Consider the following 72089-nt stretch of genomic DNA (forward strand, 5'->3'; position numbering starts at 1 on the left):
TGGGGCAACGGGCCCACGCGTGTCACGGGGCAAAGCGCCCATGGTGAAGTCTTGTGTTATACATTATTAGATTTGTCTCAATGAGCTTTTCAAAACCATGGCTAGCTTTTTGAATTACAAATTACACTTCATATTGTTTGATTTGTCTTTATTTGCCGCTTCAAGGCAGCAGGGTTCTATAGTTTCTAGTCATGTAAGTTATGCATATTTATGACACATATCCTTAGCGAGTTATTGACTCATGCCTTGTCAAAAGTTGATTTCAGCCAACAATAATGAGCCAAAAGTTGATGAATTTTTATGGTTATGGCTGAAATCACGATTAAGTATTAGTTCCTTGCTCATAAATTATCTGGATTATGGACGAAACTGGAACGAACTTTTTTTCTGATCAAGTAAATATATTTTTTCTAGTGAAGGATACATTTTTTCATGTCAAGCAAGAATTTTTTATGGCAAGGATTTATTTTTCAAATCAAAGATATATATTTTTATGTCAAGGAAATATTTTTTTCACGTCAGTGATAGATTTTTTAAGCCACCAATATATTATTTTTCAAGTTAGGGATTAGATTTTTAGTTGTAAATGAATGAATGAAAGTAATATTTCCATTACATTTTTCTTATTTTGAACTGTAAAGTGCTGTTTTATCATTTTTAAACAAAAATATGCAATTAGCGTGAAGGGACCAGGGGTGGGCGCCATGCCCCAAGCCCATGGGCCCATTGCCCCAGGGGTGGGGCAATGAGCCCATTTTGACACTCTCTACAAACAGTGTTTCATTTAAAGTTGAATAACTCTATAGGCGTGTAATTCACATCATACATTCCTCATTAGTTGTACCTTTAAACAAAACAAAGAACCACCGCGTATCAATTAAAACTTCATCAAAATTTTGGTTTAAAAAAGGGGGGGCTCGCCGCCCCATGTATACCCTACCATGAAGTTACGAAAAAGTTGAATATATAATAGATAAATTCGTTGCAATATTATTTTATGCAAGCTGGTAGTCAAATATTATTGTTGGATCTATTTTCGTCTATACAGAGAAGTGCTAACAAGCTCCTCAAAGTTGAGTTTCATGTATTTGAATATAAAAACGTAGATATTAGAATTTTTACTTCAGAATCATATGAGAAGAATCTTGTGATTTCGAATGAAATTATTTTATGCACTGGTAAACGGTCTGAAATATTTTTAAAGAAAGCGATGGTGTACTTTAAACTTTAGATAATGAATCCAAATATTATTAAGAAGATTATTCAAAGCAAATAAATTCACAATAATTTTTAGCTTATTCACTGTAATTCAAAGTTTCTCGTAACTGTTAATTTAAACAAAAGTTGTCATAGCCAAATTTGTACACCAATTAGACTGTATTAATTACAAATACATTGTCTTTGTACCTGCTTCTGGGTTTATGATCTTTATGGTTTTTTTCTGGATCGTAAAAAGCTATTTCAAGCTTCTAAATTTTTGGCGCCTTAGCGCTAAAATTTTCAGTAAATCACAGCTGCTTGAAATAAAGCTTTGCTAAGCGCTGCTTAGCAGACGAACAGCAGCGATATTCATCTCATTCTGCGCAGCTGCCGCAAAGCTGTGGTAGTTTTGACGTTACCCTGAAAATTGGCAAAAAAAAAAAGAATTTAGGGAAGAAATGGTCCTTTTAATAAATTTAAGTTATAGGTATAGGTTATTACAAATTATTTCATTAATATTTAGGTGATGATTTTCAAACCGATGCGATCAGGATGACTTAGAAATGCAATTTACTGGCGGCAATTTCGCTACTGAGAGTGCAAATTTAAGGCAAGCGAAGTCGAATCTTATGTTTTTTCCTGTTGTTTTTAAATACGCACAAAACGGCAAAAATTTATAATTTAAATTTCCTGCTAACTGGCATGAAAGTTGTCATTTACCGCTATTATGTACGACGCGAATCGATGTAATTTACGTTTTTTATGTTTGGTGATTACAGATACAGCTTTTTACAAGCTCGATCAGTGAGTTTCACTTTCAAAGCCAATCGAATTTTAATGATTTATAATATCCTGCACTACATTAGTATTAATAGTTTGAATATCCCATAAATATAAGCGTGCATTGCTGCCAGCATTCACAGAAGCAACCTTCCACTTTTACCACCTGCATCCGAAGCAACAAGGCTCTAAATTTTTTGCTGTAGACTTGACGCCCGCGGCTCCGATTTTCTCGGTAGCAACAAAACCTACTACAAACTTCGCAAAATTTCCGCATTTCCAGCCAATGAATTTCTGTCAATGAAGCCGCTGGGAGGAATGGCTGAGAATTATTCCTGATGACAGCACCGCATCTGCGAAACTATCTGGGACTCGCTTTGGATTGGCACGGACTTGTTTTAGTTCCGGCAAGTATTTATTTTGCCATATAGTAAGTAATCCGAGAATTTATTCTATCCATCATTAATAACCGGCTTACAGAAATAAATGGACTACTTACGTTTAATCTAATCCAAATATTTCTTCACATTTTTCATTCTAGTTTAGATCCCAACTTGGGTGCATTACGTGGATATGTCAAAATTTTCCATGTCCAAGTAACTCAATCATCAATCACTTTCGAAAAACCTTTGCTATTTATTGATGGGATTTGTCAAAATTTGATCATCAAGGTGATGAACTCATTATAATTTTCAGCAACCCTTTCTTAATTCTTATCAAATTTTATAATGGATAACGGACTTTTATTCAAATATTTACAGCCTCAAAAATAATGGTAAGAACATTAGTCTTCAACAGTAGTCAGATACTTCTCATTATAAATATCATCATGATATGTAGCTACTGGCGTGCATTGTGGCCGCCGCAGCCCATATCTTATAAAAAGCCATTATTATTTGAATCTCCTAATTACATTATTATTCGACTTAATAGGCTAGGCGAGCCTGGATGGCATATTCTATTTTATTGCGATAAGAGAACACGAGGGTCAAGCTAGCCTGGTATTTTTTGAGGCACGCAGAGGCATCAAGCCCTCAGTGCCAAGTGAGTTGTGGAGGGGAGTGGTCGTGTGTTTCTCCTCATTCTGATGTTCTTCCTCTTCATAGGTTCTTCTCGCTTCTACAACGTCAATTTTCAAGTAAGTTGTTCGCCAGATTTCAATTTCCCCCAGTCTAGCAAGTAGTTACTCCTCGCATCGGTTCATTCACAGCTTTATCGGAGTGACCCAAGACACGGAAAGTTTCTTGTAATTTTCCATGTCAGCTTCATCGTAAATCACCTGCTCGTTCTGTAGTTATTTAATTTGCTTGATTATTTTTTAATTTATTATTTATTTGTTATATTTTCATTTCGTAACTATTGTCACATTTATTTTGTATGATAAACTCAACTGTAATTTCGTATCGATTGGGTTCTCAGTTCCTTAAAAGTTATGTCTGTGTATTACTTCAAAAACTACGTTACCTTGAACATTTTCGATTAGTGTGAATAAACTTGAATAACAAACTATGTACGAAACACAATCAAAATTAATTCTTTAACCAATTTATTCGTATACTTTAGGAAACCATTCAGTTATCTGTTAAGAAAATATTTGAACCTTATCCCGATTCAAGTATATTTTTTTAATTGATTGAGAATATCTTAATTCTCAAATTCGCATAGATTTATTATAGATCGAAAATATTAAGTGCTCGCATATTAGTGATTTCATAATTTGAGTTTGTGAGAAGAACTATATTTAACATTTTCTATATAAGCAAAATGACCAAACGTTTTGTCGTTTAACAAATTATTCCCATATTAGGTGCGCCCATCTTTACGTAATCATATGCCTTAAGATTACTTTTACCCCTTGTATCTATATTTAGTTGAGCCTTTTTGAACAATGCGATTTTGAGAGCCTGGCTCGAGCCAGTTACATTATTTTACATTACATGTGCATGTTGAATATTCAACAATAGTCATCTACTATCATTTTTATAGGTTAATCTGCTTGATATTTAGCATCAAGTTCGGAAATAGAGCTCGAGCGGAGCAGCGTTGCAGCCGGCAGCGCTGCGAAAAGCCGGATGAGGCGAAAATTTGACCTGAATCATTGGATGAAATGAGATGTCGAATCTACTAGAAAGAATCGCTAACATTTTGTTACTTAAACAAATAGGGTGAAAATTAGTTCTTTGTATTTGTATCCTTGAAAGATAAAAAGGATCTGGTTCTAAAAACATTTTTACCAATGACTTTATCTGTTTCGGAAAAAAAGGCAAAGTAAAACTTACGGCCAGTAGCAAAATCTTTGCAAATGCGACTGTGAACGTCATGGGTCTAACTGCGTTTGCTGTCCGTAGCATAGCCGCGGCCACAGCAGCAGAAGCGTTGGCTCGGAGACAAGCAAACTTTATTGTTCATAAGTTTCGTCGGACATCGCGATGCACCAGAAAAATGATGGGAATTTTGGCTGCTGGAGGCGAGCCAGAGGATGAAGTTTGCATCCAAAAGCTCGAAATAAAAATTTTCTAGTTGAGGTTCGTGGTTAGCTGTGTTATCGGTAAATATATGGAGTGTGGGTTCTCAATGGACACGAAAATTTCAATTATTTCTCAAATATATTTTATTACAAAAGAATTTGAAGACATTGCACGGAAATTTATATCTGTAAAATGTTGCACTTCATAACTTCATAAGTATAAAGATGAGTAACACAGAAGGGGTTGCTTCATAAAATCCTTGCGTAGTAAAGGTTCGTTGACGAATTGTCTTCTCCTCGCTGGAAACACAAATAAGTTCCTTTACTGCGGACACCGCGGAGAGCGGAGTAACTATTTTTTTAGCTCCAATTTGACTTCATCGGATGACGTTTGCTGAACGATCCGCTTCGAAACCAAATTATTTTGATTATAATGTTTTTAGAACAAAAAACTCCTCTATGACATCCTCGTCGATTATCGTGTTGAATTTTGAAATGATAATGTAAATCGATAAAATTGCATTATCGTAAAATTCAATAATAATTGTAATAATGTAAATGATGATGTATACAGTAAACAAATTATTAACAAAATAAATACTTAAATTTCATTCCAACACATTTTTTAGTGAAAACCATTATATTAATTCGCAGCTCTAGCACTAATTCAATTTACTAAGTGGATTAAAAACAATTTATTTTCAAATATTCGACAGAGCATTTTTCTAACTCAGCGTCAACACCGAAAAATTTAGTAATATAAACATCCATCTTTGCTAGCGAATTCTGTTACCATAAAGCTTATTCTTCATATGAACTCTTTGACCGGTCACCAAATTACGGGAATATCGGAAGCCGTCAGAGGTCGTTTGACCTGATAGACGATGGCATCTAAGAAATGCTGACTCGGCAATCATGTCTTCAGAGAGACGCTCAGTTCTTTTAATTTAGGATGAGTGTAATATGTAGTTACGTCACTAAATTCGGATGAGTGAATTAAGCAGTTGAATCTCTAATTTAGGATGAGTGTAATATGCAGTCACGTCTCTAATTTAGGATGAGTGTGATATGCAGTCACGTCTCTAATTTAGGATGAGTGTGATATGCAGTTACGTCTCTAATTTAGGATGAGTGTGATATGCAGTTACGTCTCTAATTTAGGATGAGTGTGATTTGTGGTAATGAAATTCCATTAATTCAGATGATTTCGAAATAAACATATAAAAATAATATTTAAATTACAGATTTCAATGCATTTAAGCTTTTTAATCACAGAAATTTTTATCATAAACTCAGTAAATATTTCATTTGTCTTTCAAGAAATTCAAATTGTAATTTTTTGAGTTACAGTGATACCAGAGTTTAAGAACTTATAATCAAAGAACGTGCCAGTACTTATAAAAAAATCAGTGCCAAATCAACTCCGAGAAGTAATATATGGCCAATTAGCATAGATGATTATTTTAAGCCTGAAAGTAGAGGATATAATAGCATAAAACGTGAACCTCCAATTAACACATCAGACAACAAGAATAATTTTATTGTTATGAGGCCTCCGCTAAATGAATCCAGTCTCTTTTCCTGAGATGCTACTGATTCCGTCCCCATTTTGTCCCAAAGTCAATAACCAATAGCACCCTATCCGTCCAAATTTCCCGTTCATTTTCTCTCAAACCCTTAGAACTGGGCGAACTTCCCAAAATGCAAATAATATTTTAACTCTAAAGTCGAATAAATCAGCCTCAGCCCCGTCCAAAATGAGTATAGGAAAATCGTCTTCCATTAAATTTTTAAATGGAGAAACCCCACCAGAACTGGAACGTCCAGTCAGGAAGGAAACTAACTCACAGCAAGTCACACACGTTCAAAATATTACTGTTCTTGCTGGAAAAAATCAAACCAAAATCGGAACTCACGCTCAACACATCAAAAATAATCAAAATAACAATAGTCAAACAATACATGAAACCCGTGGTCGTCGTGCGGTGAAGCATCAACTGTCGGTTGAGGGCGGGAAAGAAGATCTAGTTTTATTAAAAAACAGTGCTAATGTCGCTGTACCTGAGTTCCGCAATCTTCCAGCAATCCATCCCCAACAATCTTCTCTTCAATTGCCGGACTCTCGGAACGACCACCATAACGTGAGTTATTTATTTCTCTGCATTCCAGCTTAGAATAACAAATTAATGCTTCTTAGTCGTTCAGGTAGTGTAAGAGCATGATTTAATTTTCATAATTATCAAAGATGTTCCAAAAAATTGAGTTCCATAAAAATTCCATTTCGAAAAAGGTTGATAAAATCTTTAAATTTTTTCAAAATGGCGTTTTTCGCGTATAAAAAATAATTTGATTTGAAAATCAAATCATTTGAGACTGAAATATCCTTTAAATAAATCTAATTGCACTGAATAAATTTAGATTCGGTGCAGGCGTTCTGTACTTAGCTGGATTAAATTTCCCTTCACCGCGTCAGGCTGTGGTGGCTCCCTTGCTGCTGCTGTTCGGGCTCATGGCTGCGCTGGCATACGTCGTCAGAAGAAACTCTATGTCTCGGTGAGTAAATAATATTAAATTTTATATTAAATTAAATTGTTATTTTAAATTAATAATGCTGACTATTTCGTTGATATTAAATTAAATTGTTATTTTAAATTAGTAATGCTGACTATTTCGGTATCATAAACGACAAGTTAGTTGCTTCAAGCGATACATATATTAGAAAAAATATATAGTGCAGTTTACCATACTTGCAATTTTCTCAGGAATAATCAAATTCTGGAAAAGTCTACGGCATTTTAAACCATTATTTAAGTAACTCTAATAAGATCTTTCCCCTGCGAACTTTTTAGTCAATAAATAGATTAAATTGATAATCACATAAAAAGAAGCAGAAACTTATTATTATCATGGTGAATAAGTAGTGTAAGTGTACATCTCTAGTTCAGCAATCAGGCATCTTTCTAGCTCAGCAATCAGGTAACTTCTTACTCGGCAATCTGGCACCTCACAAGCTCAGCAATCAGACACCTCTCTAGCTCAGCAATCAGACACATCTCAAGCTCACCAATCAGGCATCTTTTAAGCTCAGCAATCATACACCTTCAAAGAAAGTTAATTCCATGCCGCGGCTCATAACGAGCTCAAACCTGCAAAAATCCCAGTTCTAGTGTCGGATGCTTTTAAATAATGAAATTACTCAGACGTGAAGGTTCAAGTAGCCCCAAGATGTCAGTGCGCCAGCGGCAGTGACAGAGTGAGGATGTGCCAGCACTGCTCACATGCGCGTATTCTTCAGAGTGCAGCAAATCAAAAAACATATTACCGAAACAGAACTAGATCTAAGGCTACAAATTTTGTATAAGTTGTGTTGATATGCGTTACCACCTGAAAGTTCATAATTCACATATGAACTTTATATTGAATACATCTTAACAAAAGATAAAGTTTTTTGGTCCAGGGGATGTTCGACCGGAAGGCGGTAATCGGTGTTGAGGTGTCGCAGGCGACGATTATCGTCACTGACGTTAGACTGATAAATACGAAGGCGAATAAATTATGCTTTTAATATTGTTAATAAATCCTGATTACATATTCTATTAAGAGTCAATTAAAGTCGAGTTTTGTGCTCTGTTTTGGTAGGTAATTGGGATAGAGATCTGTTTTAATTGAGAATTATCCGAGACGAAAGAAAAATTCTTGCATGGAAGGCGAATATATTTTCATGTTGAAGCATGAATTAAGCTTCATTCAAAAAATTGCTTTCTGGTCGTCATAAAAAGTCATAAATTCTGGAATCTTATTTATAATGGCTGATTCATCAAGCTAAACTGCAATTAATGACTGGATAAATTACAAATATTTTTAATAATCTTCCCCTGAAAGAGTGAGCACATCATAGCATTTTTCTGCTAGCAACAAACGAGACTAAAAAAATATTATATGGGCATCAAAAATTATATATTAACTCATACTAAAATTCAAACGTCATTTTAAACGTCGTATCTGAAGATTTGTAAAGCATTGCATGTCAGAGTGAGATACCAAAGTCTCACTCCAAACAACATCGATACCGAACCTGCTATTGCCGTCAACTGTTTCGTTATGAGCAATGGGCTCTTAACACGACCATCGTCAGCCATTGATAAACGATTAAAAGAAGAACAGCGTAGCTGAATATTACCCTAAACGTCAACTTTCAGGGTAATAACGAAGTTTACGCTGGGGTAATAACGAAGTGGATAATAAAGAATTGAAGGTAATAACGAAGGTAATAACGAATTGGGTAAAAACGAATTCGTTATTACCCTTTCAGGGTAATAAAAAAAATGAAGTTAGCATTGAAGCATTCCAGCCAAATTATTCTCTAATTTTAAGCTGGTGAACTATTATGTTGAAAATTTCAATAATTTATGTATGAGTACTTGCTAGAATTAAAGACATTGCTATCTTTTGACAGTTACCATTAAAAATTACATTTATTTTTATTCATAGGGTAGACGCAATTAATTTTCAAAAACAATACAGCAACGTCTTTTTAAATCATAGAAATTCTAATTTATATCCATCTATGCTAATATCTAGAAAACTTGCATGAATTTTATTGTATTGAGTCGAACATATAAATAGAAAGCATCTCGTTTCGAGTTAATTTCGGCATTTAACTTTCTTCCAAAAGTTAGGCATTGAAGATGACAAAGGAAGTTGTGCTCTCTATAGGCACGTATGGCGTGATATATCACGAGCATCATCCGAGTTTCAGAACTCGTGCGTAGTTTTGCATCACTTACCATCAGTTGTACTGAGCAGCTATTATAAGTTGGAATGCACGGGCTCACCTGCCATCAGTTGTACTGAGCAGCGATTATAAGTTGGAATGCACGGGCTCACCTGCCATCAGTTGTGATGAGCAGCGATTATAAGTTGGAATGCACGAGCTCACCTGCCATAGCTCACCTGCCATCAGTTGTGCTGAGCAGCGATTATAAGTTGGAATGCACGGGCTCACCTGCCATCAGTTGTACTGAGCAGCGATTATAAGTTGAAATGCACGAGCTCACCTGCCATCAGTTGTAATAAGCCATCGCTTGTTATGAACTCCTATTAGAAGTTGCATTGTACGGTAAAACTGACCTCAACAATAAATTTTTTATATTTGGTCGGAATTTACAGTAAAAAATTTGCCCGCAAAATAAGTCATAATAATAAGTCAATATACAGCGTCGATTGGGGCTCACATGTATTCTATTACAGTGAGGCTGTAGGCAANACAGCGTCGATTGGGGCTCACATTTATTCTATTACAGTGAGGCTGTAGGCAACCGCAATATGGGGTTTCGCTATCTTTCGTTTTGGTTTTGATTGTCAATTTTTCGAGTTTCAATTTCATTCTAATCATGTGATATCTCAAAAAAACCATCATGTCTTTGCCATGAACCTGCAATTTTATTTCTCGTTCTTGGCAGTCAATCAATTCTGCATTTAAATTTGATCCTGAGCTTCTTCAGCATTAGCCTTCGGCGATCTGGTTAATGCGTTTCTCTATTACCGTCTCAAATGCTAATCAGTAGTTAGTAAAACTAATTTGCTCATTCCACGGGCAGCCATTTCAGCGACGGTTTTCTCTAACCATCGTCCTTTTTAGAGCTTCTGATCGAGCAGTAGATATGTTAGCTTGTATGTCTGACCAGGAATTATCCGGAAAAGTGAGCTAGTGAATCGATTTCGTTTGTTCGTAAAAAATAATTTACATGATCTAGTAAATAAAATGTAGACAACAATATATTAAAGATAATTCAGTAATTCTAAGTGGATTATTAGAACTAAAATTCTGGCTAAAAATTATCGATGATTACAGCAGTGTTTAAAATTGTAAAAAAATTATTGATAAAAACATATTTTAATGAGAGATATTTGCTGAACATCAACTGCAGTGAATTATTTTCCAATAAAGCTCGTAACAAAGTAGCCGATGATTATCTTTCAGAAAATTTTATAAACGTGCAACTCCTTATAAACGATCCGTTTTTAGTCGAAGTTCGTACGCCGTACAGTTGGGAACAATCATTGCAAAAATAAGTACCTCTGCCCAAGAAGAATGTGCCACCGTGGGGTACATGAAGTTCTTTGCCAAGAAAGTTTCCCGGGCTGAGGGTAAGGCTCCCTGCGGCTGAACTGACCTCCTGGCAGTCCAGACGACATTATTCTACCTGCTTTCTTGAGACCGCAAGGAAAATTTAATAGAAAAGTCACCCTAAAAAAATTATCCGGAATGCTTCGGTCCTGAGTTAAAACCTAATTTAAAATCCAGAATAATATGCGCGATTGATTACAACTTCATTGTTAATTGCAGTAAAATTTTCCGTTATCGACATCGCGAATTGTTAGCTCTATATGAAAATGAAATTACTGTTTATTGTTTTCAACAGCTAACTTGAGACGGGGTATGGTCCCGTTATGATGAGTGTTGGCGCTGGGTAAGGGACAATGAAAGAAAGTTTCAAATAAATAAGTTTTATAATGACTCACATGGACCCGGAAAATATTCGATGTGTTTTCTATAAATCTCATTTACTCATTTTTGTTCAAATCTCTTAGTATTCTCTTCAAAATAATAAATATTTTATTTGATGAATATTCAAAAGGCTCGTGTGAGTTAAAGAACGAAAATGTGTTAAAGGGATTTGAAAATTTTTTCATTTGAACGCGGATATCGAGACAATATTTTTCTGGACATAAGATAAATTTGGTGATAGAAACAATTTGAAGCCCCCCGAATTTTTTTTTCCAAAAAATTTTATTATTATAAGCATTCTATTTCGTCTGTCGTAGAAGTTTTGAAAATTAACATAAGACCTGTGCCCACTAAGTTTCGCTTTAATTCTTATCAAAAAACCTCCTACCGCAAAAAGAAGCGAGAATATTTAATTTAAATTCTGCAAGAAAATATCAGTTTTGCGAGGGGCCCCGCCCCACGGGATGGTGGGGAAACTTGGACTCCTCAGGGCCATCGTCACCTTCACGAGGAATAAAACATCTGCCATTTATTTCTGCACAATGCAAGGGTGAGTATCTTGATCTTTATAAATATTGTTTTAAATTACTAGCAAAGATTTTATTTCTGACCAATTCAAGGGTGAGTATCTTGATCTTCATAAATATCGTTTTAAATTATCAGCAAAGATTTTATTTCTGCACAATGCAAGGGTGAGTATCTTGATCTTTATAAATATTGTTTTAAATTATCAGCAAAGATTTATGCACAATGCAAGGGTGAGTATCTTGATCTTTATAAATAATGTTTTAAATTACCAGTAAAGATTTTATTTCTGCACAATGCAAGGGTGAGTATCTTGATCGTTTAAAAACTACTTTTGAATTACCGGAATGTGCTTTATTTCTTTTTAAATCCAAAGAGTTAGTAAAAATGCTATGGCGTTCTGGCAAAATGTCGTAGACTTAGATACTTTGCGTTTAAAATATCCAAGGTTTCGATAATGAGCACAGCTTTATTATATGGAAATATGCATCTGAAAGAACCATGAATAAATAAACATACTACCGATGAATTCTAATATATTACATATGGTCCAAACGTAACAAACAAATAACCCAATTAATTAGAACATGGGATAAAAGTGAGAGATAAAAGCAAACATACCGAAATATAATGAGTACTTAGACACCCACAATACTTTCCTTTTCTCCAAGGCCGGTTACTTTGCCGTCCTTAAGTTCTGATTATCATGTAAATTACAGGATCTTATGACAAAATAAACAACAAATGAAGTTCGCGAAAAATCTCTACTGTGCGTATTTTGATCTAGCACAGCATTATTGTACAATGTCTAGCCGGGTACTTCATTTCAAAATCAGTATTATTTCAAAATCATTAATTGACTTCATTTCTGTGCAATGCAATACTTAGTATATAATGACTCAGTTTTGCATCGTTAAGCAAATCATTTATTTCTATCCATTGCCAGGTTGAGAAGCATGATCTGCCACAACATTATTCAACAGAAACTTATTTATGCATAATTTCAGGTTCAGAATCTTGATATCTGTCGTAACATTATTCAGAAACAGATATTTATGTCTGCACAATGCTAGGTTGAGAAGTTTGATCTGCCTTAAGTGATATTTATATCTGCAAAATGCCAGAATTCGGAGCTTGATCTATCGGAACGTTATTTAGCAATGTATTTCTGATGGTACGATGCAGTCACTCAGACAATGACCACATGGGCCACCGGGTTTGTACGTAGATTTTAAACCAAATAAAAATATCAGATGTGTTAGTTGCGCAGTCATAAAATGTACGTGTTAAATTTATGCACATAATATTGCACTTTTCTAATTAATCACTATCACAATTGAATTTCTATAACGTTATCACATGATGAAAGGTTATTACTGAATGGTGACGGATGTTCGAGATGGGTCGAATATTTTAAAATGTAGGAATTTCCATAAAAGAAGTCTAGCCACGAGTATCGGTGACCTTTATTTGACGTTCTTGCTTGCCCTGCTCATCGTATTGCATCACATCATTATTCATCGGATTGCATCACATCATTATTCATCGTATTGAAACACATCATTATTCATCGTATTTCATCGCGTCATTTATTACCGCCTCACTCACCGTACGGTATCGTAACATTTATTGTATTGCATGGCGTCATTTATTACCGCCTCACTCACCGTACGGTATCGTAACATTTATTGTATTGCATGGCGTCATTTATTACCGCCTTACTCACCGTATGGAATCGTAACATTTATTGTATTGCATCGCGTCATTTATCTTCGTATTGCATCGCATCATTTACAATCCCACTGCTCACCGTATGGTGTCGCAACATTCATCATATTGCATCGAATAATTCTTCAGCGTATGGTTTGCATTGATTTATCGTATCATTGATTTATCGTATCATTGTTCATGGTATTGCTGCTGATTTGTTGCCTTTGCTAACAAGTGAATCTTTTTTAATGTAAGCGTAACTTGACCTTCATATCCAGCCAATCCTTCAGCCATTATATCCAGCCAATCCCTTCAGATTTATTTGCTCAATACGCGTACGTTTGCACAATACATGTAGGGTTCCATTAAACTCAAAATTAACGGGATTTTTCCACATTTAACCTCTAGATAATCATTGTGTTCCGCTAGTTACCTCAAGAGTTCAGATTTTCATCCAAACAAAAAATTAGGATAGGAAAGAAATTCTTCATGATAATTTCAATAATATCCTAATGGATATTATTGAAATTATCATGAAGAATTTCTTTCCTATCCTAATTTCCTAACCTCAACATTAATAAAGATTTCTTTCTACAGCAAAGATTTTATTTCTGCACAATGCAAGGGTGAGTATTATGATCTTTATAAATATTGTTTTAAATTACCCGCAAAGATTTTATTTCTGCACAATACAAGGGTGAGTATTATGTTCTTTATAAATATTGTTTTAAATTACCAGCAAAGATTTTATTTCTGCACAATACAAGGGTGAGTATTATGTTCTTTATAAATATTGTTTTAAATTACCAGCAAAGATTTTATTTCTGCACAATGCAAGGGTGAGTATCTCACTCTTTATAAATATTGTTTTAAATTACCAGCATAGACTTCCTTTCTGCTGAATGCAGAGGTGACTATCTTGATCGTTCAAATCATTATTTTTGAATTACAGAATGGGCATTATTTCTTTGCCATCCAAAAAGTGTGTAAAAAGTTTGGGATAGAAAAGTGATAGAAGTTTGGGCTTCTATCTATGTAGATGTCGCAGACTTCGCTACTTTGGGTTTAAAATATCCACGGTTTCGATGACAAAAATATTTTTATTATATATTAGATACCGAAGAATTCTAATACATTAACATATGGTGTATACGTAATAAATAAATAAGAGAAATTATAACATAGATAAAAGTGTACTATCAAACGTACCGAAACATTTTGGGCACTTCGACGCAGTCTTTGAACAATTGATCAAGCTTAGGCTTCTTGGCCCCGAGGCCAATTATTTTGCATTCTAAATGTCTGATTATCATGTAAATTCCAGGAGATTATGAGGAAATGAACAAGAAATTAAGTTTGCGAAAAATCTCTACTATGAGTATTTTAATCGAGCAAAGCATTATTGTCCAATTTGTAAGCTGACTTAAATCCTGTGCAATGTGATAGTTAGCATATCATAACACAATTTTGTATTATATAAACAAGGCATTTATTTCTAAACATTACCAGGTTTATTTCTAAACATTGCCAGGTTTATTTCTAAACTTTGCCAGGTTTATTTCTAAACTTTGTCAGGTTTATTTCTAAACATCTGCCACAACATTATTCGATAGAAATTCATTTATGCACAATTTCTAGGTTCAGAAGCTTGATCTGCCACAACATTATTAAACAGCAGAGATTTGTGCCTGCACGATGCCGGGTTGAAAAGCTTGATCTACTGTAAAATTGTTCAACAGTGACATTTAGATCTGCACAATGCCAGATTTAGAAGCTTGATCTATCGGAACGTTATTTAATCATGTATTGCTGATGCAGTCACTCAGACTATGACCCCTTGGGCCACCGGGTTTGTACTTAGGTTTTGAACTAAATAAAAATAAAATTTGAACTAAATAAATCTAGGACTAAATCATCAGATGTATATCAGTCAGATATACATGTGATCTAAAATATAAATGAGATGTATAATTATCGCGTACAATTTGTGCGCATAACAAAACATTTTTCTTATCAATCACTATCACTAATCAAATCCTTTAACATATATGTTGAAGGGATATACTGAATGGTCACGGGTGTTCGAGGTAGGTCGAAATGGTCTAATATTTTAAAATATATAAATTTCCATGAAGGAATTTTAGCCACGAATATCGGCAACCTTGATGAAGATTTGACATTCTTCTTTGGCATTGCCCTGCTCATATTATTGCATCGCATCAGTTATCGTCGTATTGCATCGCGCCATTTATTACCGCCTTACTCACCGTTTGGTGTCGAAACATTTATCGTATTGCATCGAGTCATTTATCATCATATCGCATCGCATCATTTATCATCTTATTGCTCACTTCGCTACATTCATCGTATTTTTACAGACATTTTTTTATTATGGCTTGCATTGATTTATTTAATTATTTTCATGGTATTGCCCGCTGATTTGTTGCCTTTGCTAGCGAGCGGATCTTTTTTGAATGTAAGCGTAACTTGGCAATCATATCCAACCAATCCCTTCAGATTGATCTGCACAATACATTTACGTAAACATCAGTAATGTCTGTTCTACGTGAGCGTTCCTCCCAGGTATCCCAAGGGCTCCATTAATCCCCAAATTAACGAGATTTTTCCCCATTCAACCGTATGATAATCATTGTGTTCCTCCAGATACCTCAAGATTATCCAGATTTTCACCAAAAATAAAAATTAGGAAAATAAATATATTCATCCCGGTAATGTTAATATTATCAAGATGTTTCTACAGATAACCTCAACATTATCAAGATTTCCTTCTTGGTAATCTCACGATTATCAAGATGTTCCTGCAGTTATGTACCCCGAGATAATAAATATTTTCGCAAATATAATCTCGATATTATTGTGATGTTTCTCCAAACTACTTCAAGAAAATCTAGATGTTAATCTTGATATCCTCAAATTCATCAAGAATATCCTCCATTTGCCTCAAGATAACCAAGATATTCCTCCAGATAACTGGCAAATTAAAGTGCCAAGTGCGTCGCTTCATGCCAGTGCCGTGGAGTAATTACCATTAATCGATGTCATTCCGTCGGGACCTGGCACAGTGACGTGAACCAACCACGCATTTAATATCATGCAAACCTCAATACTCGACATAAAACTTCATTTGTAATGAAAAGATGTGAAGCAATACAACTTGTAATGGTAGACATGCAACGTTATATGCAAATAATTGGTATGTAACCGAAGAGCTCTGCGGTATATAAGCATTATCGAAACCAAAGATATTAAAAAAAGAATATGAATAAAGTTGCTATTATTGGCAACACATTGCTTTGTTACAGCCTAATGTATGATGGTATGTAAATGCGAATACTATATTCAATAAATGTTTAAGCACAGTGGTCGGTAATATTAAGCTTATATGCCTCACCGCTGGGCCGTGCATCAATTGAGCATAAAAGTTTAAATTGTGACTACCAACCATGGTTCAATTTTAGGCATTGCATTACGTTAAAAATAGATTATAAATTGTTCACTACAGTGAACTTATTCAGCGAGAAATTTTTCAAAATTATCATCGGATTAGCAAGTGCAAATTTTGCATGGCATTTTTTTGCATGAGCTCGCCTCGACTTAATATATTATTTGGAAATCAATATATTAGTCTATGTGGATTTAGGATGAACCGCTGATTAGAAGTAAATGAATATATGTAATCTGCGCTTTATAAATCGGAATTCAAAGCCCCCAACCTCAGAGAAATTATGCAAAACGAATGATTAGAAATTATTTGATTAATTAACTGAACGGAAGAAACACGAGAGTAGCGTGCCAATGAAAGACAAGGTTTTCGTTGGCATTGACCCGACCACAAAAGACGCAGTCTCGCCGCATTAACAAGCTTCAGAGTATTTCTATACAATTTCGATGAAATGAAAAGCCTCACTAGGTGACTTTATGCCGGCCAGCTTCACGATATTCGTTTTTCTACGCTTACCTCCTGCCTTTTTTACTATATTTGACACGAAAAATCTTATGATGTTAGATGATTTTTCACTGAGATAGCATTATGATTTTTCAGGGATAATGTGTGGCATCTGACATGAGATATTTTAGTGAACTAAACTGGCTTAGGTGCAAGGTTGCAATTAACAGCTTTTTTTATCTTACCTCGAGACATATTAAATTTGTTCTTATCTCATAGGCCCTTTTTTTAGTACGGTAGCAGATTGTATTATAAAAATTTTTGATTTCGAAATAAAAACATTTCTTTATATTGTACGACGAAAATTCAACATTTTATATCGATAAAGTTAGTTGAAGGATATTATAAAATATTCACTTTCATTGACATTACAGAATCTTTTTGGCTGTGAATCATCACTTTTGTGACATTTTGACATTTAAAAACGGGCGGTTATGTTTGTATACATAATCTAATTAATAACGAATAAATATAATTCTCAATCAAACAATTTATGATACAATTCTGTTAAAACCTAGAGCCTAATTACAAGATCATCTGTTCATAATCAAAGTATTACCATTTATTAAAATCCAACGTACCAACGATATTCACTAGAACTTTTGATGAATTAGTTCTGAATTGTCCGCTTTGTCTAGTCGAACTCGTCAATAATTATTAGTCGACATTTACCCAATATAACAAGCTAGCGGCTGCATTATTTTCTGCTCATTAGAATTTCCTCTCAATATATTCCAAGTTGATTTCATGTCTCTTACTACATAAAAAAATTAATTGAAAGTAATATTGAACGATAAGCTAATACATGTTTGTAAGCAATTTAATTTAATATTAAATAAAGTTATATATGCCATTGTACTTTAAATTGGTTAAAAATCTGTTTCATTGAGCTTGCAATAAGCTCAAGATTGCAGCACAAGTAAACGGATTACGATTCTGAGCGATGAGTGGAAGCAGCGCCATGTTTTGAAGTAATTTAATTAATAATGAATAAAATTATATTTGCGATAGTACTTTAAATTTGTTAAAAATCTGTTTCATTGAGCTTGCAATAAGCTCAAGATTGCAGCACATGTAAACGGATTACGATTCTGAGCGAAGAATGGGAGCGTGTCTCGAGTGCGGCAGTGAAGGCTGGAGGGCGACAAGCTCGACGAGTTGGAATAGCTCTTAAGTCGCTGGTGAGCTGCCAGAACAACTCATAGAACACAGCACTGCAGTGCTTCTGCAGTGCTGTGATACGCTAACTTCAATTCCTGCAGTGCTGTGATACGCTAACTTCATTGCTGTCAGGATGCTGGTGCAGCAGTGCAGTGCTTCTGCAGTGCTGCGATACGCTAACCTTAATGCTGGTAGAATGCTGGTGCAGCAGTGCAGTGCTCCTGCAGTGATGTGATACGCTAACTTCTATGCTGTAGGATGCTGGTGCAGCTCTGCTGTGTTTCTGCAGTGCTGTGATACTCTAACTTCAATGCAGGAAGGATGCTGGTGCAGCAGTGCAGTGCTTCTGCAGTGCTGTGATGAGTTAGCCTCAATGCTGCTATGATGATAGTGCAGTAATGGTGCATTACCGGTACACTGCAGTGCAGTGCTGGTGCACTGCGGCAACAATCGCGAGTCGATTTGCTGTGGTGAAAAGCGCAGCAGAGCTTGCACGCGGAAGCCGCGACATGAAGAACGCTGCTGCACGCGACGTGACGTGTGTTGTGATGTTGTAATAAAGTGCGGTGTGATGGAACGTTGAAATATAGCGAGTATGGATTTGTGGTTCATTAATATGTGTTATTTATGTGCGAGTATGGATTTGTGGTTCATTAATATGTGGAGTAGTTGGGGATTATTTTTAGCGATGTAACGTTATCGTGGAGATTGGTGTGATTAAGAGTTCAACAAACTGGTAGTTATTGTTTCAACAAACTATGCATTTCATTCACAAGTTACTACAGCTGGCCATTAATTACAGATATGAAGTTTATTTGCACTTTTAAGGTAGTAGAGGAGTGTTCATGTTGTTTCTTGCGACATCATTGTCAGTTAAATGACATTCATCATAAATTATTTCATTATTTGGTAAAACTATCTACGTTTTAGGTCGTTTTTGGACGACAGATTCGCATTATTTAAATTAATATTAACTCAATGATACATGGAGTATCATTCAAAATTTTATTCAATTCTCTGATTATATTCAAATAGTACTTGCTCACTCCACATTTTAATACATTGATTATGGGTAATTTAGTTCTTATGCTTGATGGCTGAACTTTCATCCCTTAATTGAATAAAAATTCACCATCGCACATTTATTAGTCCCGTCAAAATTCCCTTTGAATTATTTTAGGTTAAATAATTCATGAAATTATTAATATTTATCGTTGTTAGTTAGTTAAACCTTCTATTATTAGGTTTCAAATCTCAACGATGCAGGAATTTTTGTTCTTGCATCAACAATTAGTGGTAGAAAAAAAGAGCAATATTGTTTTATTATATCAATTACTTACAAGGCGGAAGTGAAGCTCCAACACGTGCGATGACCTAAAAGAGAAAAAGAGTTGGGAAAGCTAAGAGAGGGAAGAGGGAGAGGGTGAATGTTTGAAGGGGTATGGAAGTCAGACAGCGACGGGCTAGCCAAGCGATCCCCTTTAAAGAGTGTGAGAAGGGGGCTGGAAAATCCCATTGAATGGGGAAGCGTGCAATTCTTGCCGTGTTAAACTTGCGTATCAGGGCAGCGTCGGCCATTTTTGCGATGCTTGTTAGCAATGCAGTAAAAATCTGACTAATTTGCATGAGGCTTATTAGTTGACCGTGAACTCCTGATGGAAAAGACTTGGGGATGTCCTATTTCATGCTGCGAGGAATATTCAATTTTATATTACTTTTCATGTAACCCCGTTACCGCTAGTTTTTCTAGCGGTTGATGCTAAGTAATCGTGATCTGACCGAATTTTACAATTGATGGCGCAGTTAAATATAGATCGTTAATCGTGAGAACATTCAACAAGTTGTCTTTTTATTCACTTAGCTTGATCTGAGTCCATCATTAACATGAGAAAAACTGGCAGGGCTTCACGAACTCTTATTTGTGGACGATGCCCAAACTGGCATTTACATCTACAATAAACTTTGTTATTCCGATGGGGCTTATTCTATAATCTTTCAAAACTTGTATTCCCGGTGGTTCTATTGACTTTGTTGGTCTAAAAGCAATAGTTGAATTTGAGAGAGAAATTCACCTGAGACGAGACCAGGCCTCCTTTCGAGCTTAGCGAGTTCATCGGCTTGTCCTAAAAGAAGTTTTGGAAAGTTAAGTACCGAGTTTGACATCGTCGAAGCAAGAGGAGTTCACTCAAGCTCCTGCAAAGGGCAACTTCCGGAGTTGTTTTAGTGGAGTGCAGAATTGAGTCAAGTTGCCAATGGTTCGCCTACAGATTCTAACCCTTGAGCTAAAAAGCTCTAGAATACTTTGGAGAACATGCCATGGGTACAAGCAACTTGGCTGAATGTTGCATTTCTATATAAAACGACTTCAAATTGAGTGAGAAGCAACGCTCAGTCACAAATGCAGTATTGATGATGAATTCAATACTTTCAATTTCAATTTCTTGTTTAATTGTATTCTCTTACTGGATTGATCGAAATCGTGATAGAAAATCGAGTGGATGAATCGGGTTGGGGGCGAAAAAGGTCGGGAGATTAGGTAAGACAGCAAAATTTTTTTTCATAATAGGAACCTTGGCTATCTTAGGATAGGATAGGTTAAAAAACCTATCCTTAGGATAGGTTTTTTCATGATAGGAACCTCACAAGCTTTTTCGACCCTATCCGATTCTACTCGGGAAGATCGGGTAGAGTGATATAGGTAACTTGAACCCCATATAGTAAGTATACAAACACAATTCCAAAAAAAAATTAGTCCTTCGTTCTATACAGTTACGTTGTGAAAATAAATGGCAAGTTTGATAAAAAATTCAGATGGTAAGATTGAATTCACCAGCCGCTCGTGCAAAATATGAGAAAACTCTCCTTAATACTTCCATCAGTCAACTCATCCGCCTTATCCGGAAACTAATGGGCCATCGGCGCTCCAGATACGAATTATTTATTCGCTTTTCAAGGTCATTCGCTGGGAAATTTTTATCTCCTAAAAAAATTAATACTTGTCTTTCGTTCTGTACACTAGACTGATTAGAATAGTGCCCCTCACGATTGCAGAATAAACGAATGATCATCGTGTATACTCTCTTAAAATGCAATCACGTTTAATAAATCATGTCTCTAAACAAATATTCCAAAGATGTATTCCATAATACTTTATTAATGTTGCCAAGATACATGACATTCATAGATACATTAGTATTATTGTATATTGTATGATTACTTCTTACATCCAAATGCAATTGAAATAATTCATCTGTTTTAATTCTTCAAAGAACCTGCCATTATCAAAAGAACTTATATTGAGAACTCGGGAAAGAATTATAAACCGCAATATAAGGAATCAGTAATAAAAATGGCTGACGAACATTTTAACACAATAGCCTTATGATAAGTAATAAAAATGGCTGCCAAACTTTTTCAAGTAGCCTCATGAGGCTGTGCGTCTCGGAATCGTTATGTTTGAAACTATTTTCCGTTCCGAAATGATTCGAAATAAAGAAACTAGGCAATAATTATTTCAGAAAAGAGTAAAAGACATAAGAAGCCAATCAAAACGATCTCCATTGAGAATTTAAAATATTATATATTTTGGTAATAAAGTTGAATAGATCGTGGCATCTCGGATAAAAAGAACTAAAAAATATGCTTATATACATTTATCTTTTCTATAGCTACCTAAAAATAAACCAACCTGGTGAAATACAGCGAGCGCGAAAAAAAAGTATTGAAAAATAAAATTTTTAATCCAGATTACCGAATTGAATTACTTCGTGTGATGACAGATGGTCAAAATAATTAATCTATGTGTTGTAAACGATGTGAATTTACCTTCACTCCAAAACGTTCATTCATTAACATTGTTTGTTGTACCCACACTGCCAAAGTACTTTAATTTGCACTGTTTGTTATGCATTAACACCGGAAATGCTTTAATATGCATTGTTTGCCGTTGTTTGAGGCTGATGCTTTTCACTACCTACTTCATGAAGCAATGATTCTGGCTACTGATGCATCAGCCATGCAAGATATTTTCCTTATAATTAATTAATGTTAATTGAATCAACCATTTTAAGGAAAAATAAACGACGAAATAAATTAAACTAGATGAATTTAAGAAGAAACGTACAAATCTAAAGCATTCATTCAAAGAACTCAAAGCCGTTAAAAGATGCATTCGATATTTTCGTATTGAGGTGAGGCAATAGTTTTATCCCAGGAAATTTATAGGACAGTCTTCTCCGCTTTGTTGTGCCCGACATAACAAGAAAGGAAGATTTCCTCGAGGCCTTCTGTGGCGGTCGCCTAATTTGACAGGAAGCCTCCATTGGGTTGTACGGAAAACTTCTTGCGGCGAAAAAATCCTCCTTCCCGCAAAACCTTTCTTTTTGAGCACTCACTCGATCGCTTTCTAAAATAATTCCGAGAAAGACCACATAATTTTACCATTTCATTGAAGCACTTTCGTATCGTTTAAAGCATGCAAATTTATGTGATGGCCATCTACGGCTATACTTATTATTTGGTTATGTTGCTGATTCCTAAATGCAGAACGATACACTTATAGACTTAAAATAATTTCAATCCCGAAGAAGATGCAAATGTCAAAGGCCTTACTCTTCGTTTGAAGATGTCGCCACAATTCTAAACGCTCATGTATTGAACGGTCTTCATGCTAATTCTAGGCCACTTGAAAAACTCAATTGGAATGGCCTTTTTCATTAGACTTCTTTAAAGTTTCATGTCATTTCGACGCTGGGATTCGATGAAACTAGACTGATTAGGGTGCTTGAATATTGGATAGATTGTCATTCTGAATATTGTTCTATTGCTAAAACTGAATTGTCTCTGTTATTTTTAATGGCATTTTTTGAAAATGTTATATTCAAAAAAAGTTTACACACTGTAGTTCTACAGTAGCCATGAAAAAAGAACGCATTCATGTGAAAGCATATTTGAGTGGTTTTGCGTATCATCCATTGAGTTATAAATGGAGAAAATCTCGGTTCATGCAAAGAGCAGCTTCAGAATTATCGCAAATGTACCACTTGTGGAATAAGTTGCAGGGAATCATGTTACTTTGTAATAAGGTCCGGGCGAAATATATTTCGACGGAGCATGGCTTTGATGGAATACAGTTTCGATGAAATAAATTTTGTGCTAAATGGTGTTTCAGTAAGATAATTGGAATTGAATACGATATTTATTCCACCTTCGATGAAATACGGTATTTATTTCATCAAAATTTTGATATAATATATTTTCAATGTATTATATCAAAGAAGAGAGAGAGTTTCGTTGGGATTAGGCCGGGCGCAGTAAAGTTGAGTTAGAATAAGGCTTCGATGGAGTACAGTTTTGTTGGAATATGGTTTCGATAGAAGAGGGTATAGGTAGTATAAGGGTTCGGTAGAGTTAGCTCACGGGGGAATACGGGTATGGTGGAATTAGGTTTCGGTGAAATAGGGCTTCGATTGAATAGGGTTTTGATGAAATAAATTCCGATAGACTATGGTTTCGATATATAAGGTTGTATTGCCGCCAATAAACCAACACATTCAAGCGATCGGCACACCACAAGCGGCGAGAGCCGCGTGGAATAGAGCAAGCTTTCCAGGAGTTCTCTTCAAAATATCGTTTGATAATTTAATGCAGAAGAAAAGTAATATGAGATTTGAATTTAAAATTTACAATTCAAAATGTGGAAATTTTGTGCGAAGATATGAACTCGAAAGATTAAGCTTTTTTTTTTTGCTTTGAGTGAAGTTTAAATTTAATGAATTTGAGCTTTAAAATTAGCCTTATGAATCGAAGTTCATTCAAATTGAAAATTTAGTTGTTTTCCACGCGATTTGTAACATTAATTTATTAATAATTGTGGATAGGTAACACTAGTAGTTATTCTTGGCTCACAGCTCGGTTGAATAAGAAGACTAGTGTGGTAGCTAGTGAAATTAATATTTAAATTCTCATAAACAGGAAAGAAATAATGAACTTGATGGAAGAAAATGCAACAGGATGACAACCTACGTCATTTTCGCTATCGTCTTTCATCAAACTTCTGCTTTCTTTACATGCAAGAAATCCGAACAATTTAATTATTGAATTTTGATCTAATTGAGAAAATAAATTTTGCATACGTTGTTAAAATAATCTTCTTCCAGTTCCAATTGTGAGGTGATTAAATTTTTCGTTTCAAAGCCCCTTAAATATCCTAATTGCCGCTCATTACACCTGAGAGCTGGAGTGACTTTGTTCACTAAGACTGCTGTACTTTGATATCCAGTGAGCGTCATTGGCTGTTCTGGAAGACTTTAGGTCTCAAGGGCCGCGGCTTCAAAGACTTGAGTTGCGAGGGTTAATGTCACTGAGGGACTTGCACCTCAGCCATCACTTGACACTTGATGCGCAACACTTGACGCGCAACACTTGATGCGCAACACTTGACGCGCAACACTTGATGCGCAACACTTGATGCGCAACACTTGATGCGACTCGAATTTAAGAAAAAGGTTTGCTTGACAAAGACAATTGTGTCTAAATTTTTTTTGTGAATAAATTTATCTCGAAATAGAATTTATATTGTAACTGAATTTATGTTGAAACTTAATTGTGCCGTTGTTAAATTTTCTGACAAATTCTTACCCAAATTTTTTAGTGATTTAATTATTAAGATTTCAGGGATTAATAACCATATTAATTATTTTTATTTTGATTATGAACAAGAGTATCTTGGAACCGACTATGGCTTTCTGGGAATTAATCTCTCTCGAGATTGAAGAAATTATTAAAAATTTTACTACTAAAATTCATTCCCTCACTGAACCATTTNCAGAATATAAGAATTTTAGTATTTTTTCATATTAAAATCACACTAACATTTGCCGTCTGGATAAGCCTGGTAGCAGTTTTCAGAACTAGCAACCAACAAAAAAAAACAAAAGTTGTTTCATGGTTTTTATCATATCTTTTGTATAATACTTTCTTTAATTAAGACGAGTTCCGTTATAGAGATCGGCAGAATTTCCAAAATTTATTCTATGCCGATGTTTCAATCTTGAACATGAACTCGAGGCCTTGACGCGCGACACCGAATTTCAATTCTATCAGTTTTAAGTTTAGGCTCAATAATCGGGCTTAGAATCGACTGAGAGCAATAACGATGATTATTGTGATTCAAAATAGTGATTCACGATAATATTATTGTTATTCATATTTTTGTTATACTGCCATTATTTAAACTATGATATTTTTTACTGGCATGACATTGATTTAAAAGCCAGTCCTAAACAAGTCTCCGCTCTTATTTTGAAGCAGACAACTGACTATTCAATTAATACTCAATTTTAAAACAGTTGAAACCCAGCGCACCAGTTGAGTTAATTTTATTTGGAAATCTGTGGGGGTCAACCAGAGAACAATGGGCGAATCCTGATGCATGGACCTCCCTTTATGATTATATACTTATTTCAGAAACATTATTTGAATATTAGCTAAACATTGTGTGGCCATAAGTAACGGAAAAGGGTTTAATGGTATTAGAAATACAGAAATGAATGAATTTCAGTGGGAAAATTCGAATAATTTAGTCGAAAATTATCTAATAATTTTGACAGTTGACATGCAGAAATATAAAGATTTTTTTAATTTAGAAAAACCCGTCGGAAAAAGCTTAATTTTAAATATTTTTCAATTGTTTTGACTCTTATGCGAGATCAAAATCGAAAATATTTACGAGATCAAAATCGATTCCTATACGAGATCAAAATTGAAAGTACAAATCGAGATTCTAAAAATAAGAAAACGTGCAGCAACAATTTTTAATGGCAAATATTTGCTGTCATTTTTTCTTCTGATTGCCCGCATAGTCCATTATTATGTTGCTGCTTCTTTGTTGAGTACACAAATTCTTCAAATAATATATTTAATCCACTAAATTTTTATTACTTGAAGCAATAGAATATTATAGCCGTTAAGTGTACATCATCTCAAAAGAAAGTCCATTTCTGAACTCCTTGTGAGACCAAAAGTCAAATAGAAACTGGAAGGATGCAAAGCATGCAAAGTTATCCCTTCAACCTCATTGCCCACCAAAATATCTCGGTTTGAATATTAATTATTCCTTTAGAACTGAACAAAGTCCGTCTGATATTCTGATGAGCCATCATACCGCTGATGGCATGCCTTGACTCATTAATATCATTTGCCAAAAATCCTACAGGCGCTGACTAACTTTGGCCATAAATCAGCCCTTCTAATTGCGAACAATTCGATAAGAACTTTATCCTCCAGGGTATTTAAGCTAGGGTTGCATGGAAATGATGGAAAGTTCTCTCTTCTCCCCCAGTTTATTATTCTGTGAACTTAGTGGACTTCTAATGCGACAGCTTTTGTAAGCAAAATATTTGACGCGAAACGAATTATGGTCTAAATAGAAATAGTTAAATTGTTAAAAAGCCGTTATAAAACTATGCGTCCTGTGCGTTCATGCGATTAAAATTTTCGTGAACTCCGGAATATAAATAATAGTATTTTCTCTATCCTCAGCGTAATTAAATCTTTTCATCCATACGTGAGTAAATGATAATTTAGGCCAAAATTATTATTTCGTGCATTTTACTAATTCAATTTTGGATTTGATGTGCCACAGTATTTGGAAATGACAATTTCCTGTTCGTTTTATTGGTTTGCATTAAAATTCTTTCTTTCGAGAGTTTTTCCGTCGAGCAAGAAGCACAGCAGAACCTCTCAATCGATCCCCGATATCTCATTCAATATTCTGACGGATCGAGGTTTTTGCGAGACGGTTGAGTCAAGCTTAGTTGTTTTCAAACTGTGGTGCAATGCAGTCGTGCACTGTGGTGCAATGCAGTCGTGCACTGCGGTGCAATGCAGTCGTGCACTGCGGTGCAATGCAGTCGTGCACTGCGGTGCAATGAAGTACAGTGCTGGTACACTGCGGTGCAATGCAGTGCACTGGTGCACTGCGGCGGGAATCGTGAGTCGATTTGCTGTAGTGAAAAGCGCAGCGGACGCGGAAGCCGCGACATGAAGAACGCTGCAGCACGCGACGTGACGTGTGTTGTGATGTTGCAATAAAGTGCGGTGTGATGGTACGTTGAAATATAGCGAGTATTGATTTGTGGTTCAGTAATGTGTGGAGTAGTTGTGGATTATTTTGAGCGGTGTAATGATATCGTGAGGAGTGGTGGGATGAAGAGGTCAGCAAACTGGTAGTTATTGTTACAACAAACTTACCATTTCATTCACTAGTTACCACAGCTGGCCATTAATTACAGACTTGAAGTTTATTCGCACTTTTAACGTAGTAGAGGAGTGTTCAGTTATTTATCTATTTCTATTTGGTTCTTTTATAGGAAAGCCTCATATCAGAGAGTTGTACTAAAATGGAAAGTTAGACTCGAATGGAAATTTAGCCTTAAGAGCTAAACACCAAGATCAAAGCCATTAAGTGAACTTGCTAGTGTCATTATTTATTATTTATTTGTTTATTTGAAAGTGTGGTGTAATAAAGTGTTTTGATTATCGTGCATTACTGAATAAATCTATGCGATCATGAAGGCTAGTTGGTCATTCAGAGAGCCCCAACATCATTGTCAGTTAAATGACATTCATCAAAAATTATTTCATTATTTGGTAAAATTATCCACGTTTAGGTCATTTCGTGCACGACATATTCGCATCATTTAAATTAATATTAAATCAATGATATGGGGAGTGCCATTCAAAATTTTATTCAATTCTCTGATATTACTCAATAGTATTTGCTCACTCCACATTTTAATACAATGATTATGGGTAATTTAGTTTTTATGCTTGATGGCTGAACTTTCATCCCTTAATTGAATAAAAATTCACCATCGCACATTTATTAGTCCCGTCAAAATTCCCTTTGAATTATTTTAGGTTAAATAATTCATGAAATTATTAATATTTATCGTTGTTAGTTAGTTAAACCTTCTATTATTAGGTTTCAAATCTCAACGATGCAGGAATTTTTGTTCTTGCATCAACAATTAGTGGTAGAAAAAAAGAGCAATATTGTTTTATTATATCAATTACTTACAAGGCGGAAGTGAAGCTCCAACACGTGCGATGACCTAAAAGAGAAAAAGAGTTGGGAAAGCTAAGAGAGGGAAGAGGGAGAGGGTGAATGTTTGAAGGGGTATGGAAGTCAGACAGCGACGGGCTAGCCAAGCGATCCCCTTTAAAGAGTGTGAGAAGGGGGCTGGAAAATCCCATTGAATGGGGAAGCGTGCAATTCTTGCCGTGTTAAACTTGCGTATCAGGGCAGCGTCGGCCATTTTTGCGATGCTTGTTAGCAATGCAGTAAAAATCTGACTAATTTGCATGAGGCTTATTAGTTGACCGTGAACTCCTGATGGAAAAGACTTGGGGATGTCCTATTTCATGCTGCGAGGAATATTCAATTTTATATTACTTTTCATGTAACCCCGTTACCGCTAGTTTTTCTAGCGGTTGATGCTAAGTAATCGTGATCTGACCGAATTTTACAATTGATGGCGCAGTTAAATATAGATCGTTAATCGTGAGGACATTCAACAAGTTGTCTTTTTATTCGCTTAGCTTAATTGATCTGAGTCCATCATTAACATAAGAAAAACTGGCGGGGCTTCACGAACTCTTATTTATGGACGATGTCCAAACTGGCATTTACATCTACAATAAACTTTGTTATTCCAATGGGGCTTATTCTATAATCTTTCAAAACTTGTATTCCCGGTGGTTCTATTGACAAAAATCCTACAGGCGCTGACTAACTTTGGCCATAAATCAGCCCTTCTAATTGCGAACAATTCGATAGGAACTTTATCCTCCAGGGTATTTAAGCTGGAGTTGCATGGTAATGATGGAATGTTCTCTCTTCTCCCCCCCCGTTTATTATTCTGTGAACTTAGTGAACTTCTAATGTAACATCTTTTTTAAGCAAAATATTTGAAGCGAAATGAATTATGGTCTAAATAGAAAAAGTTAAATATGTTGATAGCCGCTATTAAACGATGCGTTCAATGCGTTCATGCGATTGAAATTTTCGTGAACTCCAGAATACAAATAATAATGATATTTCTGTCCGCAGCGTAATTAAATCTTTTCATCAACACGCTAGTAAAAGGTAATTTAGGCCAAATTTATTATTTCATGCATTTTGCTAATTAATTTTGAATTTGATGTGCCAGATTATTTGGAAATGACCATTTCATGTTTGCTTTATTGATTTGCATTTAAATTCTTTCTTCTGAGAGTTTTTCCTATCGTGCAAGAAGCACAGCAGAACCTCACAATCGATCCCCGATATCTGATTCAATATTCTGACGGATCGAGATTTTTGCGTGACGGTTGGGTCAAGCTTAGTTGTTTTCATCGCCCCATTGATTTGCTTCCAGTCCAATGAAAAATGTCATCTTAAAGTTCACTGATGCCTCTTTGGGAACAATTTCACCTTTATTTTGCACACGTTCAAATACACATGTTTTTTTAATTTTACTAAAATATAGTAGTGCGTGGTTGGAACGATGAATAATAAATTGGTTTTAATTTATACATGCTAAATTTTACTGGGAGTGAGACATTGTATAAAAGCCGTGTAATTTTACAACAAATTCCATATTTTATCCAATTTAATGTAGATAACAAAATTTAAGAATCACTAATTTTTCCAACTTTTCATAGCCATGCTTGGCTGTACCGAATTTCGCATCTCAGAATAACATAATGTGAACAAAAGTAAGTGAAATCCTAGGTCTTTTTACCGTAGACTTTCAGTAGGCTCTGCCGTGCTACCTGAACAGATTAGTTATTTATGTACGCATACTAAACGGAAATAATAACTGTTGAACTGACGATGAATGCTTAAATAAAAGACATTATTCTATCCCAAAGACTCCCCAGCTTTCCAACGTTTTCTGTTCCGCTTTCTGCAGTGAATGTTTGTTTGAATGGCTGACTGACTCCGAGTCGCTGGACTTGAATACTAGCTTTCATTTTCCTTAGTGAAGGGAAATTAAATTCATTTCTCGAATAGAGCCCGAAAATTTCTCGACTAGGGCAGGATCCTTCTAAAAAATAATGTTAGATATTATTTAGGAAATTAGAAATACTACCCACAATTGAGATTTATTAATTTTGTAATAAACATTCTTTTTTTCCACCTATTAATTCAATTACAAATTTTTTATCAATAAGTTCAGGTGTTTTAATAACCTACATTTTTATGTTTATTTCAATTTAAAGTTGACATGGTTTGCAAGTAGACTTGTTTTCAAAATATTGAATTCAAATATTTGAAGAATATCCAGGGTGGATAGAAAGATTCTTTGCTTCATTTCAATATTTTGTTAAGCTTGTCACATATGACCAGATGTAAAAATGTAAAACTACTTTTTAAAAATTATAATTACTCTATTGAACATCTAGCAAAATTCTATATATAGTTCATACATAGGAATTTCTGCTACAAAAGTATTACCTAGGTCTCTACAAATGCAAAAATATTATTGAAAAAAAAAACAAAATTAATGAATAAAGCATTTTAAGATGCCCCGAAGTTGTCACGAGAAGCCCGTGCAGGAAGCGTGAAGGCTCTTCCTGTTCAGCTGTAAGGTCTCAGTGTCTCTATGACTCCTGTGCACGTAGGGTGTGTGTCACCAAACTCTCACAAGCATGACATTTTCTTCTCTATTCCTACCATTGATTCATGGAGAGTTTGTGATGAATGATAAGTGTGTCAACATCAATTATTCATGGCAAAAACCGTGACCTTTAACTCGTTAATTTTATGAACATAAGTGATTTGGTGGTATACGCAGGTTATTTATAATTCGTTGTAGGCCGGCGTCTTATTTGCCTGTATTCATGGATCAATATGTCTGCACGTTATTCCGAAGTCGTGTAAATTTTAATTTCAATTAGCGATAATAATTTTGGTCTATAATATGGACCCGTGTTCACTGCGAGTTCAAATTGATCATAGAGTCTATAATTTTCTAAGCTCTTGAGTCCACATCTAATGAAACTATTAGAATAATAACTTTATTTTTAAGGAATCAACAGACAGTTAATATCAATTGCAGGCTCTATTATTCTTGGTTTTAGTTAAAGAGAACTAACGAAATATTGTTGATTGTTCCAAATCCTCGCCACAAACTCCTCCATCTTGTCTATGCCGTGTTAGATGACAATCTTCGACCAGAAGCTGACAATCTTTGACGACAGTACCTCCAATCTTTGACAGCAGTGCGGTCAATCTTTGTCAGCAGTGCGGTCAATCCTTGACAGCAGTGCGGTCAATCTTTGATAGCAGTGCGGTCAATCCTTGACAGCAGTTCGGTCAATCTTTGACAGCAATGCGGTCAATCCTTGGCAGCAGTTCGGTCAATCTTTGACAGCAGTGCGGTCAATCCTTGACAGCAGTTCGGTCAATCTTTGACAGCAGTGCGGTCAATCTTTGACAGCAGTACCTCCAATCTTTGACAGCAGTGCGGTCAATCCTTGACAGCAGCGCGGTCAATCTTTGACAGCAGTGCTACAATAAGAATTTTTAATTAATTTTGGGTTGAATTTCACGTTACGCTCGTAAAAAAACGATAACAAAATCTAACGCCAGATTTTAGCGGTATGAAATGTGAGTGAGCTTGACCCAAGAAGCAAGATTTTTAACTCATAAAACATAGACCTTCCTCGCGTGAAACTTTTCTGATTTGCTTGAAAATTTAAAGGAGCTGTAAGGTCTGAGGTCCTTGATTTTGGCTAATTTTATATTCGTGCTTATGACAGCAAATTGTAGCATTTAACGATGAAATCAAATTCAAACTACATTTATAACACCCAAATAGGGCGAGCTTTTTTCGTTGAGTTTGAACAGCTTCCGTGCAACTTTCTGGTACCGCGGCCGTCAGCCCAAGGCTGCACGAATTATTCATACCCTCCACCGCCATAAACTCCTGGTGAATGATGCATTGTATACATGCCCAGATCGTTATCTTAACGATCATCGCCGTACCATGTCATCATAGAAAAAAAGTTTAAACTTATTTAAGGAAGCTTCGGTTGAAACTAAAAAGTTCAACATTGTTAGTTTGCTCGTTTGTTTTTGAAAGATAAGTTGCTATTTATTCTCTCATTGTCAAGCCGAAAAAATATGAGCACGATTCTACTCCTTCCGCAACCTATTTGTTCTGTGCGAGGAAACTGTCAAAAAAATTTATAATCGTATCACAGAATTGCAAAGGGAATTTGTGCTACAGGGAGCTGCATTAATAAAGTTATATTCATATCAAGTCTCAGTTTTGTGGTGTAAGGAATGCACTGAATGAGCTTTATTAAGTCTCATGGTTTGCCTGATCAATAAATAAGTCAATCATTTTATTAACCTCGACCCAATCGACATGTGTTTTGTGTTCTGAAACTTGAGATGAAATTGGCAGAGGCGTATAAAATGTGCACGTCGAATATCCACTGTTTGTGAACCTTGGTTCAATTCTTGCCTTCGAAAATTATTTACTTCTAAACCTCTATAACTATCTAACGTGTCCACGTTGTTCCTACATTATATACGTACTTATCTCTCTCACAACCCATCTTCACTTTGTTACTCATCTTTCCTGTCTTGTAACATTTCTTTCTCTCCAACTTTCTCTCCGCGTCTCAAAAATAAAAAAATTTGTACTTATTTTCGCCATCGGGTGTGCGTTATTGACGATATTAAACGTTATCAGACGCCAGAGACGTTATTGCTCGACACTGATTTTTTTTTTTTGTCTAAAATATTCATGGCTCTGGCGTTAAGATCCTTGATATTAGACCTTCTCTCGATATTTCAATGAAATGTGGTTTTTAAAACCATTTTACTTCTTATTGTGGTTCATTCGCTGTTATATTCTAGAACCTCCTTACTTACCGATACGGTTCTTTCGACCTTTTTATAACTGCCACACTTATCGATGTCTTCCTCTGTTATATTTTATAACAACCTTACTTATCGAGACGGTATTTCAATGTTACATTTTATAATCATAAAACTTATAATTTTAAACTTATCGATACGGTCCCTACGCGGTATTTTAGAACGGCCTCGATTGTTTGTTCATCAATACCTTTTTTTTTTTTTTGTTCTCCCTTGTTGTTTGCAACTGACTAGCGTTATTGCATGATGATATGATTTATCCTTAAGATAACTCATATTTCTTCTATTTATCCTTATAACTTAAAGCAATAATGGTAGCTTTCATTATTACAGTCGGTAAGATACCTTGTAATTCCACAACACAAAAAATCACAAGCCGTCCTGTTAAGCAAATTACCGAGCAGAGTTAAGACCTAGCTGTTAATTAAATACTTCGTGTCCGCTCTATGTATTTTTTAGTCTCATCAAAGTTAACCTTGGAATAAATTTTAGCTACTAGTTTGTTGATGATGTGCCTTTGCATCCAGTTCAATTTCAGACTCAGAAGACACGGCTCTCTAAGGATCCAAATGAATGAATGCTACTAAACAAAAGTACAACAATAATCACATGAATCATTTAAGTTTGTGTTACAGCGCAACTATTATCGGGAACGAGACTATCATTGTGCTTGTCAATTTATAATTCGTTTAGTTATTAGCGCATTTTCTCATTTATGGAAAAAATGCACTATTGTGCTCGCCATGTCCGTCTGTCTGTCTGTCCGTCCGTCTGTCCGTCTTCCGTGACCTAACGTTTTCGTCGACGAGAAAATGCGCTCTCTGTCACTCATTGCAGTGAGTACTGAGTTATATTTTTCTATTTCTTTCTGGGGTAAGATCTAAATCGAAATTGCTGAAGCGACCAATCTATCTGTAATCAGTCTGGACTCAGCCGACACTCTAGACTGAGCGGACACTCTGGACTGAGCCGACAATCTGGACTGAGCCAACACTCTGGACTGAGCCGACACTCTGAACTGAGCCGACACTCTGGACTGAGCCAACACTCTGGACTGAGCCAACACTCTGGACTGAGCCGACACTCTGGACTGAGCTGCAAAGTTATTTTCGCTAGGATTGTGTGTGCAATCGCCTGACAATCCAGCGACTAGCCTCAGTCGCGGCCTCTGGAGTAGATCGATGTCATCGATTGCAGTCTCTTCTTCTTGGCCAATACTACGACAAAGCTGTCGGAGCCTAATTGAAAACTATAATTTATGTAAATATTTCTAACTATAAATAAGAAAGTGAATCAAGTAACTTTATACGTAGAGGAGTCGTCTTGATCTCTAAAACTAGAATATGCGTTGACACAATACTTACGAGTGGCTAGGAAGCGCTGTGAAAATTTAATGGTTAAGCTTGAAATTAAGAATGGGAATTCGAATTTATAAGAAACCATAAAAAAGTCAAATTAATTTCTGAAAAGATTGAATTAGAGAGAACAATGACCATTCCTAATTGCTTACCAGCTTGTATTTAAACCGTTAAATTTTTGCGTATTGAGTCGGCCAGACAAAATCTCTGTCCTACTCACGCACACTCTCATTCCTCGGTCCCAATAACCTATATGAATTTTTTTACATAGTTTTATTTATATCTCCCTTTCCGTTCTATTCACGCTCTACTCTATAAGTCACTTCCTTTTTTATATCGTTGCCCTTTCACGGCCTTGTGACCACACAAACATGCACCCTTGAAAAGGAGATAAAAGAAAATATTTCTTGGCTGCTGAATAAATTAATGTAATCGCCCTTTGGCTACGTTGTGCAGTCTTGGCTTTCAAATGAAAAGTCAGCATTAAAATTAATTAGAGTAGCTCAAAATACATCAAGGAATAATAATAATGATAATAGCGGTTTCAGCGTTTATTAGGCCGTAGGCCTGTCGCCGATTCTTAACATCGCAGAACATTCACAGCATTTTGCGGTCTCGAACTCACAACGCACTGCTACAATTCTGCTGCGCTTAACCGCCCGGCCTCCTTGCCGATTCTGACCAGAAACTGGCGCACAGAGCTGGGATCGAACCCGCGCCTCTCTGCTCCAATCTTGGTACTCTAAACTTTAACCACTGGGCCACCCTGCCCCTATAATGCCTTACTTTATTTAAATTTTTTTCATTGGCAATATCGACAACATAGTTTAGTTTCATTTTTATTTTTGCGCACGAAATTCAGATAATACAAGTTTAAAGGAAAGCAATTGGAATTTTATTTGAGTATATCTCAGATATTTTGCTGCAAATTTTTAACAGTCAAGTTTTCTAATCTGAGAAGAGGCTTTGGCATAGTATGATATTTGCTATTCCAGTGTGATTGAATGATTTTGCAATTTTGAAATTGTTGTTGGTCTAACTTCGTTATTCGTTCACAGTTTGAATACAAATTTCCCAAATTCAAAAATTAATATTTGGACGCACCGCGTCTCAATTTTTAAGCAACTTTTTAAACGGAATTGGTCACCATTTTCAAGTTCGGTCCTCACCATCGCGCCTCTCACCGAGGTGACGAAGGTGGCCATCACGACGGCCCACGTCGCAGCGGCCGTACAGAAGGCGCGTTTGGAAGTTCCGTTAGAAGTTCTTCGTCAGGAAGAATGTTCGGGTTCTACGGTCACCGAATGCGAGACCGGAGCTGGGATGGTCCCAGGAAACTAGGACATGACCATGTCAACTACATGCATCCTGGGGTAAACTACGATAAACCTCCTAGAAAGTTACGACCACAACGACACAAGGGATTTGGCTCTGAACGCGAATTGGACGATATGTGCTCGAGTCTCCACTTAAATAACGGAGAACACGATGAAGGATGCACGTTTTTCTCAACGGATAATAATAACGGGGAGAACGCACTCCCCACGCCGAAAGCTGAAATATTAACAAAAATGTTCACTTGCTGGGGAGCTGAACAGCAAGCCAAGTGAGTGCATGATGAAAAAAAATTAAAATGTTGACACGATATAAATTGAAATGATACCTAGTGGGGGCAACGGGCCCACGCGTGTCACGGGGCAAAGCGCCCATGGTGAAGTCTTGTGTTATACATCATTAAATTTGTCTCAATGACTTTTTTAAAACTATGACTAGCTTTTTGAATTACAAATTATACTTCAAATTGCATGATTTTTTTATTTGCCGCCTCAAGGCAGCAGGTTTAGTTTCTAGTTATGCGTATTTATGACCCCTTATCGAGTTATTGACTCTTTCCTTACCAAAAGTTGATTTCAGTCAACACCAATGAACCTAAAGTTGATGAGTTTTTATGGTGTTGGCTGACATCACGATTAGGTACGAAATCTCTGCACATAATATCTGTATTATGGGCGAAACTGGAACGAATTTTTTTCTGATCAACTAAATATATTTTTTCTAGTCAAGGATACATTTTTCCATGTCAAGGACGAATTTTTTTTTTATCACAAGGATATTTTTTCAAGTCAAGGATATATATTTTTATGTCAATGAAATATTTTTCATCACGTCAGTGATAGATTTTTAAAGTCAAGAGTATATTTTTTTCAAGTTAAGGTTATGATTTTTTGAGTTGTCCATAAATGAATAATTGTCATATTTTTTATTATATTTTTCTTATTTTTTAACTGTAAAGTGTTGTTTTATCATTTTTAAACAAAAATATGCAATTGTGGTAAAGGGACCAAGGGTGGGCGCTTTGCCCCAAGCCCATGGGCCCATTGGCGCCAGGGGTGGGGGCAATGGGCCCATTTTGACACTTATTACAAAATAGTGTTGCATTAAAAATTGAATAAATCTATAGGCGTCTAATTCACATCATACATTCCTCATAAGTTGTACTTGTAAACAAAACAAAGAACAACCTCGTATCAATTAAAACTTCATCAAAATTTTAGTTTAAAAAAGGGGAGGGGCGCGCTGCCCCATGTTGCCCAAATACGGCTTCTAAATATTTACAGATACGGCCTCCAAATATTTATTTAGCGTTTGAAATTAATAACGCTCAATTTCACTTAAGACTGGAATTTGTTGGAATTATGTAAACATTGAAATTTTTTGGATAAAATATTCGCACCGAATTCAGTTTTGTCTTCCAAAATCAAATAATACATTATATTTAGAAAAAATATTTGATGAATAAAAAATTTTGATTACAAACACTTCATTTCATTCCATTTTATATTAAGAAAGACGTAATTCACCGACAACGAGTCTCATGGACCCAGTCCAAAAAAATCTTTAATTAAAAGTTATTACCTCCGTCCTCCTCTATTTAGAGAAAAAACGGAACTCATTGCCATTTCCACGGTAGATTTTCGTTATATTTTCATTTTCCTTAACATTTTTCACACAAGAGCTTGTCAATCTAGTTGCAATTTTGATATAACATTTTTAGACGGATGCTTATAGTCGTAGGTAGGACCTAATAAATGAAATGAGATATTTAATGTGAATTACGAATAGAAACTTCAATTTTAGAACCAGGTTTGAGCGATGACACTCTCGCTCATATGGCAACAGTGTGTCTGCAGAGGAGCTTCCGTAGACTTTTGTTTGTGGCGCCAGTTGCTCCTGAACGTTTGATGCGTGCGTGTGTGTTTCCTTTGGCGTTTCTCGTAGATTTACAATTATGATAAATCCCCGTGTACAATATTGATAAATATTTTCCCAATAATTTATGTTTATCGAGTACACAATATCTGGTATGAACACAATGTTTAGGGCTGGACAATTGATTTAATTTGAAACGGTGATGGGGTTTATGAAGATGAAGAGAAATGACTACGATCTTCTCGCGTATCCGCGTACAAGAAAAACATGTTTTTCCTTCCCAGCTATCCAGACACTGTCGCTTGAATTATTTAGAAATTAAATTCGGAAGATCTTGATTTACGAGCCTGAATGAGAAACGAGGTTCAAAATTTTTCGTTCTAATTCAATTAACTCAATTCAAGATTGATGATAGCGGGAATCACTTTAGCACTTTCTACTTATTTGAGTTTGAGTGAAAATCGTGCTATTTTTTGCACCTAATGTGCGAAAATTGATCAAATTAACATAACAATTTGGTGTTTGAATTAAAGAGCATTTTACAAATCATATATTCTTCTGAATATCACTTATGGCCTGTACAAATAAAAACTTCAAGGTTAATGACGTGCAGCCTCTAGTAAACATGAGTTAAACGTGTAACAAAACAAACACAAGGGTTTCTGGGTCCATTTTAGGATAGTATACTCTCCCTCCCCCGGTTTTTGTGTTTCCTGAAAACACTGACAACTTAGGCAACATTAATAAGGCCTTAATAGCATCTGTACCTGATTATTATTCATCATAAATTCATTATGGACCTGGTCGTCCAAAAGCTGATGTAAGCGACTCTCTTATCCTATTCCTACTCATACTTATTTCTTAGACTATGCAGAGTTTATCGTGTTCATCCTGTAGATAGAACTTTTATATCTCCATTATTTACGTACATATTATCTTTTCTTGATTAGTGTTTTATGTCACCACTCTAATGAAGAGTCGGTGCAGATTTCAGTTTCTGATTTCATCGCCTAAACTCTTTTTAGATTCTCTCAGCGTTGACCACTTCCCAAATACACTTTATCTTTCAACAATAACATTCTGCGTATAGCAAACAACATCAACTTTGTCGATTTTGTCGCCATTTCTTTTTAACGCTATTATCATTAAACCGTTTCACTCCATCTGCCTACTACTGGACCTTTCTATATCAACGCGGCCGACGTTTATGCTGCTCTACTTTAAATCAGCCCACAATAACTTTTCTTCGTTTTTAACTGTGTTGACATTAACGCCATGCTCTTTAATTCCGTCTTAATGTCACTCGTTTGCTTCAATCGCGAATTCAATGAAAAATTTTAGAATCAGAGAAAATTCCATAGAAATCCACTATATTTTTGTAGAAAACGTGCGATATTTACGTTGCTTTCATTTTCTAGTTAATTCCGTCTACCCAGACACAATTTACTCACTGTCCAGAGGCGCTTGTAGTAATTTTCAAGGAATATTGCGTCGAGGCAGTTTCTTAAACTATAACCTGGCACCGCATTGCGCAGGCATGGCGGTCGGTATGCGTACTCCGCCCTGGACGACGACGGCGGGTCCGGGGCTGGGGAGCGGGCTGACCGCATGGAGTTGGACCGACACGGACCAGTAGGCACAACCCGCGAGACCGCAGCGCATGCAGCCAAGACCTACACCAAGACCCGACAACGCTACACTATGATCGACCACCTGCGCGAGATTGGTGAGCTGCTTCCTTCAATTAACCAATTGATACTTTTGTATCGTACAATTTTTTAGCTTGCTTTAATGGGTGAAGCATTAGAATAATTGCTACCAAACCTTTCATTTTCATTATTAAACATGTTCCAATACGCATAGAATAAAAAACTTATAGCTAATACAAGAGCTAAAAAATTCTCATGACCAATGCAGGAGATAAATACAATGTTCACCACAGGCGTACGCACGTTACCCGTTCAAAAATATCAATATCAACATATAAGCCCATCTTAAGGTGCTGAAGATATTTTTACTCTTGTATTAGCTTCCGAGTATAATGAATAAAATACATTGATCGTGAAAAATATATCCCATTTTCGGGAGCTCTGGATAGAAATTTAGTACGTGTTGAGATGATGCTGAAGTCTCTGACGTGACAGGGTCCCGCATCGACAAGAACTGGTTCAGCGTGCGGGACACGATCGTCAAGACCGAGCGCCTGATGACCCTACAGCCCCACGACCCCATCGCCCCCGTCCCCATCCTGCCTGGCACGAGGGAGGCGCTCATCGAACTTTTCCAGGTGATTGGGACACACATGTCTCGAAATTTTAAAGCAGTTTTAGGTTATAACAACTGAGCTAATGAAGGTACTTTTCAGTACGAGCAGACACAGATGTCGCTTTATTTTTATGATTCTTTTTATCTTAACCCGTGTTATATTGGCAGTAGTTATATACGTGAGTGGGGCACTCATTTCTCTGTATTCATATGACGCATTAGATCTCGACGCTTGATCTTTAACGGTAAATCTCTATGTCAGAATTTTCTATTTGAATAGCATTGTAAACTTTTGCATGCATGTTGAATCTAATATACCTTAAAGCCCTTTTATAACTTGGAAAACGTCACTTAAAAGAAATCTAATGCTTGGAAGAATTTGAATTGAAATTATTTAAGCATGGAATAATGAATATCACTAAACACATTTGAGAGAGGCGTAATAAATTTCTTCAAGCAATTCGTAAAAATGTATTCGTGAAAATGGTTAGCAATTCGTAAAAATGGGCGATAACTGAGGATCAGTAATTATAATTATTCAATAAACTTGCATGGTTATTGCAGGCACTGCAGCATCCCTACATCTACCCTGTACTAGACCTGGACTTCGCGACAGTGTCGTCCCACTCCTACATCGTCATCATCCAACCCACCAACCCCAAAGGAACCCTGAAGGATCTCATTTATAGGGTACGCTTTCTGCAGAGTAGATTTCCAGCTTTTTGTTGTTAGCTTTCCAGGACTAATTTTCTAAATGCACTAAGTTCGGTGCACCTATATAGCTGGAAAATAAAATGACCACAAGCAAAAGTTGAATAAAGAGCCTCACCTTCAATTTCTTTTTATTCATGTAATGAAATATTCTAATGAAGTTATAGGTACAGCTTCTTGTAGTAAGATGTAAAACAGGCATAAAATTGGTACACCAATGGTGCTGCAAAACCAGTGCCTTCACGTCTGCTCAGTGAACAATGAACATGGACCCTGATAAGCTAACGACTTAAAACCAATCATAAATTCGTTGCTCCCAAGCCATATGGCTGGGTAATACGGTTATCTCTTCTGTCGAAAAAAGTAAGCAATATTCTGCTCTTTATTCTTTTTTTAATCTGTTACAGAGCCACTGGCAGCAGGACTGGGCAGAAAAATACCATCAAAGAGCTAGCGGGCTACCACTGAAGCAGGTGCAACGTTTGGGGAGACAAATCCTCGAGGCTTTGCTCTTCTTGCAGGACAGAGGTTTTCCCCCCTGTGGCCACATCCACAGTGGCAACATCGTACTGCAGAACGGCGTTGCCAGGTGCGTAGAATGCAACAGGTGGTGAAAGTTGAATTTAAAAATGTATGTGCGCAATACACATGGATCATCATGTAATAAATGGAATTATGTTGCTATAGCACATAAATATAAATGTTAATATATATAGAAAAAAATATATAGAAAATGTTGCACACATTTTCTAAGCGTCGTTGAAGTTTTTAAAAGTTAATGGTGGAATAAAACTCATCTGGGTTGTACCAATTCCAGATTATCCGGCTTGGAGAATACCTTGTTCGGTTTCACGTCACGGATCTTCCCAATAATCAAAAAACGGCTTAGAGAAAACCGAGACGCCATTGATTCGCTCTGTTTCGGTAAGAACAACATAGATACAGAACATATGCATAAAATCCGATTTTATGTGTGAACCACGTGTGAAGTACATTTGGTTTGCGCTGTATATTTCAAATTTTGTTTTCGTAAAAACTCACACGCTTATTCCCTGTAAAACAATGCTGAAGCAATCATCTAAATTAGTGCATTCTCTCAAAATATGCTGGGTTCTCTAATGACGCCATGCCATAAAATCATTGCGAATGTTTAAATACTTTACCCACTAAAGTATATTGTCATGGGCCAATTTCTTCAACGCCGACACTTCTATTCTATTCTCTAAACACTTTACTTAAAATAAATACTTAATCTTATTTAGCAAAGTATCTATAGTCAATAAAGTATCTATTTTAATTCACTTGACTAAATGTGTTGGTGTGCGGCAGGTCACGTATTGTTCGAGATGTGCGCAGGCTACGAGCTCTCCACAGCTCATCCTTCCNGTTGTGCGGCAGGTCACGTATTGTTCGAGATGTGCGCAGGCTACGAGCTCTCCACGGCTCATCCTTCCGCTCGACATCTGGAAGACATCCAGGCTTACCAGCCAGTGAGTGACTAGAATTTAGATCAGCTAATAAAAGAGTTTGAAATTAATAATTTTTCTAAAAGTCCAACAACTTATTTGCCGGAAGAATTAGAACGTGTGAATTATAAATTACTAATTAGCCTTAGTTTTGATGAAGTAAAAAAGCGCTGCAAGCATTACATTATTAGACAAGATCAGAAATGATGAAAATAATTTAAAACTTTTGCCAGTTTTCTATAGTTTTTACTGCTTAGGGTTGAGTGCTTTATTATATCATATTTATTTATCATGTAAAATAAAAGTTAGAATAACATTTACCACACACATAATCAACTTCACTGTTTATATACCGAATGCAATTATGTGTTTAAATGAAATATATGTTAGAAATCTGAAGAATTGCTCAATCAAATCTGAATTATTGACGAAATTTGAAAATTATATTAAAAAGATATTTTTGTGCTGGTAATTGCGTATTTCATACTTGAATATTGCTCACGTGGATTTAGATAAATTTAATATAATTATTAAATTGGCTAAAGGTCATCAAAGTGTTGGACTACATCTTCGGGTGCGGTGAGAACTACCCAAGCATCGAAGACATCCTCTGTTGCGACTTCTTCAGAAACCTCGACCTCAGAGAGATGAAGGCCATGCCTTTGCCTGTAAGACTAAATCTTGCATTAGCTGTCCTGTGTGCATTTGTTATTGCAGAGAAATGAAAGCCATGCCTTTGCCTTAAAGACTAAATCTTGCGTCAGCTGTCTTGTGTGCATTTGTTATTACAGGGAAATGAAGGCCATGCCTTTGCCTGTAAGACTGAATCTTGCGTCAGCTGTCTTGTATTCATTTGTTATTACAGAGAAATAAAGGCTGCCGTTGCCTTTTCGACCAACGATTGCGTTAACTTCATACTTCTCAGTTGTACATAATAGGCTGTCCTCGGTATACAAGGCTGTACACAAGGCTGTATACACGTCTGTGCTAAAAATTGCTGCAATATTCATGTTGTTCGGTAGAATTAATTATCTAATATTATTGATCTTACTCAATAATCCTACTCTCCGATTGGTGAGAGACTGAATCCTCATAGTCCAGAACCTGTAAATTTTCGTCTATTAACGTGTTAGTCTCTTCAATAATACTTGCCTTTCCAAGCGATTAGGTGTTTAAAACCTTATGAAATAATAATCTTGGTAACATCTTTCCCACTTTTGCCGACAGTTTCAGCTTAACTACTCGCCGGCGGTACGTCAAATCCTGAAGGAAGTACGTCGCCATCAGAAACAAAGAGGGTAAGCATGTTCTCCTGTAATGTAATATAAAGAATCACTATATATTACTACGATAAGAACCATGAGTAAAATCCACATATTAAAATTAAGTCGTCAGTATTCAGTTTGCCGACCCCTACTTACCGGTATATATTTGACAGTGAAACTGAAGTTCTAAATCGATGTGTATGTTTCCAAGCTCGAATGGTCTTTTATTCATTGTGTTAATTTGGGCAGCGAGATTTTAAACAAAAAGACATAGAAGTTTTTAATTAGTTTATATTAACAGCAGGCGTTTGAGGGGAATTTGAAAGTGAGCAGATGCTCGTAAGGAACCTTCTTAGATCTGAAATTGGGTCCTTATCGCTGTGGCAAAAAATTTTCAAAATTGGTCATATTAAAATTTCGAGCCTAGTCGCAAATATGGAGATCGAAAATTTGATTCTGTACCTTAATTGTCAGGCTTTCGCGAATTAATTCTTATTCCTGTTTTAAAGTCACCGTAAACGAAATCAAATCAGTGAGCGTTGACACACAGCAGATTTAATTTCGAGTTTGTTTGTAACACATGTATGCATTTTAATTGCTTTTTGTTCTATCCCTCCTACAGCAGACTCTTCGTTTCGAAGAAAATAAGAAAACCTACATCAAACACCAACACGCAGTACGCTTATCACAGACACAATCTTAATGATGGCAGGCAATCTAGCAAAAACTCAACCGACTCCTCTAAACTGAAAAACAATTTTGTTTTCAACTCGGGTATTCCAAACGCTTCCCTGAATCGTAGACAGCGTTGTGAATGTGAAGGATCATTAACCATAAATCCGGTCCAGCATAGACAAGCTAAATCATTATTAAAGAATGATGAATTTAAACTAAAATCTTCTAATAATCTCAGCTCGGACGATGACTGTTTCGAGTCTAGTTTGGATCTTTGGAATCTCTCTAATAGCAACTTCGATTCGGATAACAAGAATAATGTGACAATTAAGTCTATTAATGTCAATGATTTGCGTAAACCTCCTTTGGATTCAGTGAATAATAAAAATTACTTCTTCGTGACTAACAATTTTGGAAAAACGCAGTTTGGATCTTTTGACGATACTAAGCTCGTTAAATGTTGTACAAAAATTGAAGAATCCCTCCCTCTCAGCAATATCAATAAAGACACGAGTAATACATCAGAAACGTCTAACAGTAATTCAAAATTTACTGCATCAACCTCAGAAATATTTCCTTACAAATGCTCTAACAATTCCCTTTCTCCAGTCGATCAATCTTTATCTTCATTAAGTGTCGATGCCCACAACATTTCACTTCGTGATTCAGACAACTCAGACAGTGAGAGCAACTTTCTCGGCTCGTCTGTATGTTCGGAAAAAATTATTCTACGTACGGTGCAGAAAAGATCTTCTAGTACAGAAGAAAAAATCCTGTTCAAAATAAACAATAGTCCTTCCTTTGATGACACGCCTGAAAGCGAAATAATTTTTAATAATTTTTTCAAAGTGATTCCAGGTTCTGATTCGTTCGGGATCTTGACTCAAACCCAGAAGGTTGAGAGCCTGCGCAGAAATTTTAATATGAATAAAACAGATAAAATTTACGATTGTGACAAGGGGGTAGCAATGCCCTCTGAAATTGATAGCGCTAAAAGCAAACAAAGTTCCGTCAAAATAAACTCTCGTTCAGTCAAAAACTTCAATGACACATTTTATGACTGTACAAACGGCTCCTACAGAAATGAACTCGTTCCGGCAGGTTTTCCTGAACCAAACACTGGCAATGTAGAGTTTTCAAGCATCAATCTTAATAAAACTCATGCCGCCAGCAGCGACTTTGTTGGCAATCCATACGGAAAAGATACCAATGTAGCGAGAAATTTTCACTCATCTTGTGTGGACAAGAAAAATTTATTTATCATTCATGATCCAAAGACCAAAGACAAATTACATTTAAATGATGACAAAAATGCACTGCCTATAAAACACAACTTCACAAGGAACAGCTCTGATATTTCGCTATCCGAAAGCAAAAAGAATCACTCCACACATTTCTACCCACGATGCAACTCCACGAATAGTAGTAACAGCGACACGACAAATATAACAATTCTTCGAAACATTCGGATGTTCGCGAGAATTCTCCATGTTCCCCTCGGGTTCATCAGCAGGTGTTCTTTTTGTTCAGTAGTGGTGATGGCATGAGGAGATCGCATATTAATTATTTGTCTATTAGATCTAAATCAAATAAATTATTTATACAGGATACTCTTTCAAAATTAGCGTAACGACTATATATTGATAATTATTTCTGATCGTTTTACTACTTGTGGTTTTCCTGTAGTCGCAACTAGAAAATCAATTAAATATCATTCTTGTAATTCAATGTATATGATTTTCAAGTGCCAACACCTATGCTGGAAAATATTTCCCTTCCCTCTGACTTGTTGTTAATTATGAATAGTCTATACATTCCCTTAATAAATTTTTGCGTACTTTTCTTCCGTAGAAAAACATTAACATCTTATGACATTTTTTATCAAATAACATTTTCCTTACGTCCATATACAGTAGAACGAATGTTTATTGGACCGTTTGTAGAATAATTACCTACCTTGTATAGATATTCTTACACGGTGACATTCTTTGATAGATACAAATTCCTTAATAAGCCAGAGATTTTCATAGATCGACTTTACAATCCATTATCGTGTGAATTACGATCAGCGAATCGATAAAGAATAGTTGTGAGGAATGATTTTTTTATGATGTCTCTATAGTGTAGTTTGAGATGTGCATGGAAAGATGGGGTGCTTCAATTAGTTGATTTTGAATAGACCTTGAATGTTAGAACATAAACTCTAAAATTGTAATGTACACTACTTAAATACTTCAGAATGAACCCCTTTCTCCTCCCTCTTTTTCAGTTTTCTATACATCTTGTAGTTTCAATAAATCTATTGTGCCACGAATGTTCGAAATCATTGAAATATCAGCTATCGAAATCATTGAAATATCAGCTAGTTTCATGAATAATATCCTTCTACTTCGACTTCATTTGCCCAAAATCGTACAAAATTTTTACCTTTTGTTTTACGTGTGGCCGTTTTATTGTAACGTAATTTTTTCCCGTTAATGTTTATGAGGAATGAATTTTTTAGACCAAGCATCGATTAACGGTGACATTTTTGAGCAGCGATTACGAACATAAAAATGTTGAATACCTGTTAATAGATGTAGAAATGTACGTACTTGAATAAGTTCTGAAGGATGTGTTTAGATAGTTCCTCGTGTATGTGATTTAATGTTATTGAAGTTATGAAATTAATCCGTAAATTTCTAAGATTTTTGTTTATTTGTTATATTCTTTTCTTAATAATATTTCGGATATAATCGTATTTCTCTCATAAAATATTGTTTTCTAATGAAATACAAATATAATCGAATCATAACTTTGATCGGCAAAGATGGCTTCGGTTTTACTTGCTCAATTAAAATTATTAAATGTTATAACGGGAGCTGCTTTACGGCCGCCTGCACCCAGAGAAACACATGGAACTTTGTCCAAATAACGATGCAATTTTTATCCTTTTGTTGCTCATCCTGAAGCAAATATGAGGGTAAAAAGAGCGTATCACTGCTACGACCACCGTTCCTGCGGTCCTTGCCAGTGCTGTTGGTGACAAGAGTAGCTGTAGGTCATTATTTTGACAAAAACTCATTATTTTGTTACGAATTTCACTCCAACCTCCAAATTGCCTCTGCCTTTTGGAGCTGAAAGCGAACCACTGCTAAGATTAATTTGATAAAAGAAAGTTCATCCAAAAAATATTTTCAATATTGATGAAAACGAGCAATGGATGCGATTCGAATTACTGATTGATCAGTATCAGCAAGTCTCGGAGATTTGCCACGAATGCAACTCAAAATGTTTGTTAAACGTTCATTTAAGTAACTTCAATTAAAAATTTAAATGAAAAGGAAAAACTAAAATTAATTAATTTAATTAATGAATTAAAATTTTTCAGACGTGGCCGGCGCACTCCCGCAGAGGGTGACATTGGGGCCATGGACCCACTAAGCAACGGGGGGTCCACACCCACGAACAGCAGTGAGGCTTCCACAGGGGGTGCACCCACTGAGGAGCTGCCTCCCCACCCTCTCCCCAACTCAACCCATCCTTCCCCTCACGCTTCCCCTCACCCAGCCATGGCCCACCTCCCCCCAAACCTCGTAGCCCCTCATATGGGTGCACCTAACCCCTTGCAACCATACTCGGCACCACAGCTGTTAAGCCAGCACCATCTAAGCCAACAACATATAAACCACCATCATTCAAGCCAACAACATCTAAACCAGCCTCACCTAAGCCAGGGACATCTAAACCAGCCTCACCTGAGCCAGGGACATCTAAACCAGCCCCACCTAAACCAGCCTCATCTAAACCAAGCACATTTCGACCCAAACGCCTTCCCGCTGCAGCCTGAGCTACCGACTGCCATGTACGCAGCTTCCGTCGACATGTCTTCTTCTCAAGATGTAAGTTAACATTTTATAATACTCAAGATTACCTTAATTTATAGTAAAATCGTTCTAATACCTATGGTCTTCCCGCTCTTTTCTTTATAGAAAGTTTATATTATATTTTTGTGTCTTAAGTTCAGTTTATGTATATTTTTACATGCCAGAGCTGAGCGTACGTGTAAGCGCTCGCATATTTAACGTAAATCAAGTTTACTGATATCGTATCTATAATTCACTCTACAGTATTGGTTTGTTAAACAAATTCCAACGCGTGTCTTACACCATAACCTTACGCAATTGAAAAATAAAACAGTGTGAAAATTAAATTTTCACCGTAATCAGTAGAATTACAAGCTGCCAAATTTTTGGCCCGGAAATTAAAAGTTCAGAAACCAATCACAACATTCAGAAGCTATTCTCCAGGAGACACATTCATTATTTTGTTTCATATATCATTTTAATATTTACTCATGCTTGAAAACCCAATACCATCCTTGAATAAGAACCTCTCCTCAAGTTACAGTATGAATTAGCGAAATAATTTTAGGACCATTAGCAATCAACTCAAGGTGAGTTTTTGCGTCATCCTCCGATCCTCTAAAGCTTCGCTCAGCCGCTAAATTTTGACTCCTTTTAAATAATAAATATAATAACTCTTCATTTTAACTTCTATTGCTTGCTTGAATATCCGTCGTGAGCTTTATATAGTGTCGTCCTCGTCTCCCTTCCTATGTCAAATTTCCTCCCATTCGAGATTACACTAAATTTCTTCCCAATGAAGTGATAGTAATAGAAAATTAGTAAAGCCAAAATTTTACCCGCTCATTTAAAATTAGGCACAATAGAGCAATGAAATATACGGTTCTTTTAAGCAAAGAATATATTTAATTAATTTAATGATTTGGGATGCAGAGTGCAAAGATATTGCAAACTTTTAAATATATCCATTAATTAATTTCAAATAAAAACACAAATTTAAATATGGATTGATAAAAAAATATCAGTTCGTAATCTGTGAAACTCGCATTTGACGCATAAACTCACTGATATGCATAAAGTTTTCCTTACATTAATATGTACCATAAAATTTTCCTATAATTTAGTACATCAGTCGAACATTTTTCTGCTCGTAAAATTTGTCATCCCAGTGTTTAATTGTTTGTTTAGCTTGAATTACTCTAGCCGTTACCTTCTTAATGCTGAACGTACATTCAATCATCTTAGGTCTGAGATAATCTCCTCTTTCAGTCACAGATAAAAGTAGATATAGACTTATTGTGTGTAGATTGTTTGTAACTACTGACTAGTTACCTTACCACTAATTATTAACTCCTCGTGCATTGTTGACTTTTGTCTTAACTCGTTCAGATCCCTGCAAATTTATGCATTTGAAGCCGAAGTTCTTTCCCATTATAATATTTTATTCGCCATCATGTACACTAATATATAGTTTTTAGGAACTGGATGTTTCTCAGTTACTTTCCATCCAATTCCCTCTAATGAAGTAAAACATTAGAAAGATTATTCCTGTAATACATAATTAATGAGTAAACAAATCAAATAATTAAGGTTTTGAATACTTATAAGAAACTTTGAGTCACAAATTTACCGGTTACTTTAGACGTTTAGAGATCGGAATTCACACACGTGCTACCACGGCAAACGCAACTGACTTTCTCCGAAGTAGTGATTATTACGAGCTTATTATTTAGTCGGGTTTTAAGAGCAAGGGACAGGATTTAGCACCTCATCGCCGCTTGCTCCGAGCCTACGAATCTAAATAAGTTGGCGCACCTGAAGTACTGAAAATCCTTCGGCGAATCGCTGGTAAAGGAGCACAAGGAATAGCACAAAGTTTCATCAGCACCCTGGGAATGAGCGCCTTTTTTTTTCTTTAGATGAGCGCCTTGCAAAGCTGTATATATGGAAGCATGATAGAATTGTTAATTCATGGCTACTGCTGATATATGTTTTGATTTAGCAAGTAGATCATCTAGGTTTTTTTAAATATTATTATAATTATGTATATATTTCTATTATTATTGTTAAAAGAACCTCTCCTCAAGTTACAGTATGAATTAGCGAAATAATTTTAGGACCATTAGCAATCAACTCAAGGTGAGTTTTTGCGTCATCCTCCGATCCCTTAAAGCTTCGCTCAGCCGCTAAATTTTGACTCCTTTTAAATAATAAATATAATAACTCTTCATTTTAACTTCTATTGCTTGCTTGAATATCCGTCCTGAGCCTTATATAGTATCGTCCTCGTCTCCCTTCCTATGTCAAATTTCCTCCCATTCGAGATTACACTAAATTTCTTCCCAATGAAGTGATGGTAATAGATTATTTGTTAAGCCAAAATTTTACCCGCTCATTTAAAATTAGGCACATTAGAGCAATGAAATATACGGTTCTTTTAAGCAAAGAATATCATTAATTAATTTAATGGTCTGGGATGCAGAGTGCAAAGATATTGCAAACTTTTAAAGATATACATTAATTAATTTCAAATAAAAACACAAATTTAAATATGGATTGATAAAAAAATATCAGTTCGTAATCTGTGAAACTCGCATTTGACGCATAAACTCACTGATATGCATAAAGTTTTCCTTACATTAATATGTACCATAAAATTTTCCTATAATTTAGTACATCAGTCGAACATTTTTCTGCACGTAAAATTTGTCATTCCAGTGGTTAATTGTTTGTTTAGCTTGAATTACTCTAGCCGTTACCTTCTTAATGCTGAACGTACATTCAATCATCTTAGGTCCGAGATAATCTCCTCTTTCAGTCACAGATAAAAGTAGATATAGACTTATTGTGTGTAGATTGTTTGTAACTACTGACTAGTTACCTTACCACTAATTATTAACTCCTCGTGCATTGTTGACTTTTGTCTTAACTCGTTCAGATCCCTGCAAATTTATGCATTTGAAGCCGAAGTTCTTTCCCATTATAATATTTTATTCGCCATCATGTACACTAATATATAGTTTTTAGGAACTGGATGTTTCTCAGTTACTTTCCATCCAATTCCCTCTAATGAAGTAAAACATTAGAAAGATTATTCCTGTAATACATACCTATAATATAAAACAAATATATAATAAATATTATTTCTCCGGACTATAAAATCTGGCTTCGTTGTTTCAGTGAGTGCAAATGTATTGATAAATTCTTGTAATTTCAGTCGAAAAAACAAGGATTTTGCTAATTATATCTATTCCATAAATATCTTTCTGAATTTAATGTGGTATAAATAATTTTATGATAACAATTTATGCACATAAGAGGGTTGATAATAATATAAATATAATTTAAACAATAAATAATAAACAGCAATGACTGAAATAATATAAATGCTATGAAATGAATAATTCAAATAATCTTAATAAGGTATAAATGCTTCGGGACACATGGTATACGCTAATGATACTTTCGATTTACTTCCACTTATTTCCTTGAATAATGAAAATTTCTCACTTTATTTTTCGCTTTCAAACCAATGACTCGGTAATCGCTGATTCCTTTTTTTAATGTTTCTTTTTGAAATTCGAGCCCTGACAGAAGACGCTTTTTTGAGAATATCCGGTCACAGGACACCAAAATTCTTATCCTTTCTTTTTCGGTCAATGTTCTTTCTTATCTTATCTTAGTCAGGAAATATTATTCTTAAATTAGTCAGACAAAAGTAGCTCCTATCTTATCTTGGTCGGGCAACGGTCATAAATTTTTTACCATTCATCGTTCGCAGAAAATTCTGACCCGGCATTAAATGCCTGGGAATCGCAGACTGGGATTCAAATCTTACAGTGCATGGAATTCTAAATATTTGAACTAATAATAGAATTTCCCCACGTATAAATCTTTAACTAACTAAAAAATTCATCCAGGATAAATATAATGGTTCAAAGTCATCATAAAACTTCAAAATGAAATTGAATTTTTGGTGAATTCAAATTTTAACATAGTTTGTTAAAATTACACTTTACATTATGAAAATAATTCAGGATTCTAGTTTCATGAACGCGTTTAATTCAATTTATTCCCCTATTCCATTCAATGCCCTTGCCTGACGAAGATCTGTGGAAATTTCATATTTTTAGCGCATTTTCTCATTTATGGAAAAAATGCACTATTGTGCTCGCCATATCCGTCTGTCTGTCCGTCCGTCTGTCCGTCCGTCCGTGACCTCAAGTTTTCGTCGACGAGAAAATGCGCTCTCTGTCAATCACTGCAGTGAGTACTGAGTTATATTTTTTATGTCTGCATGCTTCGCTCCTGCTCTTGTTTACTCTCGCTTTCTGCTACCAGCCTGCGCGTTCGCACCAGACGCCTGGTGCTTCTCTGCACCACAGTGCACGCTTTGCACCGGCGCACCAGCACGCAAGTCGACTCTTAGCACCCAACGGAAGCACCAACAGCACCAGCACCACGAGGCAGGCAACTTCACCAAGTCCTCCACCGGGAAGTGAAATCTACCACACTCCCCCACACTCTCCCCCTACTCCTTCCCACCTTTACCAAAATGCTGAAAGTGACATTAGACCAATTTACCACTCAGCGACTTCCCCGGAAATTGCAAAATCTCTTTCTGTCCCTAAGATAACAACTTCCCGATACCCCAGCAAATATTCCTCGAGCAACCTTAACAGCCTCGCCAGATCGGCATCAGCTGCTAACGATCCTTTAAATATTAATCTTTTATCCCCCACACCTCGACCGTACAATTCATCTAATCTTGAACCTGAAAGATTGAACTCCTCCGAGTCCATCCATCCCAGTACTAGAAGCTTTTCGAAATTTTCCAGCAACAAATCTTACAATAGTTCTTCCCATTGCTTAACAGACATGAAAGATTCCTCGTCAGTTTCTCTCGTAAATTTTGCTTCTGCCAGCAACAACAATAAAACTTCCCCCGATATACAGTACAGCAATAGTAGCTTTATTACCTCAAACTCGACTTCGTCAGCAAAAAGCCCTTCTCCTTTACTGACGTCAGCGGTGGGGGCTTGGAGCGGCAGCACCGGTAGACCAAACACCGTGAGTGCCTTGTAGGAATACCCAGGGCCTATACTTTCAAAAAAGTTAAGAGATCGTAAGTTCATCAGCCAATCATTGACGGCCTTTCAAGCAAAGTCCACCAATCATAGACAAGAAAATAGATCGTAAGTACTTACGTTCACTTAGCGAGTTTTGAAAGTATGGCCCCAGACCCTCTGTCACGTCTCTAAATCGCTACTTAGGTAAGAATAACATTGTGATGAGTCAATAAAATTCATATATTATAGGCAGTGAGATGGCAATTCATATTATCTTTAAATCGCTTCAGAGGTGATAATTCCGAGACAGACGTGAACGACTTAGGGGATTTATTAAAGTTGCAAAAAAAGAAGAAAAACTAAAATCCCCAGACTGCATAGAAACGAACATTAGCATCTGCATGCTGCATATGCAGATGCATTAGCATCTGCATATTTATCTCCTGGCATTAACGCTCAATTCAAATGTTTTCCATTCAAATTATCTCCTCCGAAGAGTACTGAGTAAATTTTATACATAAACGTAATGCAGTCAAATTTCATGTTCTCGAATGTAAAATGAGAATTATTATATCCATTTAGCTTCGTCATCAAACGCACTAAAATCAAGCTTGGAGTCAAACACACCGCCCTAAATATGTTAAACAATACCCAGGTTGTAGATTACTTTGTTGTTGAGTTTATTTAGCACCAAGCTACACCAAGTAAAACAATCATTGAAATTTATATGTACATGGTAATATATTTGATGACCACCATTAACTTATTCGACCACTCGAATTAAATTTTCAATGCATCCGTCACTAATTCAAGTAAGTAATTCCCTTCCCTTTTGTGCTGTCATTATTTTTCCATGACTCCTTGAAAATTTTCATTCACTCCCTTGAAAAATTCACACTGCAAACATTACATATAAAAATATTCGATGCAATTTATTATTACCTTGCATTGGAAAAATGTCAGGGATAATTATCAATTTGCTATCATTTCTTACAAGAATAACAGGTAATGTTTTTTAAAGAAATCATTCATGCGCTGAAAATAATTAAAATAACAAATGTAATCATACAGAGCTGTGTTTATAGATGACTTTATGTTAATTAATTGTTTTCAATTGCAGGGTTACCGTTGAAGACGATTGAACATCATTCGTATCACCGTCTGCACCTACTTTACATGGCTTCTCGCTTCCGCTCGCAATTCCTCGAGAACTGCGAACTGCTCCTTGGTTCTGATATCGTTTTCATATGCTGCAAGATATCCCAAATATCATATGATGTGCTCTACATGAATAAGACGCGTTACGTTTCACTTATTGCTTAAGAATTGCAGGATTCTTCTTCAGTTCTCAAATCAAGTCCCGTTCTTCATGGCATCCCAAAAATCCCTGATCTCTCCAAGAATGAGACATGCTTCAAACTTCACTTATTGCTTGGGCAAAATAATACAATCAATCAGTCGACATTGTGGCCAGCTGCTTCAGGATACCCCAAGAATCCTGGTTTTTCACTTCACTTACTGATAGATAAATGCAATATAATTCCAAAATGCAAATGAACTTACGTCTGACAAACTTACGTCTTACGCTTCGTTTGTCAAAATTGCAGCAGTGACCATTTTGATCATTTCATGTCCAGTGTTATTCTAAATGATGAACCAAATTTAATGAATTTAATTTTATCCAAGTATATATTCAAAATGAATAATTTATACACCAATGGAAAGAGAAAAATTCAATTTTTTAGCTTGTTCAAACGCGGAATTAATTGGGTGGCGCCGGTGGCGGTAGTTGCAGAAAACTTTTTTGAATCAGTCATTTCTTGAGCGTTGGGAAGGACGCATAGGAAATGAAGATCTGGCTATACACTTTATACCACCGAGATCACCTGATCTCAGCCCAGGTGACTATTTCTTATGGGGTTACGTCAATTAAGCTGTTTACGTCCCGCCTCTACAAGTGTCTCTGGTTGATCTGAAGCTACCGAGATCTCCTGATCTCACCCAATGCGGCTATTTCTCACGGGGTTACGTCAAGGAAGCTGTCCATCATTTAGAATAGCCCTGTATAATGTACATTCAATGCATTCTAATTTTTAAGGAATGCCATAACTGGCACGCCGTAATATGCTAAAGAACTTGTCGTTACTCAACATCCGTACAATTTGCTATCCAAATCAATTTTGTGAATAACTTGAGGGTAATTCTTCAATAGTTTTCATCTGTATTTACCAGTGTTTGTTGTTATTTTCATATTCACATGAAACCGGTGAAGTAACGTTAAACGTAACGTGATTTTGATCCTACCAACAACGTGTCCAAGGCAGAAATAATGGCCACATGGTAAATTCAGCCTTTATTTGATTCGGTGTTTTCATTTGTAGCGATATGATATGTTGATATGTACCGGTAATTTCATCGAATCAAGTAATATTAATAATCATAAAACAATCGATGTAATCAACGTAACAAACATCGAAGTTGATTCGCAGATATAGATAATGATAATTTTAGACCCGTCAACTCATGAAATGGTAGACAAGTGGTAGAAACGACAAGTGGTAGAAATCAGACGAATACGACTCAACCGAGTGGCAGAAGGAATATAATCTAACATAGCGACCAACGTGACATGATTCCACCCAGTAGTAGACGAAATATGATACATGTAGGTGTGAAAACTGACGAAAATACTACTCATCTCTATTTTGCTCATCTGTTCTCCATTAAACCCTTACTCATAAATTATAAGTTGCGTGGGTGACCTAAATTCAATTCATGCTTCTAACTATAATTTATTTAAGGTACTCCATAACTATAATTTATTTAAGGTACTCCATAACTAGTGACTCAAAGAATCATCGTAGGAGTTTATTTCAGAACATACTCGTGAGCCATCAATACATATACCTGAGATATCTCATTCTGGTCAGTCTAAAATGGTGTATTTTTTCGACTATAGTTATAGTACAAAACTCATTTTCATGAACGTATCCGCATTGTTTTTAGGATAACAAGCCAAACGTTTGCATTCATTCTATGCAGAAAGGCAGATTTCGCCGCTCGAAATAGATTTTTCCAAGACTCTCGAAATTGAATAACTTGGTTAACTCTAAGCTTTTCACCAATTTCGTTAAAGTGTAAAATAATATCTTTGATGACACTTTAACCGACATAAGCACACTTAATCTTAACGTAAAACATGTTCGTAACATTTCAAAATAAATATTGTATTTTAAAATAATTCATATCTATGTGATTTCATCTGATACAATTTGAACCTTCTTATACAAACATTAAATCGTGAATTTTGCACAATCCTGGTCGATTTTTTTTAAATTTCAATCGAAGTTGCATCATATATTCATTGCTAGTATTTCATTAGTGTAATAAGTGATCCCAACACCAGCTTTCGCTTGACTGCTTCTCTGCACCGTAGAAACGCTTTGATACCGAGACCTTTTTTGAACAAATAATTTCCTTCAGATGTCAAATAATAATACTCATTAAAAAAGGGGAACATTACACTCTGCCTTCAAAATAAAATGCTGGGTGGTAACGAATGAATTACTATCCATATCGGAAAATTTTCGTTCAAAATTTTATTACAAAAATATCTTCCAAAAAACTTCAGAATTTTAAATTTCCAGATGCGAATTATTCCACCCAACACTGATTTAAGTCGACAATAAATAAATGTAAAATAGAAGAAGTTTACATTTCTTCGTGCCTAAATTTCTTTCACGATTACCGCACAATAAGAGCGTGCGTGATAAAATTCATGCCAATTGCGTTCATGGTCATTATAATATTTGTATGATCCATAAGCAAGCAATTGATTGAATTTACGACTTCACATAAAGTTTTTGATTCAATGTTAACGGTAATTTGGTTTATGATTAATAAGTTGTACGGCAATTAGTTTAAGTTAATAATGTTTACATAAACTTGATAAATGATTTAAAATATGTATGATTACAATGCATCTGATTTGAATATAGTTATAAATCATAACTATCATAAATCATAACTATCATAAATCATAACTATAAATCAACAACCCAACTCAACTTTTTTCGAGACGGTTCCATGCAAGCGAAATAATTTTCAATCAAAATACCACAAATCGCGCCGCTATCTGAAATTAGGTGTAGTGCCTTTCTTTACAATTTATTTCAGTAAGAAATGTACCTGCCATTATAAATGCAAAGTATGGCAGGAAGTTGTGACCTCATTTGTCAACTATAATCATATCGATAACATGTGCTTTACTTCAGTTAGCCATTGCCTTCAATAGAGAATTTTCATCAATAATTTTTTTAACTTTTGTACTTCTCTCCCCAATACTACATGAATTCTATATCGTACTTGTGATGCTTTATATTTTTATATTGCTCAAAATAGTTCGATGTTTTGTTCGTATTATTTATTTTTTTTTATTATTATTATATATAAAATAAATTTAGCTTTTTGTTCGTAACTGCTATTTTTAGTATAAAAATTGTTTTTGGTATAGTTCGTTTTTATGTTTGACTTATTCATTTGTTTTCGGCAGTTTCGCTCAAGCGCCTGGATGTTATATTCGTTTCATATGCAGACGTAATTTTTAATTACTTTGTTAATTTGAACCTCCAATGATTGGATAATCCTTTGATAATTATTATTGTTATGAATAGGGTTTAGTTGTTAAAAGTTATGTGAAGAAATTTGATCGAAAACAAATAATAAAAGGAGAGTCAATTTTTCATGTTACGATACAATAGTGAATTAAAAGCCTTATCTTAATCAATTTAGTTTTAAATCGTATCTTTACAATAGGCAAACGTTTAAGTACCTTGGCGTCCTAATTTCAAATTTTTTGGAGATCTGCGCTAGTTTACGCGCGTTTGACTTACAAGTTATTAAATTAGGTCAATATATATAAATCAAATTCTGAAAAGCTAATTGAAAAGGAATGGAATTTCTCAGGCCTTTTACAAATGAAGGTTGAAATCAAACTAAATATTCCTATTATGATGCTGTGATGTTGTTGATCTTTATAACGAATGCTTTGGATACACATTCGCAATCACTACATTACCGCAGGCATTTGTTTATTTGACCTGCGAAAATTGACCTGCGATGGGACCACTGTTTCTTAAATTTTTTTAACTTTATTTAGGACTCAAATCATAATATTTTCTAAGCCAGAACACTTTGACGAGGATAATTTATGAGTAACAATTTTCACTCATCTCTAGTGTCAACTGTGCTGCTCGCATGGACGGTAAATCCAAAAATTGCACGACTAGCCTTCGGTTAATGCCGTTGATAAAAACACATGAATTTACTTTTGCAATATGACCGATTGATATTCTATTCTAATACATAGTCGTGATCAAATCACCGTATCCCGTAATCACCGTTATCACCGTTATCACCGTAACAGTTTAATGTTTGTTTCAAATTTTCAAATCGGATTTAAATCTACCTTGAATTTAAAATTTCGTTAAACAATTTATTTATCAAAACCAACGTCAAAACACTTGCTGGGGTGATAAAGCAATCATAATAACATTATATGCCAAGTTTGAAGATTTTTTGTGCGAGTAACCTACAAGAAATTAATAAAGTTACCCGCTGAACATTCAAAGAATATTGCACGCTGCCGCAAGCTTTGCCTTCTCATGTTTAGAATATTCTATGTAGATTGTAAGGCCTAAGATTACTTAATACGATCGAAAATTTGCCTAACGTGTGAGTGAGGTTTATTTCATGCATCTTAGACTAATAATTTCATTAATGTACATAGCATCACGGGTGCAATAAATCAATTTTTGTTGTATATGTTTTATTGCCCGTCCTCACAAATTTATAATTTGCTTTTTATTAATTTCTAAAAATCTGATTTAGGAAAAAATCATATTAGTACATATCTGTAAGGGAAAATTTTAACTCAGATCGAGCAATTCCTTGACAAAATTGCAATGACCGAATTAATTAAGCCAAACCGAACCTGAAGCCGATTAGAAAAGATCACATAACTTTAAAGAGATTACTACCATAGTCAGCCTACTAGTCGCTCACATAGATGAGGATTAACAATCACAAACTTCATGACTTTTCTTTTATTGCAAGCGATATATTAACGATAATAATATACGTTTGAAAATTACTTTTTAAAGACAACACTTCCAAAGAATCCAGTGTCTCCAATCATACAGATGTACAATGAATTTCTCATTTAATTTTCGAACATTACAAAATTAATTTTTCAATTTTTTTAATATATACATTTTTTTAATATATATATTTTTTAAAATTATTTATTCTGTTAATTGATTCATGCATTGCCTCTGACTTCACACAAGTGTGCAAAATAATTTTTTTTTTTGTTTAATGAAGGCTGTTATATTATATATATACACTATATATTGAAGGCAGGGTGGCCTAGTGGTTACAGTTCAGAGTACCAAGATTGGCGCAATAGAGAGGCGCGGGTTCGATCCCAGCTCAGTGCGCCAGTTTTCTGGTCAGAATCGGCAAGGAGGCCGGGCGGTTAAGCACAGCAGAATAGTAGCAGTGAGTTGCGAGTTCGAGACCGCAAAATGCTGTGAGTGTTCTGCGATGTTTAGAATCGGCGACAGGCCTTCGGCCTAATAAACGCTGAATCCGCTATATTATATTATTATTATTATATTAGCAGCCCTTACTTATCTAAATTACATTAGCAGTAACTCATTTCATTTACTAATATATGTTCCCTGTAAACTTCTTCCCAATCCTGCACTGAGCTTACATCAGCCAACCTCACTAAATGGCAGCAATTAACTTCATATACAAAGAAGCTGAAAACCACAAGCTATAAGCTCTCAGGCCCAACGGTCATCCATCTGGCAGACCTGCGGCTTTAAGTCCACTCCAAGTGGACACCCTGCAAAGAAAGAAGAAGAAGACCCTGGGAATTGCTGCTACGAGATCAGGCAACGAACTGGCGAAAAATTCTTCTGAGAAGAGTGAAGTACAGTAGGCGCGAATTGTAAGTTTTACGTTAAATGTTCACGCTAAAACTTCTTCCAACGTCACCTAAATATGAAGCACAGAGTGGATGTAAAATTTATGCCCGAAATTTCTCCGAAATTAAAGCTAACTCCTAGTTTTGTGTCCAAAAACACAATTCCGAATGCCCTTTTCTTCGAGAGATTAATAATGCTATTGAAAAAATTAAATGCAGTTTTTTTATTGAATTCTACGAGCCGACTAGTGCGTGTTAAGCAAAGAAAATTTGAAGTTGTGAGTTACGAGTTCAAGCCGGCAACATACTGTTGATGTACTGAAATGTTAAGAATCGACGATGGGTCTATACGGGCACTACGGACCGCCAGAGTTGAAAATGAAGTTAGGTTTTGCATTCGAGCTCGCAGGCGAGTTCGCTGAAGTGTCGAATCGGTGCACTACGGCCTAATAAACGCAGAAACAGCTATATTATTATAAAATATAATGGAAGTGTCGGCACTGAATAAATAGGCCCATGGCTTGTTATAAGATCATAATCAATAATGAATTATTCGCAGTTATTGCTATTGAATATTCAATTAGTAGAAATAGAGTTTGGACCTGTGGCAAATCTTATGAATCGCTTAAATTTAGTAGCTCCATTATATACTGTTTAATAATGATTTTCATTTAAAACCCCCCCAAATGGCAGGGTGGCCCAGTGGTTACAGTTCAGAGTACCAGGATTGGCGCAGAGAGGCGCGGGTTCGATCCCAGCTCTGTGCGCCAGTTTCTGGTCAGAATCGGCAAGGAGGCCGGGCGGTTAAGCACAGCAGAATTGTAGCAGTGAGTTGCGAGTTCGAGACCGCAAAATGCTGTGAATGTTCTGCGATGTTAAGAATCGGCGACAGGCCTACGGCCTAATAAACGCTGAAACCGCTATTATATTATTATTAACACCCCTTCGTGAAAACACGAAGCACCAGAATTAGACATGATGTAATTTATTTTTGAACAAAAAAGTGTATTACAGAACGCAAGTAGCGAAGTCTGCGACTCATTTCCAATAAATAAAGGCTTTGATGCCGATTAAGCGTTTTTCAATTCTTTATTACCAATTAATAATTCGCTGCCCACCCTTGTAAAAAAGTAAATATGTGTTTATGTGTCCATAAAAAAACCTGATAATATTGTGCTTGTAGCCTTGTACACGATAAAAATTTTAGCCGATAACATTAGCGGCAAATACTTCGCTTTGTTGTTTTACCGACTAAAAGCTTATACTCGAGGAAAGTATTAGTTACAATAAGTTACTTCCGAGTTCCGGGATCGATTGGTAGTTGCAGGTTGCACCGACTCGTAGAAATACATGTAGAGCTGCTGTCATCATGGCTCGTCTCCGTGTACGGCGCCTAGCCTGGGGCAATGGGCATGAAGGCTTCAGGCATGGTTGCCACTTGCCGATCTGTAGTATCTTTACCGATTTGGTATGTCAGCACTCACCCATACGGCCATACCACTCTATCGCCTATCCAAATCCAATGTGTGATTGTGACTAGTGACTACTGCAACGTGACTTGGAAGTTGGAAACTTGGAAGACGCCATTGACTATTGAGCACTTCTTCAATGTGGATGTAGACGTATAGTCTTATACTATAGTATAAGTCTACGGGAGCGCTGCCGTAGCCCAAAAATTTGACTCTTAAATCAGCCCAAGAGCCATGGTGGCAATCCATAGGTTATTCAAAAGAACCTGTTCTTATGTCATTTTGAACCGATCAACGCTTACCGCTGAGCCGGACCGGTCGATGCTCTTGCAAACGCATAAGTACTCACAATAATTCCCTGCCACCATGCCAAGAGCCAATGCCAACCCTCTACATGAACATGCAATAGAAATAGTCAGTCTAACACCTATGCAGCTGTTATTACTAGTATGAAAATTATGCTGGTATTGGGCAATGGGCAATGCTGGGTTATTTCAGTCGTCCCGGGCCTGCTGGGTGGAAGAGAATTCACACGGAAGTTTTTGAGCAAGTTCAAGTTCAGTTTTTTGGCAACTTCAGTATCAGTGCTGCTGGCAGTGGGTCAGTGGCAACTTGGCAAGGCCAAGTGGCAAGGTATCAGCAATGATGGTGTCACTTTGTCAGACTCATAGTGGCAAAGCAGAGAGTTTTTTAGATTCTCTCTCAAGTTCATTTGTGAGTCCTATAAGTAGACCAGTAAAGTATCCTGGATACTAGCAGTATCATACATAAAGAAATAAAGGAATTGATTTAAATCTTGGGTAAATGAGGAAATTAAAAATGAACTGATTCTAAAAAAGCTGTGGTTTGCCACTATGTAATGTCAGTGTTCAGTGAATTTGGGTAAATGCACCATATTCCGACACTGGGTAATTCCAACACCTTTTCAACTTTTTCTTTATAGTTTATATTAACTAAGCTTGGTAAGTTGGTCTTAGTTCCACGCATTGTGTCAATCTGTCAAAGCAGTAAGCATAGACTTTTTTAGACTTTCTCTCAATTTCATTTTTGATTTCTACAAGTAGACCAGTAAAGTATCATGGATACCAGCTTTATCATACATAAGAAATTGGTTTTAAATCTTGATTAAATGAGGAGATTAAAAATGAACTGATTCTAAAAAATCTCTAGTTTGCCACTATGGTTCCACGCATGCGTAGATGCCCGGAATTATGACACGACACTGTCAACACACACTCACACAGGGTGTCGTTCACTGTCATACTCTGACACAGCTCACTCAGGGTGTCATTCACTGTCATACTCTGACACAGCTCACATGCCACACAAGGGGTGTCGGAATTCCAACACAGGGTGTCGGAATTATGAATTAGGGTAAACGCGGTATATTCCGACATCGTAGGTAATTCCGTCACCTCTCCAGCTTTTCCTTTATATTACACTTCTTCATTGATTGTGTAATGTGGACTATAACTATAAGTCTACAACTTGAGGCCCGAAGAATACTTGAATCATCAAATGTGCATGTGCTGTAAAACCCTATGGGGTTAGCCCCCTTACAGTGCGGACTGCGGGGCCTGCTGGGTGGAAGAAAATTCACACGGAAGTTTTTGAGCAAGTGAAGGCTGGCAACTTCAGTATCAGTGCTGCACTGCTGCTGGCAGTGGCAACTGGCAAGGTATCAGCAATGATGGTGTCACTTTGTCAGTGACAGTGAGTCAGTGAGTTAGACTGTTAGGGTAAACACACCATATTCCGACACTGTGGGTAATTCCAACACCTTTTCAACTTTTTCTTTATATTAAGCTTGGTAAGTTGGTCTTAGTTCCACTTCCATGCATGCGTAGATGCCCAGAATTATGACACGACACTGTCAACACTCAACACACAAGGTGTTCACTGTTTTACTCTTGACACAGCTCACACGCCACACAACTGACATGAAGAGGTGTCGGAATTCCAACACAGGGTGTCGGAATTATGAATTACTATTTTGAAGTGCTGTTGGAATTAGTCTCACAATATGACGCATTTAGTCACACGGGATTCAGCAATTTTGTAGATTTGAATTCTAAAGGCTGTTAAATAAATATGGCAACAGTTTGAGTTTGTGACATTTTATCATTGCTGGCGCATAGTGTGGTCACTGGTCATTGTAGTGTTTTGTCTTTTGAGAGTGGCGTAAACCTATCAGAACTGGAGTTGCGCATACGGTGATCTATTTATAGGCATTTATTTCTTGCTACGTCCTTAAGGTGTTGGAATATGGTGTGTTCACCCTACTGAATACATTTGCAATTGTGCAAAGTAAGTATCTATCAGTCTATCACTGACTGATTGAGGGAATCAGTGATAGATTGTAGTAGATAAATTGCCCATAAACTCTCGATTCTTGAACTGTCATAAAGCAGGGTTAAAGCCAAGCATCCAGTGTTGGACTGTTGGACAATGAATGAACGCTTCTCTGAGACTGACAGACTGTTCCTTATTAATTCAATAATTGCAATTTGGCATTTGTTGAGTAATTTGAGTTTATCTTTGTCTCCTAGTCCTAGGTATCCTCTCCAGAAAAGAACCAGAATGTACTTTACTATTTTACTTAAATGGGTAGAATTGGAATCCAGGTGATTTTTTTGGGAAAGTTAATATGGATAACAGCTTAGAACAAAAATTATTTAAAGTATCCCTACGCTTTTTGATTCCTGATGACATTTCTCAGGTGAGTGCTTACTAACTTAACTATGGTTTTGCTTTTAGAAATTCACAATTGGATCACGAGAAGTGAGGATGTTGGTCCAGGCGTGCAGCGGTGCTTTCCCACTCACTTTTACTTCTGCGTCCATGTTATTCGCTGAAACATATAGTGTCAATTTTCATTTTTCTCATTCATCATTCTTAGGTATGTTGCCCTCCAGTGAAAATGAGGCTGTTATGAGGGTCCTGTTTGCCACCATGCTCCCACCAAAATTTCCTGCAGAACATAATCATTGTAATGTTAACAAGTCAACCTAAATGTTTAGTTGAAGATCGCGCATAGTTGTAGTCATGTCAGACAGAACGGTCAGACTGCATTAACACGTGTTCAGCTTACAGTATAGACAAATTTTATTATATTGTTGCCGTTTGACTGTTTTGCGGCAAGATTAGAGATTTGGGGTAACGCGTGCAGGGACTTTGTAAATAAGTTTGCAGCAGTGTAAATGACTTTTCATGGCCGAGATATGGAATTCACGGCTCAAAAAAATGGAATAATGGCTGGGCTGGCAAATCCATAAATCCACTGCTCCAAAAATTCAGTCATGGCTTGCCAAGTAGATATATTCCATGCCTGCTTGTGGCTAAGTTCTATTGCAATCCATCGATTGCTGATGTACCATGATTGAAATGGATATCCACAGCGAATATTTTTTTTGCTACATACCTTAGCAGTTGTAACTTTACAAAACATAGTTTTTCACCATTTTTTTTCAGAAATTTTTCAAAGCAAGTAAATGTAGTATTTTTCGACTTCCTTTATACTAGATAGATAGGAAAAGTAGTTACGTTTACGCCACTATTTGTAGTTTTGCGATATTCCAATTAGTTTCGCTACTACAACAGTTTTACGCCGTGTCATAGGCCTGTCCCGAGTAGCCCCGCCTGTCCCGAGTAGCCCCGGTTGACGGTAATGGTAGTCATGTCAGAGCGGTCAGACTGCATTAACATGTGTTCAGCTTAGAGTAGTATAGACAAATTTTATTGTTGCCGTTTGACTGTTTTGCGGCAAGATTAGAGATTTGGAGTAACGGGTGCAGAGACTTTGTAAATAAGTTTGCAGCAGTGTAAATGACTTTTCATGGCTGAGATATGGAATTCATGGCTCAAAAAATGGAATCACGGCTAGGCTGGCAAATCCATAAATCCACTGCTCCAAAAATTCAGTCACGGCTTGCCAAGTAGATATATTCCATGCCTGCTTGTGGCTAAGTTCTACTGCAATCCATTGATTGCAGTAGAAATGGATATCCACGCACAATGATCAGCAGGGACATATGTGTATTACAATTGATATGTCCAATGCACCATGTTTGTCACTCATGTTCTTCATTACAATCAATATGGCTGCTGAGCAATGATGAACAAGAATGTACTAGCTGCTGTAACAAGCATAACAATTAATGTGGCTAAAAGGCAACAGGCCATGGGCCTATTTCTTCAACGCTGACACTCTATTCTATTCTAAAAGCAATGATTGGTACATGCCTTGCTATTGATATGGCCAATGATTGAAATGCACCTGTGCTAATTATGATTGATGTGGCTGACATGCAATGATACCAATTACAACTGCCTAAAAATACACAGATTACAATTGCTGCAGGTAATGAATAAATATAAAAGCACTAAAGATAAGCAAGAGATATTCTGCTTGGCAGTGTCACATGTGGTTAACATTGAATTCTGCTGACAATGAGGCTATGCATTTGCCAAAGCCTGCACTCTGTCATTTTACTAGAAATTTTTTAAATTGCTGGTAAAATGTGCTGTTTTCTAAATTTTTACTGTAAAACTTAGTAAAGAGCTTTTTGGAGAAGGTTCAATTGACCACAAGCACAGCCATTTTTTACCACATTTGTGAGTGGTTTCTAACTTCTGCCCAATTTTTTACTTTGGACTTTAGGACACCTTGAGATAATGAAATCATTGAAGAGATTTCAAAAGATAATTTTTTCTCCCTATTCAGAGATTAATTAAGATGCAAATTATATTTTAATAGTTTTTATGCATTTTTGCAAGATAAGATGGTTTCACAATTCAGGTGTTATTTAATTATATACAGTATTCGCCAACCTAAATCCAATGTGGAATCTATGACTAAAATGAGCTATTATCCTTAATTTTTACAAAATATATTAGGAAATAGTCATAAGGATTGGGTGAAATTGATAAAACATGCAGGTCTTTTTACCTCATTCTGTGGTTGCTCTGCCCAATTCTACTGTATTGGCCTCTGCCAGATCAATGTGACCACCTATGTGATCTAGAATTCCACTATGGTGATATAATGATGCACCTGATTAGGCTGACTTGTTGTTGTCTACTCTGTTATGTGGAATTATGCATATACTACTTACATATCTGGTACATAATACTACAGTCAAAATATGTATAGGTATATCTTTTCAAAAGATCTTCATGATGCTCATGATTTTGAAAAATATGTGAATATTTTTGGCAACAAATCTTGCATGCTAAGGTAGGTAGTTCTGGCTACAAAATCCTCAATAATATTAGCAACATCTAAGGCCTGAAAAAACTTGATAACTGCACTCTGCTCTGTATAATTTGATTAATGTAAATTACCCTATATAAATTTGTTTCAGATCAAGGAGCTGTGTGGGGACTGGTTTCCTATTGATTACCCTCCATTTTGGTACGAATGCATCACAGAGACAGACCAGTACTATGCTCTTGCTGCTTTGCACAACTCAACCATCATTGGACTGCTGGTTGCACAAACAAAACCTCTGGCTGATATGAATCCTGAGGTGAGGGATTTAACTTGAGTACTTTAAATTATTAAAATGGGCTCATGTTTCTCAAATAATATCTATCTGGTGCCTTTAGACTTTCCTCTTTTCCTACTTAATGAAATTATTTTTTAAATGATAACTGTAAAATTGCAAGCTGTGCTCTCTGTAGGTGTTTTTAATGAAGAGCATAAGATAAAATCTTATTTCTGACAATTATTCTGTGGTACGTAGTGTCCATATTCATATTCATAAATGAGTTGAAATGTTGTTTTAATTTTCATCTAAAACAGTTATGTACTATACATCTAAAATTATTGCTTCTGCCAATTAAACATTAATTATTTTATTTATTGTTTTTACTCTTGTTCTTGCTCTGGAAAAATAGAATAAATTGTTTGCAATAATATAAACAAGTTAAGGAATTACCGTATTGTTAAAGTGTTGAATATTGCTTGTCTGATCAGAAGTTGCCTGTACCTAACAAAGTCATTTCAATTGTTTTAACAACCCAGAAATTTGTTCTTCACTTGGCATCTGCAATTTACCAGAAAGAAAATATATCATGAATACATATCCATTTTACAGCAATTAATTTACATTGTTGAATCACAGAATCAGCTTCAGTTTAAAATGGGAACTAAATGATTCAGCAACATTATGTTCAGCAATGTCATTCCTTCAAGAACCCTTCAGTTTAAATATAAAGTCTTGGAATGGCTTAAATCTGTTTTTAGAAGTTAATTCCTTGTCTTTTTTATGACTTGAATTACCATTTTTGCTCATTGCCACCAATTTTATATTGGATGACTTTAATCTCGCTTAACTGATTTTGTATCCTGAGACCTAATTTACTTTGTCTTGATTGACATTAATTGTAAAAGTTTTATTACCACCATTAAATTTTTCAGAACATTCTTTGGTGGTATTTTTTGTGAGTATTTTTTTTTAAAGTTTTACTAGCTAGCTGAATAGATGATGACTAGAAACACCTATAGTGTGTATATATATACATATCTGTGTCGATAGCATGGCACAAGTCATGTGAATTTACTCTTAATGATTTATAGCTAATATAAGGTGATAAACTTTGCATTATTTATTCAAGCTGTAAGATTGCTGATTATGTAAGCTGTTCTCGTTTTAAAATAATTCAACTATTTGATGAGCAGGTAGACAATGTGATCAAATTTGTTAGGTAATCTGAAAATGTAAAAAGTTGTTCAACTTATTTAACTGATATTTAGATGTTAATAGATAGAAATCTGTTTATAATTTCATACATTTATTTCATGGAGCCCTTCTGTCACGATTACAGTAAGTTCTAGTGACCTCCAGAGGTTGTGGGACCAAATATATATCTACCTTGAAAATGTTTAGTTTTATTAAATTTTATCATCTTTGTGCTCTACTGTAATTAGTTGATTCTTGGACATTCATTCACATCTAGTAACATTGATGCACTTGCAATTCTTTATTGAAAACTCTTAATTTCACCTTTGATTAGTAATGTTTTTGCTATGTGTAATACGTAATTGAGTTTTAATCTATTGGTATTTGAAAAATTTAATCTATTAAAAAATTGTTTTGGTGAGAAATTTTTGCAACAGCTTCTATTAAAGAATTAAATTTTTTTCATTCAAGAGACTCCAAAATAGTTCTCACCCAAGTTTTTATTTTGTTAAAAGTATGTACAACTCTTATTATTTGTATATAAATTGTGACTGTTACTGAAAACCAAATGTGCTTTTATATTAGTTGTTTTTGAGTTCATAACCCTGCAGTGACTAATTTGCATTTGTCTGTAGATGAAATCATAACATAACAATCTATTGTATTTAGTTAATGCACTATTCTAAAAATCTCCTTAGGAACTACCATGAAGTGACTTGGTATTTGTGCTACAATGTAAACATGGCCAAATTGTTTCTTATTAATCTTATCATCTCATTTAAAGTCTGCTGTATTAAAGAAACTTTCTTATAATGTTGGTATAAATTTGAATAGACATTCAACTTGTAGTGCTTTGCAATATTATGAATTAATACATTTTTCATCCATAGCTGAAAATTGTTCCTTCTTTTCTACAAGCTTGTAGCAAGCTTTATTCATTAAAAATCATAAAATTTTGTTGTTAGGGATTTTTAAACAACTGATAATTATTATTGAAACTATGTTAACTCTCACTTCAGATTGTTAAGTTGCATTATTATTTTGAATTATTTTAAATTTGCCAATATTTACTAGTATATTTACATTTGTTTAAAATGTTTGGTTAAAAATAATGCCAGTTCTATTGAGAACTTCTTTTAAGTTTAATTTCTCTAGCTTTCTGATAATAGGTACAATGTACATTGATAAAGGGTACAATATATACTGTACGTACATAACCAAACGTGTCTAAATGGAGAGCTCTACCCTAAATATAGTACAGATTTGTTTAAAAGTAAATTGTGTGAGGCTTTGACATATACATATTCTTCAGACCATGCCACATTATTGAAACTTGTCTTCAGGATTAAAAAAAAATAGAGTGAGAAATGTAGCTATTAAAGAAATTAATTTTTATACCAAAGTTAGAGATTAGAATAGTATGGTCATAAATTAGTTCACACCAAAATCTGTATAATTTACTTAATTTGTTGATAGAAAATCTTTACAAAGTACCCATAAGAATAAATCCCTTTCACTTTTTTCCATTGTCAGCCATTAGAAGTTGTGGCTTTTTTTTAATTTTGTATTAATGGCTCATAAGTAAAAGTGAATATTGTAAAATGTACGTCTATGCTTGAAAGTTTTTCTCCTCATAAACCACTATGAGCATTTTTTTCATTGGTAATAGTTTGATACAAGGAAGTGCAGATTGTGATTTTCTCTTCCTCACCAACTTTTATGTGTAGTACCATATATATTTATAACTTTTTGGCGTAGTATATATACCTACATGAGTCACTTTTAGAGGTAGTATTCACTTTTAACTGTGGACTGAGTTAACTAAAAGATTTTGTATCTCAGTTACAATGTTTGTATTCCAGGACCATCAGATTCTTTTGCATGCTGACCTTCATGATGGCAACATTGGTTACATCCTGACTCTTGGAGTACGGAAGCCATACAGACGACTTGGTCTGGCCACCCTCCTTCTGAACCAGTACATGGAACACCTAAGGCTTGACTGCCATATCAAGTTACAAAATTTCAACCTCACCGAACCCAAGTGTTTGGGCTCCAAAACACCAATTGACTTTAAAGCCTCCCAATTTCCTGGTCATGTGAACAACGCTGATCTCAATGAGGGTGGAATGTCAAGTTTCTCAACTACTGCTCAATTGGGTGCACCTGGGCTGCTGGGTTCTGAATTACATTTTAAAGTCAAAGTACAAAAGTTGCCAAACTCTGAAAGTAGAAGAGATGTTCTTAGTGCTTCAAAACCTGGTGAAACTCTCGAGAATGCCTTTGACCTTCAAAAATCTCAGTGCCAGGAGCTGAAATCTGAATTAGGCAAAAATGGGGAGAAAAAATTCAATAATGATTTGAACAAATGTTCATCTAATGGTCTGTTCCAACCAGAAATCAATGATCCCTTTCATGTTGCTGTTTCTGAATCTTGCCTGGCTCTGCAAAACTTGCCTAATATCAACTCTCTCAGAAAAAGTTCACACCTGTGTACTTCAGGCGACAACTGTTTTTTCAGAAATTCTCAAATCTCATATGCCAGTAATTCAATTTCATCCATTTCTAATGCTGGAAATTGTCATGACTGGATGCACCTAGTTGATGTTGATAATAGATACATGGCGTTGATTCAGAATAGCCCTTCCACTGATCCCGAAAATCAAAATTATATTTCAAATAATAATACTCGATCGGAAACAACAATTTGTCAAACGCTTCCAGCCACTCTGAAAAATAATAATAATTCTGAGGTCATAATACCAATGCCTGAAATTGAACCAGTGAATAATTTCAATGAAAATGGTGTTAATAATTCTACTGAAATTGATCAGTTCGGAGGAAAAACCCTTACAATTCCTGACATAAACTGCAACATTGGAGAAACTCTGGATGACTGTCCTGAAAAGGTTATACAGAATGAAGAAAAACCTGGATCCAGTAAAGGAAATCTGGGAAAAGTTAATCAGACGTTTGTGCCGATAAATGATAAGAATTTTTCCACCAAGTTCTCTAGTAAACTGGAGAACGACAGTGATACCCTCCCATGCAAGACTGGTCACCTGGATACCACTGCCAGCCATCCCACAATTTTGAGCTCGTACATAGTGGAGGTGAGATGGTCCAACAGTTATAAAGCTTTGTCTGCTCTGCTCACACGTTAATCGTCGTCATTGCTATTCGTTGCTAAAAGTCTGATAACTAAAGTTAGTTATTATCATATGGTTTGCCATTAGGCCCAGAGTTTGCCTTTGTTTTTCTTTCTATATAATGTGGAAATTAGAGACAAATTTGTTATGAAAATCATTCAAGTATAGGTGGATTACTCTCATGATTGAATATAATGGAGGATGTTATGATGTGCAGAGCGAGGTGTCGCACAACGATGTGTTACAGAGACTGAGGTGCTACAGCGCTGCTCATGCCGACGCGCCAGTCACGGCTGTGCTTCTCCACGTGCTCTCCACCAACGCCGAAGCTATACACTTCTACACGAGAAGGAACTTCTCGTGAGCTCTCGAACATAACTTTATAAACCATTCATCAATTCATTCTCATGGCTGTATATCTTTTAAATACAAGCATCCATTATTTTTACGTAATGTCTATATTTTGCTGTTATTATGAAGCAAGTATTCATCCTGTGTTACGTCCATTAAAATAAATATACAAAATCTCATGGGCTATCTTGAGAAAAATTTCCATCAAATCATCTCTTTATCGTTGCAAATAAAATTAACAACCCCAATTCTAGTTTGCATAACTGCATGAGTTTTGATGTGATGTTCTCAAACCTAAAAATACGTTTCAATGAAAGTGTCAT

At 35.8% G+C, this 72089-nt stretch overlaps 2 protein-coding genes across 2 annotated transcripts in view; both read left to right on the plus strand.

Moving 5' to 3' along the window:
• Positions 1 to 11381: 11381 nt before the first annotated feature.
• Positions 11382 to 54780, plus strand: LOC108682512 (PX domain-containing protein kinase-like protein). The gene is made up of 12 exons (XM_018171687.2): positions 11382 to 11508; positions 39363 to 39553; positions 39972 to 40114; positions 40657 to 40782; positions 41211 to 41392; positions 41621 to 41727; positions 42202 to 42293; positions 42815 to 42937; positions 43497 to 43567; positions 47580 to 48090; positions 52396 to 53124; positions 54244 to 54780. Exons 1-12 carry the CDS (start codon positions 11423 to 11425, stop codon positions 54253 to 54255), a joined length of 2373 nt encoding a protein of 790 aa, XP_018027176.2. The 5' UTR covers positions 11382 to 11422; the 3' UTR covers positions 54256 to 54780.
• Positions 54781 to 64136: 9356 nt separating this feature from the next.
• LOC108682513 overlaps positions 64137 to 72089 on the plus strand; it is a 9400-nt gene continuing 1447 nt past the window's right edge. Inside the window, exons 1-4 of the mRNA XM_018171689.2 lie at positions 64137 to 64302; positions 66947 to 67111; positions 70129 to 71379; positions 71633 to 71775. Of these exons, the coding sequence (XP_018027178.1) occupies positions 64231 to 64302; positions 66947 to 67111; positions 70129 to 71379; positions 71633 to 71775 (1631 nt within the window). The 5' untranslated portion in view covers positions 64137 to 64230. The remainder of the gene's footprint in view (positions 64303 to 66946; positions 67112 to 70128; positions 71380 to 71632; positions 71776 to 72089) is intronic.

This window comes from Hyalella azteca, unplaced genomic scaffold (genome assembly GCF_000764305.2).
Source record: "Hyalella azteca isolate HAZT.00-mixed unplaced genomic scaffold, Hazt_2.0.2 contig5797, whole genome shotgun sequence".
Lineage (NCBI taxonomy): Eukaryota > Metazoa > Arthropoda > Malacostraca > Amphipoda > Hyalellidae > Hyalella > Hyalella azteca.

What these genes read in the sequence shown, in the direction of transcription:
- LOC108682512 (XM_018171687.2), top strand. Translation starts at nt 11,423, where the DNA reads ATGGTGGGGAAACTTGGACTCCTCAGGGCCATCGTCACCTTCACGAGG. An exon ending in CTGCAGAACGGCGTTGCCAG is followed by an intron (nt 41,393 to 41,620) that starts GTGCGTAGAATG and finishes TACCAATTCCAG; the next exon opens with ATTATCCGGCTTGGAGAATA. An exon ending in CGCCATCAGAAACAAAGAGG is followed by an intron (nt 43,568 to 47,579) that starts GTAAGCATGTTC and finishes AAAATTTTTCAG; the next exon opens with ACGTGGCCGGCGCACTCCCG.